This window comes from Tenrec ecaudatus, chromosome 2 (genome assembly GCF_050624435.1).
Source record: "Tenrec ecaudatus isolate mTenEca1 chromosome 2, mTenEca1.hap1, whole genome shotgun sequence".
NCBI classification, from domain to species: domain Eukaryota; kingdom Metazoa; phylum Chordata; class Mammalia; order Afrosoricida; family Tenrecidae; genus Tenrec; species Tenrec ecaudatus.
The window spans coordinates 165,013,101-165,085,189 of NC_134531.1; the positions used below are offsets into that span (position 1 = coordinate 165,013,101).

Below are 72,089 nucleotides of genomic sequence, written 5' to 3' on the forward strand. Positions count from 1 at the left end.
GGCTCTGCGATTTTGGTACGCAAAGATTAAAGAGAATCAGGATGGAGTCGCTCTTTTGATTCACACTTGATCGAATGAACTCTGAGAAGGGAGCTATATGTGGTAATTACCATGGAAGCAAAAAATAATAAAAACTCACTTGTGGCCCAACCAAGCAAAGATGCTGTGATTCTTGACTTTAACTCCTCTTGCTTTGTTGGCATTGGGAATTTGCGTTCATGCATGCCAACAACTGAAAGCTGAAAAATCTATCCCTAATATAGAGGGCACACATATGAGTTTATTAAGATGTCGATACAGATACCAGCTTTGGAGACATCCAGCTCGAGATTGACCATAGGCTTTGTCAGTTGTTAGTGGAGAGAAATTAAAAACCACAAAACCAAAGCCACTGCCATAGAGTGATCTCCAACACATAGAAATCCTCTAGGGCACAGTAGAACTGCTCAACAGGGATTCTCTTGGACTGCAAGGTCAGCTATTTGAAACCAGCTGCTCAGTGGGAGAAATGGGCTTTCTATGCCCGTCAACATTTACAGCCACAAAACCCATGATGGTGATTTTACTCTGTAATATTGGGCGGCGAGGAGTCAGAATCAACACGACAACAGTGCGTTTCTTAGTTATAGGGATTCTGCGGCTGTAAATGCTTAGCTAAGCAGACTACCTCATCCTTATTCTGCAAAGTGGTTGGTGGGTTCCAATGGTCTTCTCAGCTACCCTACGTTGTTACCCACGCTCCTGGACAGAAGACAGTTATTCTAACTCAGTTTCTTCATTTGAAGAGAAGTGGTAATCGATGGTGTGGATTGTTGTGACGAATGCGCCCAGTCTGCAGGGTTTATGTATCGTCGGCAGTGCCTGATGAAATACTACCTCATTTCTTAGTGGTGAAGCTGGAGATGAATACGAGCATCAGAGAAGGCCTGGTGGCCAGGTGGTTATGCATTGGGCTGCAATCTCAAAGATCTGCAGTTCAGAACCAAGAGCCATTCCGCGGGAGAAAGATGGGTCTTATAACTGCCGTAAACAGTGGCAGTCTAGGAAACTCACATGGAGACTAATACCTGTGCTGCAGGGTCGCTAGGACCTCGACTCAACGTCAGTGAGAGCATCAAACTTCGTATTTGAACTGCTTGCTCTTTTTTTAAAATTATTATTTTATTTTTTTACATTTTATTAGGGGCTCATACAACTCTTATCACAATCCATACATATACATATACATACATCAATTGTATAAGCACATCCGTACATTCTTTGCCCTAATCATTTTCTTTCTTTTTTTTAAAATCTTTTTATTGGGGCTCATAAGGCTCTTATCACAATCTGTGCATACATCAAAATGAGCAAAGCACCCTTATACATTCGTTGCACTCGTCACTCTCATAATTCACCTTCCACTTGGGTTCCTGGAATCAGCTCGGTTTCCCTTTTTTTTCCCCCATCCCCCTCCCTCGAACTGCTTGCTCTTTTAAAGAGCTTCCACACCTAGTAATCCTACAATCTAATAACCTTTACAAGTGCGAGCCATATTAAAAGCTCACTGCCGTTGTGTCGATTCTGCCCACAGTACCCCGGTAGGTTTACAAGGCTATGCATCTTCAGGGAAGTAGAAAGCTGGGGAGAGGTTGCTGGGTTTGAACGGCCGATCCTGCCTGTAGCAACCCACTGCTCAACCCACTGCAGCACCGCGTCTTCTTGGACACCGGGAAATGGATCTGACGTTACAGTTCTCCCACCACGGAACCCCCTCAACCACCAGGGCTCCTCCGTCTGGGCCGGAGGGATAGTTGTTTCTATATTTTACTGGCCCCAAAGACTTGTTGTGACTTGTCCATGGACTGTTTCCCTGGTTCTGTCACTTGTGGAGCGGTTTCGCAGTTTTCCTGGGTTCCGGGGATTTTTGGAAACCCACTGGTTTGCGCCTTTATGAAATCATTTTCCAGCTCGGCTCATCCAATCACACTTCAGGTGCCCGCGCACTTCCGTGGTCTCCATGACAACAGCGGGTGTTTGGGAAGCGGAACTTCCGGAAGCGGAGGCGCCCGGAGACGCGCGCATGCGTCCTGTGGTGCCAGCGTGCGCCTTCGGAGGCTTCGGTGGAGGCTGGGAAAGATGGCGGTGTTGGGGCAGCTGGGTAAGGTTTTCTTAATGGCTCAGTGCGGGGCGGGGGAGTTGAGATGGGAGTCTGAACGTGCGGCTTGTGTTGGTGTTGCAGGTGCTTTGTGGATGCAGAGCCTCAGTAGCCGGGGAAACTTGGCCTTGGGGTAAGTGTCTCCTTTGGGGTTACAGATGTGGCCACGGCCTCCATTCCAGCCCGTCAGTCGATTATTGAGCTCGTATGCACTAGGCATTAAATTCTAGGCCTACCGAGCCGTCCAGGGTTACGCACTCATGGGACATGGAAGCTTTAAACTATTCAAAACATGGTTTGGGTTGAGGGCCAAAGCATTTTTTTTAAAAAGCATTCTTTTAAGATTAAACCCACCGTACACCTATGCTTAACCTACTATGAACATCATTTCTTTAAGATTGGGAGATGTAATTGAGTTTAGGATTGGTAAGAATTCTTTCTCTTCCCATTTTTTTTGCCTTTTAACTTTTTATTTATTTATTTGCATTGCTCATGAGATTCCAATTACAAAGAGAGAAAGCATCTGCGATCTGAGTGGCCATGTGTCCATCCTTGGGTGTAACTAACAGGGACACCTTGATTGGCAGCGTCATAGCTGCATCCAATAGTGAAGGGTTAGTTTTTGCAGTATGAGTTCCAAGCACTTTATTCAATATGCAGAAAACACAAACTTACTTGCCAAAACTGAAGAGGACTTGAAATATTAACTGATGAAGATCAAAGACCACAGGTTTCAGTATGGATTACATCCTCTGGGACAGCCGTGATCTCAGCAGCCACATCTGCACACAGAGAGGATCTGTTTCCAACCAAGGCTTACATACACCTGGCCATTTAAGCCTCTCTAACCACATGTGTAACAGGGAGGGGTTGTACAGTAGGCATATGCAAGACAGGAAGGGAACAAGCTAGGGGTTATACACACCATAGGCAAGTTCCCCCCCCCCCTTTTAAAAAATGCTTTCTTTTCTGCCTTACAGTTTTTTCTCGGAGATCATCTGCTTTCTGATCAGTGCATTCGGCAGCATCTGCTTACTTTAGTTCATAGGCGGTGGAGCGAGTGTTGTGAATTCACTGGAGAAAGTTACTTTGTCTACATTTTATTAGTGCCTGCCTCATAGGATTTGAGGGGCCCCTGGTGTAATGGGGTTTGCGTTGGGCAGCTAGTTACGGGGTCAGCAGTTGCAACCTACTAGCAGTTCTGTGGAAGAACGAAGAGGCTTTCTGCTGCCATAAAGATTTACAGCTTCAGAAAGCCTCAGGTCGCCATGAGTCAAAAAGTGACTAGATGTCAGTAAGTTTGATTTGGGTCATAGAATCTGTTTTTTGATGGAGACCCAAGGCCCATCTGTGGGCAACTGGACTTCCCCTTACAGAAGGGTTGCGGGGAGGAGATGAGCCAGTCAGGGGGCAGTGTGGCAACATGCAACTTTCCTCTAGTTCTTTAATGTTTCCTCCCCCCACTATCATGGTCCCAATTCTACCTTACAAATCTAGCTAGACCAGAGGATCTACACTGGTACAGATAAAAAAAGGTGGGTAGAAAGGGGGAACCGATCACAATGATCTACATATAACCCCCTCCCTGGGGAATGGACAACAGAAAAGTGGGTAAAGGGAGACCACTGAACAGTCCAAGACATGAAAAAAATATATAAATTATCAAGGGTTTCTGAGGGACGGGGGACAGGGTGGAGAGGGGAAAAATGAGCTGATTCCAAGGGCTCAAGTAGAAAGCAAATGTTGAGAGTGATGAGGGAAACAAATGTACAAATGTGCTTGATACAATGGATGTATGTATGGATTGTGATAGAGTTGTACGAGCCCCCAGTAAAATGATTTTAAAAAGAAATATCCAGGGGGAGGGGGGAAAAAAGGGAAACCGAGCTGATTCCAGGAACCCAAGTGGAAGGTGAATTTTGAGAATGATGAGTGCAACGAATGTATAAGGGTGCTTTGCTCAATTGATGTATGTACGGATTGTGATACGGGTTGTATGAGCCCCAATAAAAAGATTTATTAATTAAAAAAAATAAAGGAAAGGGGAAGAAAAATGAAAATAAATTTTGATCGAATGCAAAAAAAGAGATATCAGTAATAAAAGTAGATGTGTTTCTTAAAAATATATATTTTTGAGATTTAATGAGCTAATGAATATGCAAGGACTTATTATAGTGGATGAGCACATGATGTAAAATAATTTCACATTAATTTTTAGCTTCTGTCAGCATAAATTGCTAACGAGTTTTCATTTTATTTGGCTCTGCCTTGTGTTCTCAGTGGGATGAAGAGGAGGACTAAGGAAGGAAAAAAACAGCACTGGCCCTTAGGATTTTCCAGCTCTTTAAAAAGTTTACTCTGCCCCCCTCCCCACCCTTTGACATGCTGATTTATGAAGGGGTTTCAGAAAACCTGTGGGGAAAAGCCCTTTTAGTTTTGACTGTTGCTCTTTCTTTGTGATGGCCATCTTAAAGTCCATGTCTCTGAGCCCCTTGCCATTGTGGACCAGGTTTCTAGCACCTTGTCTCCCTCATCCTCCTGGTCTTGACTCTAATACGATGTCCACTCATGCTCCCAGCCAAGCACGAGGTCTGATTGGCTGGTGGGCACACCTCTTGTAGGAAGGTGAGACCTTATCTCTTGTGTCAGGTAGAAGGAATGGATGCCAAGTTTCCCTCACTAAGCTCTGACTTTCTTATCCTTGTCTTCTGCCGTAGGCTGGCATTCCTTGGAGATTGCTATGTGTCTGTGTCAATCTTCCTGTGGATCTAGGAGTTCTCAGTACAGGGATCCCAGGTCCAAAGGATGAAGTTTACAGCTGGCTCTTGTTTCTTGGTAGTAAGGTCCCCTCGTCTCTTTTTTGTTAGGTTTAGTGTTAGGGCTAGGGTTAGACTTCGGGTTAGGTTTAGGTTTAGTGATGGGGATGGGTTAGGGTTTTGGGTAGGGTTGGTGGTAGGGTTGGTGTTAGGGTTAGGTTTATGGTCCGCCACATCTCGTTTAATTTCATTTTCCATAAGTTTCTGACCTCTCACACTTTGTATTGGTAAGCTTGCGTTTGCTCGCTTGGCATTTCCAAGCTGTGCCTCTCGTCCTGTCTACAACCGCACTCCTCCTCATCGTTTAAACCCTGCTCCCATGTCCCCGTTTTGGACGTCCTGAGATCCGACTAAAACATCGTAATTTCTCCTCCTCTTAGTGTGTATGTCTGGGATCCTGGCCTTCTGGATAAGTCTCTGTCTCCTTCACTGGCACCGTGGAGAGGGAGGGACCGTCCTTGCTTCTCTTTGCCACCCCGACCCAGGGTCTTGCACACAATGCACAGGGTTACTGTTTGTCGATTGAAGTTGCCCTGCCCTGACTTTTGAGGTGCGCTGGTGGTCCAGTGGTTAAAGTGCTCAGCTGCCAACTGAAAGGTCCGTGGCTTGGACACACCAGCTGCTCTGCAGGTGAATAACATAATGTGACAGTCTTACAGCCTTAGAGACGCCATGGGGCAGTTTACTCTGTCGGAATTGACTTGCCAGGAATGAATTGGCTTGGGTTGGGCTTGGCACTGACGTCCTTGGATACTCTGGGCAAGTCATTGGAGCAGTTTGACTTCAGTCTTTTCATCCACCTCACATACACAAGAGTGTCGGATCTGCTCGATAATTTCTAAGACTCCCTCCAGTTCTTAAGTTGTGTGGTTTCATGAATCCTCATTCTGGACTTCCTCATGGAGAAGACAAGTCCATATGAAAGTTGAGTGTGAGAAATAGAGATAATGCATGGAATAATCATGTGAAACCTTGAAAATATTAGTTTATTGTTGAGAAAATACACAGCAAAGTATGCACCAATTTTCAGCCGTTCTCACATACACGCTTCAGTGATTGCATTCTTTACGTCGAACCGCTCACCCTCCTTTTCCTCCTTTTCTAACTTCTGTGTGTTTCCTGCTCACGCTCTGCTTTTCCTGCTCTCTGTGTCTCCTCGCAGTTTTATAGTCTCTTGCGATGGCCACACAAAACTCACAGACAGTACTCGGGTTGCCAGAAGCCAGGAGCAGCAAACAGGAAGGATACCGTCAGTAGTCCAAAGCAACTCCTTCCTTCAACCAGACGCCAAGTCTCTCTCCAGGCCTCAGCCTCTCAGCCAAGTGGTGCCCTGGCCTCTGTTTCCATGGGCCAGGCAGCCAGGGCTGCTCCTCTGTTCTGCCTCGTGGTCTCCTTGGCTTCAGCCTCTGGTGCCTTTGGTCTCTTCCTGGCTCCTTTGGTCTGTGCCGAAGTCTCCATTCAGCAGTCTCTGGCGCCTCACACGTACACTACTTCCGATTGTCCTAGGATTTCTCTCCCCTCTTACTGAGACAGCTCATCCATCTGAACTTTGTCTGTGGATAGGTGCTGCTTTATTTTGTGGTTTTTTTTAACTCACAAGTGGTTGGTTATTTTAAGGTGTGTATACCTCTCTATTGTTGTTTTCCTTAGAGACTTTTATATTGTTTGGCTGAAAATTGAGCCATGGGGGTGAATTCAATTCCAGACCTGAAAGGTCACTGAGGGTTATAGTCAGGGGTTCCACTAATGTCTATCCAGCCAGTAAGTTTGGCCTTTTTTATGATTTGGGATTTTTTTTTTCTAAATTTTTATTCCACTCTTGCCAGGACCTTCAAACATCAACCTTTCAGAGCAGTTGGTTAGTGGTAGCCAGGCACCATTGATTTATTCTGGGCTCAGGGTCATGGAGACTGATGTGTGCGTAGTCCATTAATCCATAGGACTAATTGTTTGCACATGTCTTGGATTTTTTAAAAACTTCTTTTCTCCAGATGGAGAGAGACCAATGGTTAGACCTTAGATGACCTCTCATGAACTTTTAAGACCACAGTCACTACCCACCGAAGTCGGATGTAGCACATTGTCTTCATGAATTATTTCATGCCAGTTGACCTTGGTGCTCGAGACCATGGTCTTGATTCCCCAACCTCATAACTCATTTCTGTAAGGTGTTTGACGATATCCATGAAGCTTTTATGACACTGTCCTCTGTATGCTCTACCACATTCATCTCATCTTCTTTTCTGAGTTGTTTCTTATTTAACATAAACTCACTGCCCTCTAAGGTTCCTATCTATTCTTTTGGGTTACATTGTCAGTTTCTTTCATGCGTAGTACTCAGGGTCGACATTCTTTACTAGTTAAACTATTGTTTGGTTTTAATGACTTCAGGGGATATTTTTGGTTAGGTTTAAAGATTTACTCAGACTATTTACATGTGTACACCGCTATGTTTATACCTCTATCCATTGCTTTGCTTCCTAGGTCCTTTCTCTGTTTCCTTTTACCTTCCTCCTGCCCCACTGTCACTTTCTCCTTATTTCCACCTCTTGGTACCTCCTCTTAGCTAGTGTGCTGCTGCTCCGACCCCACCCCATCCTGTCTCCTCCTTGTTATTGACTCCAACACCCCAGGTCTCCAGTCCATGATATTGGCCCATGTACATATATTTATACAGCAATACACTGAGGTAGGAGATGAACTTCAGGCCTCTGCTCATACCCTCCTCAATACAAAAACACTTTGTTCTAACCAATTGGCAGTCTGTGATGTACACCCTTCCGACACAATGGCTGAAGACAAAATGGGTGCATAAGCAAATGTGGTGAAGAAGGTGGATAGTGTCCGATTCGTAAAAGATATCGTGTCTGGGGTCTTAAAGGCTTGAAGTTTCACAAGCTGCCATTCAGCAGTGAAGCAACAAGTCCACATGGAAGAAGCACACTGCCGGTGTGATCATGAGGACGCATAGGGATCAGGCAATAGGCCTCAGCAGACACTAACAAACACAGACATATTGTTGAGAATGAGTGGGGCTGGAGCAGAGATCCAAAGCCCATTTGTAGAGAGTGGACCAATCTCCCCACAGAGGGGCCACAGGGAAGGGATGAGTCACCGGGGTGCAGTAAAACATTGATGAAACACTATATTCCCATGGTTCCCTGAGGCTTCCTCACCCCCCACTGTCATGGCCCCAGTGCTGCTTCTCAATTCAGACTAGACCAGAACACGTACACAGGAATAGATAAGAGATGGGAACTCATGACACACAGAGTCCAGGAACAGGAGTGGGAATAATGATACCAGAAGGGTAGGGGGACGAGGGGGAGAGGAAGGGAGAAAGGGGGAACCGATGGCAATGATCAACATATAACCATGCACCCCTCTACAGGGGGAAGAACAACAAAACACGGGGGCAGGGAGACAGCGGTCGATGTGAGAGATGAAAATAATAGCAATGTACAATCGGGGTTATGAGGGTGGGGGGAGGGTGGGGAGAAAAGAAAAGGAGGGCTCAATAGTAAATGTCTAGAAAAGAATGAAGGCAACATATGTACAAACATGCCTGATTCAGTCGATCTGTGGCTTGTGATAAGAGTTGTACGAGCCCCCAATAAAGTGATTAACATAAAGAGATTTCCTCAGCCTAATAGTTTCAGGGTCCATCTGCGCTCCAGAACTCCAGAAAGCCTGGAGCCCAGGAGAACTTGACATGTTCTGATGCCCTGCCCTTTTGGTCAGGTTCTTCTAGGAGAACTTGACATGTTCTGATGCCCTCCCCTTTTGGTCAGGTTCTTCTAAAGAAACTGATCGAGCAGGAAATCCTAAGAGAACATCTAATTCAGTGGCTGGACACGTAATTGTGTAGAGAGGCCAGGCAGAAATGGGACCCAGGTGAAGCAGTCGGTGTGGAGGAGGGGCCTATGGCAGCCGTAGGGCACAGTCCTCGTCTAGACAGTGATGTGGGGGAGGAAGGGTGCTGACGCCCGAGTAAGTGTTCTCAGGCTGTAGTTAGTAGGAGAAAATGATTTTCAGCTTTTGGATTCCAGGCCTTTTACTCTACTGGTGGATCCGTTTAAGAAGTTTTGTGGTGGATTTAAGATTCCACAGTTAATGCGTGGCAGATAGAGGATCAGAGCAAACCTTTTCTGGTTTTAAGTACCCTGTGGAATAGTAGTGACGGGCCCGGGGGTGGGGTGAGGGGGCTTGTCCGGGGAGTGGCTTTAGAAGAGAGCGTTTTCAAGCTTAAGCTTAGACTAAGAGAGCATGTGGTGGTGGTTTACAAGTAGAAAGGCTAGTGTTAAAGTTTGAAAGTGCTAATGACTGATTTGTTCTTAGGTTACAATGCACAAGGGAATCCAGGTTGGTAAGATGAATTCGGTTAGCGGAAACATGATGATTTGTTGTTTGATATAGTTGAATAAATGCTGGACTAGAGGACGTGGTGTCTGGTGAAGTAGGGGCTCCTTGGAAACGAGGACGCTCCTCAGTGAGATGGTTTGACAGTGGCTGTCACAGTGGGCTTAGCTATGAGGACCCTGTGACGACGGTGTGGGACTGGGCAGTATTTGTTCTGTGTCCACGAGGGTCACTGAGTCCAACAGGAGCCGAATCTAGAGCTGAATTTCATTAGGTCTTGAGCAATTTGCTTAGCTTTTCAGAGACTCCGTTTACTCATCTGAAACAAAACAAAACAAAAATGTAGTTCTTGTCTTAGAGTCATTAACTCCTTTTTTTTCCTTTTAAAAGTTGTATTGCTTTAGTTCTTTTTTTTATTAATCATTTTATTAGGGGCTCATACAACTCATCACAATCCATACATACATCAATTGTGTAAAGCACATTTGTACACTCATTGCCCTCATCCTCAAAACGTTTGCTCTCCACTTAAGCCCCTGGCATCAGGTCCTCATTTCCCCCCCTTCCCTCCCCACTCCCCTCCCTCATAAACCCTTGATAATTTGTAAAATATTATTTTGTCTTATCTTGCCCTGTCCGACGTCTGCCTTCACCCACTTGTCTGTTGTCTGTCCCCTAGGGACACATGTAGATCCTTGTAATCGGTCCCCCCTTTCCAACCTATCCTCCCTCTACCCTCCCATTATTGCCACTCTCACCACTGGTCCTGAGGGATCATCTGCCCTGGATTCCCTGTGTTTCCGGTTCCTATCTCTATCAGTGTACATCCTCTGGTCTAGCCAGACTTGCAATGTAGAATTGTGATCATGATATTGGGGGTAGGGGGTGGGGGGAAGGAAGCATTTAGAAACTTGAGGAAAGTTGTATGATTCATCATTGCTACATCACACCCTGACTGGCTCGTCTCCTCCCCGAGACCCTTCTGTCCTTTGAGGCCATGAGAAAAACTACAAAACATCCTCCCAGAAAAATGCATATTGCATTCATAGCTTTGCTTATGAGTCCTCATCAGTGTGGGAATCTGCACTGGGATACGGAGCTAAACACTTGGAGCTTACAGCGCTGAACGGTGGCCCCCAGGAGTGGGTTCGCTTCTTGGTTGGAAGGTGTCTAAGGGTCATAATCTTGAGTTCTACTATTCACTTTCAGACAGGTAAGTCTGATCCCTTCTGTAAATTTGAGTTTTTACATCTTCCTCTCATTCTGATTGCAATTTTCTATTGTGTGCTTGGTCTGAATGGTCCATGGCAGTAGCGGGACACCCTCTAATTCTCTGGTCTCAGGCTAGAGGAGGTTATGGTTCCTGTGGTCCATTAGTTTCCTTGAACTTGGTGCCAGTGGGTCTCGCTTGTTTGGTTTGGATGGCACTGAGAATTAGGTGTTGACTGCTAGTCACAGAGGGTCAGCACTTCAAACCCACCAGCTGCTGCTCGGGAGAAAGCTGAGGCTGCCTGTGTCCATAAGGATTTGTAGTCTCTGAGTAGGGTCACTACGAGTCAGAATGGACTGGATGACCGTGGGGCTATGTAGTTATTTTGACCCAGTTAAGTTTGGGAATGACTAGGACTGTGACAGAAAGGGCCATATTGAGTAAGTCACAGCATCGCAACCCGTCCAAGGAGCTGTGCTGTCAAGCGAAAGAAGAAAGAGAAGTTGCTGGAGAGGATGAGCTGCATCTGTGGCCTAGGAGCGGGTTTGCGGCTTGACGCTGGGAGGTAGCAGCTCACGATGGTTTGCTGTGGGGACACGCAGGAGAGGGGAACCACTTCAAGAGGGAGAGAAGGAAGAAAGCATTGCTGGAGCAGTTCCTCGAGCAGGTGGGAAGCCATGGAGTCTTGGGGACCAGGGATGAATCCACCTCAGGTAGTGGCATAGGCAGTTCCCGCCACCTAGAGAGGAGGGAAGGAAGTAGTAGGGACGCAGGGCACAGAGGCAGGGACACCGATGGATTAGGGGTGGAAGCTCTTGGTGATTCTAGTTTGCAGCAAAATGAGGTTATCAGCAGAGAGTGAGAAGGCGGAGTTTGGGCAGCATGGAGCAGAAAGGAAATTTGTCTGGAGGACCTGGGGTGGTGGTGGGTGGTAGATGGAGTAGGTGAGTATGCTAGGAATGCCAGGCAGCCTTAGTCCCACTTGAAGCTTTTTCATAAGTGTGTTTACTTTAGGCATTGGTCTTGACATTCCTGGCTCCTGTGTTGTAAAGACCTGGTTTGTTAATGTGTGGCATGCTAACAGGCACCTGTTGGAACAGAGCTCATGCCCCTTGTGTGGAGAAACACAAGCTGTTTTTTACTGTGACTTTTGCTAGTAGTGCTTCTCCTCAGGGAGTGGTCTTTTCCCCCAGTGGACATTTGTCATTGGCTGGAGTATTTTAGATGCCACAGTTAGGAGGAGACAAAGTGCTACAGGCCAGAGGTACTGCTAAACACCCCCCAACTCGCAGGACAGCCGCTTCATGGAGCATGATCTGACCCCAGTGGTCGTAGTGCAGAGTCAGAGAGACAGCCTCTCGTGTCAGCACAAAGTCCAGAGTGGCCACCATTTCATTTCCTTTGTTTGCTAAACTCCCATTTCCACCTTTGATTGTCCTTGACTTTCACAAAGTAAAATTGTATTGAGTTATGAGAATATCTGTACCACTTTAATCCCTTTATAGTAGAATTTAATTGAGGCAAGAGGGAAATGTTCTTTTGTTCAGTCTCAAGTGCAGATCCAGATGTGGGCTTAACTTAAAATGTTACCAGAAATAAATTGGGAATAGAGAATTTTTTTTTTCCGCCTTGATGAGTGTCATAGCTTGGGACTCTCAAGATTGAGCCTGAGGCCAGTATCGTCTTCCTTGGGGGCTTGAGTGTACCTTGTACTGACTTGCAGAATGATCTTGGAATAATAAGTAGGAGGTTATTGTCTCTTCCTAGCTGTGACTTTAGAAGGGTTCAGATGTGTCTCCTTTGGGCTAACTCGTAGTACTAAATTTCGGTTTCTGTCTGTGCGACGTAGTCAATTAACAAGGACTTTGTAGCCACTCTGCCCTCTATACTGTGGCTCCAATCCCAGTTTAGAGGCGGTTCTCTGCTATGTTACTGGATCGGGTTAAGGTGGAATCGAGTTCTACCTTTGTAGAGGATGTGAACCTTGGGAGTATGGTTTGCAGGAAGACAAAGACCATACCTTCACATAAAAATGAGCCATCTTGGAAGCAGGGACACCCCAGAGGTCCTAGGGCCATCAGAAGAACCACCAGCAGAGCATGTTCTGAGATCGCTGTCTGAAGTGCCAGGCGGTGAGACCAGAGGCCCCAAAGCCTGTGACACACAGACCATGGGACAGAGCAAAGGAGCCAGACATTAACTCCAGAGGCAAGGAGACCATGCAGCAAAAGAGAGGAATAGCGCCAACCTGACTGGCTACCTGGCTGGCGGAGGTCAAGGCTATAGGACCTCGTGGCTAGCAGAGGTCAGGGGTTGGTGTGCACCAATGATTGTATCCTAATCAGTTTCTTTAAAAAAAAAATCATTGTATTGGGGGCTTGTACAACGCTTATCAAAATCCACCCATCTATCCATCCATCCATCCATCCACCCATCCATCCATCTACCCATCCATCCATCCATCCATCCATCCATCCATCCATCCATCCATCCATCCATCCATCCATTGTGTCAAGCACATTTTACATTTGTTGCCCTCATTCTCAAAACATTTCTATTCTACTTGAGCCCTTGGTCTTAGCTCCTCCTTTTTTCCCCTCCCGACGAACCCTTGATCATTTATAAATTATTATTTTTTCATGTCTTACACTGTCCCATGTCCCTTCACCCACTTTTCTGTTGTCTATCCCCCAGGGAGGGGGTTATATGTAGATCATTGTGATTGGTTCCCCCTTCCTCCCCCACCTTCCCCTTCTCCTCCTGTTATCGCTACTCTCTTTAGTGATCCTGGGGGATTTACCTGTGCTGGATTCCCTGTGTTTCCAGCTCTTATCTGTACCAGTGTGCATCCTCTCGTGGTCACCTGCTAACTTCCCTAGTTAAGCCCCTTGATTGTGCCTCTTGACGGTGTGAGTTCTCGGTGGGCATTGCAACAAACTGTTGAACCCAGCAGAAAAGAAGCCTGTCATGGGAAGAATGAATGGTTGGTGTGCCAAAGGGTGAGGAAGGAGGTCTGATTCCGACCTCTGGGCACTGGGGAAGCCAGAGGCCATCTGATGTGGCCGTCTGAACAGTTCTGACAGTCCACTCCCTGCATTGATGGCTGTGGGCAATATAGCAGGAGATAGTGAAACAATCCTCTTCACATGTGGCAGGTAGAAAATATCAGAATGCGAGTAAAGAAAGGTTGGTGCTGCGCCAGTGTACCCCGCCGTTAGTGTGGGCACTCTAGAGAGTTGGTTCACCCTTCACTTCCTTCCCCAAATGGACAGATGGACCAAACGACTGCCATAGGGCTGGTTCTGACTCAGCGACCTTCTGTGGACCTGCTCGAGGGTTGCAGAGGCTGTGCAGCTGTGCGGAAGCAGGCCGCCTCATCGGTCTCCTGCGGAGGGGCTGGTGGTTCTGTATGGCCAGTCCTGTGTGCAATCAGCAGTCCAACTCTGAACCCACCCGCCCTAGCTGCAGAGGCAGGGGAAAGCCACAGCGGTTTAATGGACTCCCCACTACATGAAAAGCTTCTTACGTATAGTATGGTAATTGAATTCAAAATGATAGAAGCTGATATTGGATGCCTTTTAGGCTATCTGTAAGTTTCTCTTTATTTTGTTTTTTTTTAGCCATTTCAATTTATTCTCCAGAATGCTAACAGCACTCTGTAAACTAGAGCTAAAAAGACTACTGCCATCAGGCATCTGTTGGATTTGAAGTGTCAACCTTCCCGTTTCCAAGCTGAGCATTTAATCACCACCAGGACTCTTGTGACATGTTTTCCAAACCAAACTCACTGCCATCTAGTCATTTCTGCCTCATAGTCACCTGTTTGGGATTCCAGATCTTTAGAGGAGCAGTCAGCCTCATCTTTCTCCCACAGAGTGGCTGCTGGGATTGAACCACTGACTTCGGGGTTAGCAGTCCAATGCTTAGCAGACAGTATCAATTTTGCAGAAGGAAATGAATCCTAGCAATAACATGCTATCTTTTAAACGAATCTTTTAAATTGTACAGTTGTTATTGAGAATATCCACAGAAAAAGACACCAATGTAACCATTGCTACAGTGCCATTCAGTGTCGCTGGTTACATTCCTTGGGTTGTCTAACCATTCTTACCGTTGGTTCTGAGGAGTTCCTCCTGTGTTAGCACTGCACTCAGGGCCCCAGGGAGCGTCTTCTCTAACCTTCGTATTGCTGCTGCTGGCACTGTGATTGCACATAGGCTGCTCTGAAAAGAACGGAGTGCTCAAAGCAGGCCAGCTCTGCCAGCTCCGCTGAACTGTTATTTGGGATTCAGGAGACTGCAGTGGCGATGGGTGGGGGAGGGATTTTGGGTATATACTTAGACGTTATACTCAGGCACTAGTGTCAGAGGTTTACCCACCCTCTGTGCTTCCAGAAAGTCTGGAAACCGTGGCAATTTGAAATTCTGTTTGTTTCCCCACCTTTAATCAAGATTTTCCTGTGGACTTTTCATCACTGTTCGGCAGTTGTGGTCAGGCACCACTCAGTTCTTTTGGTGTCATGGCATGCCACCCCTTTCATTCCCTCAGTCTACATTGATTGGTTTTTATTTTATTTAATGACTCCTCACAGGCTTTCTCGCATAAAAAGTTTAGCAGATTTTGAAATGATTTGTACTTTCATTTTTAATTTAAGGCTGCTTCATGTTTTAATTCTGTGTTATTCCAATAGTTGGCCAGGAGAGGGAGTATATGCATATCTGATTTAATACACCTCTGAATTAAGTATCCCATTTGGAATAATGTTTTAAATTAATTTGATTACAATCATTTAGTATTTGCTTGCTAACTCATTTATGAACCATTTGAGCCCTGAACATGTTATAGGTATTCAGGAAGCTTTGCCATTATTAATTCATAATGTTAATATTTTAAAACATCATATTCAATCACCAAATATGTATTGAGGGATTTGAGGGAAGCAGGACACTATGTTAGGTGTGGGGGTGCAGAAGGCAGAGCCCTCACCCTCCAGAACACTTTGATAGTGCTTAACACAGCAGGGGTTTCCTTGAAGGGGTCATGTGGAAGCCTACGGGTTTGGGTTTTCTGTTATCAAGCTGTCAGTGAGGAGATCACACTTAGAATTAAGGTTGGGAATGACTCTGGAGATGGCTCCTCTTTTCACAGACAGGGAAACCAGAGCCTCAGAAAGGTGATGACTAATTACAACTCTTTTGAAAGGTAAACATTCATGAGTAACACTGAGAAAAAGTTTTAAATTGTCTAATGTAAGGTTTACAATTCACAGAATTATTTTTGGGGAGAACTGGCAATCCCTTGAACCGTCAAGTACTTCACTTGCAAGAGCTCATTTGCCCTTCTCAAGAAGCCTGTGCCTGGTGGTTATGTTTGTGGTGGGCTGCTAACCACAAGATCAGCAGTTCGAAATCACCAGCTGCTCGCTGGGGAAAGACAAGGCTTTCTGCTCCTGTAAGGAGCTACAGTCTCAGAAAACAACAGGGGCAGTTCTGCTCTGTCTGATACATCCCATGTGAGTCAGAGTTACCTTTATGGCAGTGAGTTTTTGTTTTTGTTTGTTTATCACTTTTGGAAGAAACCAATGAGACCCTTCACCTGGAGGTTGAAGACAAAAAAGATGCTTATGAGGTAGTTAACTATTATCATGTCAATCACTGATGAGATAACTGAGACCTCTGTCTTGGTCTCCTCACTGTTATAACAGGAATAACTACAAGTGGGCGGGGTGCTATCAAATCGGTTCTGGCTCATAGCAACTGTGTGACAACGGCACTATGCCTGGTCCCGTGCTGTCCTCACAATTGTGTTGGAGCGCCTTGTTGGAGCCACTATGTCAGCCCATCTTGAGGGGCTTGGCTCTTTTTCATTGACTCTACTCTACTAAGCATCCCGTCCTTTTCTAGAGGCTAATAACGCCCAGAGCGTGTGCGGGGAAGTCTCTCTCGCCATCCTCATCGCCAAGGCTGCACTCCTCTGTCAGCACCGTACGCTCGTCTGGCAGTCCACGGTACTTTCAGTGTTCCTCACAATGCAAAGGGAAGCATTCTTCTCTGGTGTAGCAGAGTTTAAATTCTGAGCACACCAATTCAATTCGCAAAAGGTTATGGATGACAATGGCAACCCAAAATCCATTTGCAGGGTCCCCCAAATAGGTTGAATTCTGTCTGATCATTGACCAAGGATGTATCCCTGGTGGCCAGTGCTGCCCGTTGGGCTGCTGATCACAAGGTCAGCAGCTCAAAGCCACCCGCCAGTCCACAGGAGAAAGAGGAGGCTTTCTACTCCCATAAGGAGGTAAGCCTCAGAAACCCATCGTCAGCTCGACTCTGTTCTATGGGGTCGCTGTGAGTCGTCATGATTAGATGGCAGTGAGTGTGGTCTTTTGGTAGGTAACCTTGCCCTGGGAACCATGCCCTGAAAAGTAGATTCCCTCCATTCCCTCCAGCCAGCCCATGCAGGGACAGTCTACTTTAGGGGCTTACCTGGCTGTTTCCTTGATGGAAATCACCGTATTGGGGACAGTAGTGTGTGTGTGTGTGTGTGTGTGTGTGTGTGTGTGTGTGTGTGTCACATAGTAAGGTGTCATGTCCTGTTAATCTCACCCTGACTTTGTTGATTTGAAGACCCTGGGCCAATCTTGTAACAGTGTACTCAATCATGTTCCCATGCCTGCTTCTGTGTGTAGTCTAACCTGGAACTGTGATGTACTGACCTGCCACCAGCCATGCGGTGAGGACAGTTTCTTTTGTTCTATGCCCTATTTATCTAGCTTCTCACCTGTGAGTCTTTGGGTGCCATTTCGACCTTGTGCTGATGGCCTTCCTGTGTCTTTGTTTTTGCCCCTTTAAGACTCAATAAATGTTCTTCTTCAATTATATTCAAGGTTGGGGGGGATCTCTTTTGCACCATTAAAATACTGGTCTTCCCTTCAACATTGACTACCTCTCTCGCACCTCTGACGCTGGGCTGGCATTGCCTTCCACGACGACTTTGTTGAGCTCATTTCCTGGTCTGACAACGAATTTGGCTACAGCAACAGGGTGGGGGACCTCATGGTCCACACGGCCTCCAAGGAGTCAGAGCCCCCCGGACCAGCAGCCCCAGCAACAGTACTAGAGGAAGAGAGGCCTCTCAACTCGACCCCCCCACACTGAGAATACTCCATCCAGCCCCCCTGGAGGAAGGGGAAGGGCTTAGAGAGCCCGACCTTGTCATGTACCATCAATAAGTATACTGTACCCAGCCCCCCACCCAAACCATTGGTCTTCCTTCATTACTTGTCCAGCTTTCACAGGCAAATGGTGTGTCTTAGTCCTCCAGGTGACTTCTTTGGACCCGTGAAGCAGACTTACCCAGTACAACACGTCCTTTGAGCTCTTGACTGCTGCTTCCACAGACACTGATTGTAGTTCCTAGAAGAAATCCTTGATAACGTCAGTCTTTGCTCCCATTTTTTTAAAAAAAACATTTTATTAGGGGCTCATACAACTCTTATCACAATCCATACATATACATACATCAATTGTATAAAGCACATCTGTACATTCTTTGCCCTAATCATTTTCTTTTTTTTTCTCTTTTCTTTTTTTACATTTTATTAGGGGCTCATACAACTCTTATCACAATCCACACATATACATACATCAATTTTATAAAGCGCATCTGTACTTCTTTGCCCTAATCACTCTCAAAGCATTTGCTCTCCACTTAAGCCCTTTGCGTCAGGTCCTCCTTTTTTTCCCCCTCCCTCCCTACTCCCCCCTCCCTCATGTGCCCTTGGTAATTTATACATTGTTATTTTGTCATATCTTGCCCTATCCGGAGTCTCCCTTCCCCCCCTTCTCTGCCGTCCATCTCCCAGGGAGGAGGTCACATGTGGATCCTTGTAATCAGTTCCCCCTTTCCAACCCACTCACCCTCCACTCTCCCAGCATCGCCCTTCACACCCTTGGTCCTGAAGGTATCATCTACCCTAGATTCCCTGTGCCTCCAGCCCCCATATGCACCAGTGTACTACCTCTTTCCTATCCAGTCCTGCAAGGTAGAATTCGGATCATGGTAGTTGGGGGGAGGAAGCATCCAGGATCTGGGGGAAAGCTGTGTTCATCGGTACTACCTCGCACCCTGACTGACCCATTTACTCTCCTAAACCCCTTTATGAGGGGATCTCCAGTGGCCGACACTTGGGCCTTGGGTCTCCACTCTGCACTTCCCCCTTCCTTTCAATATGGTGTACACACACACACATATACATATATACACACATATACATATATATATCTTTTTTTTTGTATGATGCCTTATACCTGGTCCCTTTGGCACCTCGTGATCGCACTGGCTGGTGTGCATCTTCCATGTGGGCTTTTTTGCTTCTGAGCTAGATGGCCGCTTGTTCACCTTCAAGCCTTTAAGACCCCAGACACTATCTCTTGATAGCTGGACACCATCAGCTATCTTCACCACATTTGCTTATGCACCCATTTGTCTTCAGCAATCCTATCATGGAGGTGTGCAGTCAATGATATGATTTTTTGTTCTTTGATGCCTGACAACTGATCCCTTCAGGACCACTGGATCACACAGGCTGGTGTGTTCTTCCATGTGGGCTTTGTTGCTTCTGAGCTAGATGGCTGCTTGTTTATCTTCAAGCCTTTAAGACCCCAGTCACTATCTCTTTTGATAGCTGGGCACCATCAGCTTTCTTCACCACATTTGCTTGTTTACCCACTTTGGCTTCAGCAGTTGTGTCGGGAGAGTGAGCATCATAGAGTTCCAATTTCATAAAAGAAAGTATTCATGCATTGAGTTTTCTCCGATTTTTCATGATGTTGTCTGTTGGCCCAGTTGTGAGGATTTTTTGTTTTCTGTACATTGTAGTCTGATCACCTCTTGATGCTGTGTTCTTCACATAGTCCGGTTTGTTGGGTGATTTGCTCAGCATGCAGATTATTTACGTATGGTGAAAGTAAACAACCATGTTGCACATCTCCCCTGGTTTTAACCCATGCAGTTTCTCCACCTTCTGTGTGAAGGAAGAGGAATTAGGGCCCGTGGTCTAATTCTATAGCATCCTGAATTGTTTGATGTTTTTGTCTGGTCACTCAGCAAGACTGTGGAATTTCACAGGCCAGGACCAGTCATGTCTCTCTGGACTGCAGCCACGTGCAGTGGAGATTCAGTCAGTCTGTGAAGGACATAAAGGGATTTGGGCTTCCTATCAGTGTAGTGTTTGACTTCTACGAGCTTCTACCTTTGCATTCCTGGCCTCCAGTAAGTGGCCTCTTTGGTGTTTTATATAAAAACAGTATGAAACGACTGCTTCTAGAAGGTTTATGATCCTTAAATTGTTTCTATTAAATGGAGTTGTACAGAAAAGAGAAGTTCTGTGTGAAGATTTTAAAGTCTACTGTTTTACAGGCTTCTTTCATCTCATACTGTTTTGCTCCAGTCACATATTCACACAAGTGCTCCCCGTGACATCTCTCGAAGATGGGAGAAGAAGAATAGGATCGTCTATCCCCCACAACTCCCTGGAGAGCCTCGGAGGCCGGCAGTAAGTTTCCCGGTGGAACTGCTCTGAATTTCATGAGGCACACACGTGTATGGTTATGTGGCTAGCAATGACTTACTCCATGTTAACAATGAAGCAGGGTGCACCATCCTTTAATTGATATGGAAGATACAGTAGATTTATTATTTCTTTGGCAGTTTAGAAAGATCATCGTTGCTTTACTTGTTTGTTTTTTTTAATCTCCAAATAGGGACCTAAAACTAAGCTATAGCTTGATTCTTTTAAGAGGTTTGCTAATGAATTCTTGTATGGGAAAGTAACGGGTTAGCCAATGGTTGAATTATATATTTGGTCTTTCATTGTGTGTAGAAATGCTTTAAGACATTCTGCTTAAAGTCAATGAAAACAAATGCAATTTTAATAACTTCTTAATTTGAGGAGGAGTAGGTTGAGCAATCTTCCCCTTTCTTGTAAGCACGTCATCTCTTTTTATCTAGACTCTTACCAAAAGCCCTACACATATTCATAGAGCTTGAAGGTGAGCATGGACATTTCCGGCTTAAAGATAGTTCACCCAGAATACCAAGAATTGAAGGATTGGCTAATTTGACTCAGCATAATGTTCTCTAGGTCCATCCATGTCATGAGGTATAACTAACTGTTCCTACTTAATGTTCCTATTTTATTATTCCATGAGAACCTGAAAGATTTGTCACAGAATTATGTGTTGAGTCCACTTTATTAACCAAAACTTTAGATTATCTAAATATTCACCTAGATATCATAAATGGAATATTGTTTCCTATAATAAGTGAGCTTTGTTTGTTATCAGAGGTCTTTGAACTCAGACATTAGTTAAAAAGAGAGAAATCATAGCAGTATCTTTCAGGTTCAGAATCTAAGAGTAAATTTTTTTATTTTGTAGTGCTAGTCTCTTGGATATTAAAAAAAAGGACTTTTGGATACATTCCAAAGTTGACAATTCAAGTGGTTAACAGTAAGTCATTTACTAACTCCAGCAAATACAGACCAATGCTAGTCAGTAGAGCCTGAAGTGTTGTATTACTGAGACTATTTTGAGTACTTCTTTTGTGTGGCATATGTGCACCTTCTGTAAGGGTGTGATTTATGTGTGTAGCCACTTTAGGGAAACCTAATTTAATTCTCAAATTGTACAGATTTTGCTCGAGTGAATAATCCTTTAGGGGACAAAGTATGGTTTTAGAAAATACTTTAACACTGTCCGACTTTAAGTAATATTTAGCAAATAGACAATTAGACATATATACCTGTTACAACGGGAAATACTTGTACCCTTCATAAATACCCTTGGGAGCCGTGGGGGTGCAGTGTTAGGCTGCTGGTCTCAAGGCCCGCCGTTGAAACCACCAGCTGCTTCTCGAGGGAAACCTGGGCCTTTCTAACCCAGCAAAGGGTTCCAGTCTAGGAAGCCCACAGGGGCAGCTGGACCCTGTCCTATAGGGTCACTGTGAGGCGACATTGACTCAATGAAAGTGAGTTAATTTGTTTATAAATACCTACCTTATTTACAGGGGATCATGTATTCACCTAGTCATATAGATCTTCACACAGAGCCACTGCGTAACTTTGAAAGGTCCTTGGACTTTCCCACTGGGTAGCTTCACCTTGGGATTTTATATTTTATAAATGAATAAAAGTGGCTAGGGAGAATGAGTAAATGAAAATGCATACGAGCAATTTAGACCATTTATAATACTATTGAAATTACCTTCCTAATTTAGCTAGCACCACTTTCCAAGCAATACAGATTTGTATGTAAAATTCCTCTTATACCTGACGTCATCATGGTTAGGAATAGGAGGCAGAAAGAAATTAAGGTGCTTTTTGTGACCACCCTATTTTAACGTGGCTTGAGTTTCTTTCTGCGGTGCCTTTGAAGAAAGCTTTGCTAAGCACATGAAAGCAGGGAGCCCCTCCCCTCGTCGTGAGGTGATCTTGAGAGGGCAGGGTAGCGAGCCCCTGCGGCCTGTGCGGAGCTCGGGAGCTGCCCGCGGGAGGAAGACGGGAAAGACTGACAGCCTGCGTTGGACTGGACTCCGTGGCAGAGGGTGTGGTTTTTGGGAATCTTCACTGAAGCCGCTGCCACATCTTTCTCCCTCAGAGCGGCTGGTGAATTTGAACGAAAGGCTATTTCTCTTAGCAGTTGAGCATTTTACCACTCTGCCATCAGAGCTCTTAAAAGTAGTGACTCTAACCAAACGTGTTGAGTGACCATTTCTGTCAGAGGCACCATCCTAATGTCAGTTAACTGACACAGACGACATGTCACGCTTAGAAGTCAGTCATGTCCATTCCACAAGGCTCCTGTGAAGGTTTCTTTAGATGATATTATAGGCTTATTTTGAGCTAAGTGCATTTAAAAGTAAATAGGTTTCTGTAAGAGTTATTGGTTCAGGCATTTTATAATTTAGGCTTCGCTTTATTTAATTTGAGTAAATATTTTGTACATTATAGCCTAACAGCTTTACCCAGTTTACCATACTAGTCAGTAGCAGTGATAATGGAGCTAGGTCTTCTGACCTCTAACTTCTGCACTGTGTTTACTGAAATGGTGGTGTGTGTTTTTGTGTGTGTGTGTGTGTGTGTGTGTGTGTAGAAATGCTTTAAGACATTCTGCTTAAAGTCAATGAAAACGAATGCAAAATTAATAACTTATTAATTTGAGGAGGAGCAGGTTGAGCAATCTTCCCCTTTCTTGTAAGCACGTCATCTCTTTTTATCTAGACTCTTACCAAAAGCCCTACACATATTCATAGAGCTTGAAGGTGAGCATGGACATTTCCGGCTTAAAGATAGTTCACCCAGAATACCAAGAATTGAAAGGTTTCTATATAAAACATTTTGTTGAGTGGATTAATTTTCGCAGATTACTACTATCGGCAATGGCAGTTCTTCTTTCCTCTCCCTTGCTCCCCAGGATGCTTTTGGGCTGAAAATGTAATTAGGAAATTGCGACGGTTTCAGCCTGTCAGCTTCCATTGTAACGGGATGAAATCTGCCCTGCAGTGGAGCGTGGCTGCTTGAGAAACAGCTGGCTTCTGTTAAGGCATTTGAACATTTCCACCAGAAGTCAGACCATGAGAGAAACTTCTGAGGTCTCCCGCACTGCCTTGACAAATGTTTTCTAACTTGTCAAGTGAATTAACCAGCAGCGTGGTGGCGCAGTGGAAAGAAAGTGTGTTTCAGCACGAGAAGGGGAGCTTCTGTCTGGTGGCACACCTGCTGCCCGCTGTACTAGGCAGGTCACCTGCTTTCCTGGTCTTTGGCTCCAGCTTGGCTTTACACCAGCCTTCTGGGTTGGGCCAGGTGACTTCATCTCTCTGATTTTCAATGAGCGGGGAGATTGTAAAATATTTCCCAACTCATAGAGTTAGATCAAATAAAATAATAGGCCCGAAAAGTGCTTTGTGAACTCTACATTATTTAATAGATGAATGATTTTAAAAAAAAGGATGTACTTACTGCTTTTTTAAGTGAACAACTTTCGATGTGCAGAGACACAACGTTGCTTACTGAAGTTCAGAGGGCTTGAAGCACCTACTGTTGAAAATAAAGACGATATAGCCTGCAATGCGGATTACTCCTCCCTGGCCCAGTAAGCAGCAGAGGACCGACAGAAGTTGTCAAAGACTTGCTTTATGCGGAGCCACACGCAATCTGTGGATGCGTATGGAAACACCAGTCAGGAAGTCAAGTGACGTTCCATTGTACACATTTGCTGGAAAATACCCTTACAGTTTAAGTTGTTTTTTAACTTTAGTTTTAACCTTTAAAGTGTTAAAAAGCAAAGATGCCATTTTGAGGACTAAGGTTCATGTGAACCAAGCCATGGCATTTTCAGTTGTCTTTTTTTCCCTCCAATTGTTTTATATACATATGAGAGTTGGGAAGTGAGTCAGGAAGACCAGAGAAGGCCAGATGCCTTTGAAAGCATGCTGTTGATGAAGTATATTGAATATACTATGGCTGCCAACAAGTGAACAAATAGCTGTGTCTTGGAAGAAGTACAGGTGGCATGTTCTTTAGACGTGAGGATGGAGCGACTGTCTGGCAGACTTGGGACCTATTAGGAGGGACAGGTCCCTGGGGCGGGTCGCCGGGAGTCAGGGAGAGCGTCGACTCCTCAGGGAGTGCCTGCCACCGTGAGCTCGTCGCACGCGCACGAGGGTGGCCCAGGACTGCCCAGCATTCCGTTTGGTGGTACATAGGGTTCTTGTTTGTCAGAACCGACTTGAAGGCACCCAGCAGCAATAACGACAGCAACAACCACTTGAAGTGGGTGACAATACAAGTTAGCATTTTGTGTGAACTTACCACATGCCTGGTACTATAAAGTGTATTGCATAAGTTATTTTATTGAATTACTGTAATTGGTTTGTAAGGTTGTTACAGTTACACTCATTTTTAAAGGAAAAATGGAGGGACAGAGAGGCTAAGTAACTCATTGGAAGTTTTGTCCATTAGTAAGTGACAAAGCCGAGATTTAAACCCAGACTGTCTGATTCAAGAACCTATACCCTTGTCCAAATAGTCTTCTCTTTGTCCCTGTCCCTCTGTTCCCTGGGTAAATGTTCTCAAAGCACTGTCATCTTAATCTTATTACTCTGGATAGGAATGTGGACATGTGCTCGCTTCGGCAGCACATATACTAAAAACGACAAAAAGAAAGAGATGTTGTGGACCTTGGCCCACACTGGCTGTTTTGTAGTTTCTGTTTCTTTCTTAGTAATATTTGAACATAATGAGACCTCAGAGAAATACAACTTTGTGTAGGGGGAGAAAAAGAATATCTACAGGCTGGATAATGCTTTTATTTCCTGCGGCAGCATCTTCATTAAGCGTGGCAAGTAAAAGCTTTAGTAACGGTAGTTGGGATGGATTTTAATAAGCCTGCGAAAGTTAATTTTCCTCCCTTTTTGTAAGGAAATCTACCACTGTCGAAGACAGATAAAATACAGCAAAGAGAAGATGTGGTATTTGGCAAAACTGGTAAGCTAAAATGAATAATTACCGTGTAATATTTAGGAAGCGAAGCTATGCATTTCCCTCCTGAGATTGGGTTGGGGAAATGAGGCATGTCATTTTACCCATTGGAATATTTCATAAGTAAGCAAATGAATGTTGGACAAAGTAATAATTCTGCCAGTGTTTACCTTTCTTTTGAGAAACTAGAATAGATAGGTATCTGAAACAAAAGTTTCAGCTTTAACAGTATTTGGAGAATTCTGGCTATGAAAGCCTTCTTTTCTGTAAAGCTGGTTCAGCCTACTTCAGAATGGTTACGTTCTCAGTTTTTGCTTTGGGAGAGGAGAGCTGTAGGTAAACATGTGTTGTGTTTATCCTGTAGAAGAAAGTGCTGCGTTTGGTGCTTTCTGTGGTCCTTGTCAACCGGCCAGCCGTCTCCAAGATGCCAGCTTCAGTAGTTGGAAACTCCTAACAGTCTAGGTTTATGGTTAAAATATGTACAATTGATTTTGATTAACGAGGCTGGGATTCCCTTTGAAATTTCCTTCTCTATAACCTGGGTTTAGCTCTCTCTCTAGAAGTGACAAAAATGCAGCTCTTCTCTTACCTTATAGGTCACTGAGTCAGTATCAACTTGTTGTCAGAGGGTTTTTCTTGTTTGGGGGTTTTGGATTATATTAAGGCAGTATTTATTGAAATGAAATCATTGACTTTGTTGGCAAATTTGTTTATCCTTTCTTGTTTGCCTTTTATAATTGTAGATACGAGGAATGTCCATTGATCAGGCATTGGCTCAGTTGGAATTCAGTGACAAAAAAGGGGCCCAAATCATTAAAGAGGTAAGCTTGTAGGATTGTTGGGAGCTGGAGCTGTGCACAGTTACCTGGTGGTGTTGGTGAGCTCAACCTGAATCTGAATTCTCTGACTTTTCTGATGGGAAATGCTTTCTTTGACCCAGGGCACTCAGTCTTATGACTGTTCTCACGCTTGATGCTTGTGTGCCTTAAGCATGTGCTTTCCGGGGAGGCTCTTACTTGTACCAGGCATTCATTTCTTTTTTTACACTCTATGATATGAAAGTTCTTGGTTTTAATGTTTTGAGGCTTGGTTATGTGTTTTGGAGATTTTTAAATGGGTTTTACAAATGGGAGCTTATGCTTTCATAAACTAAGTGGGAAGAGCCCTGGGCTAGGACTCACTGGAGCCGAGGTCTTCCTCAGATATTCCTGTTGTGCTCCTGACCAAGACACTTACTGGTTCCGCTTCGTTTTCCTCATCCGTAACCTAGGTGGTTCTGGGGTTGATGATCTCTAAAGACCCTCCCAGCTCTAAGTGTAGCTGACCGAGTAAGAAAAAGTGGCCAAGCTAGGTGCCTGATCATTGTGCACATGCACGTGTTCTTTCTTCAAAAAGCCGTATTGACTATTGCCCCTTACCATCTGGGGAGAGCAGCTGTGTTCACCACATCGCCAACTAATTCTTACCAAAAGTCCATTCTTCTCTTTCTACTTAGTAGAAGAGTAGTTGGCAATTGATGGATGCAGACTGCTGCGAGCCTATTGTAACTTTTAATGTATTCAGAAAGACTCAGAATGCATTTACAAAGTATCTGCTGTGAACCTAGTTGTGTACTAGGTTTTTTATCTTTAAAGAGTAAAAGATCTTCAGTTATCTTAGCAATTGTCCTATTTTAAAAAGTGTGTTTCTGGGAGACGTTAACTTAATTCAAGACGACATCTGCTGAGTGGATCTTGAAAAGGGCATGTCGAGTTGAGTTTAATACTGATTTTGTAGCAGGCATTCTCAGGCGTGGCTCTCTGCGTGCGTGCTGCTCTGATGCTTGCTTTGGAAGCAACGCTTGTGCATTCCCAACTGATAGTTGGCGCTCGCTCTCCTTGGACTTCCTGACAAGTCCCTGACTCAAGACACTGTGGGTCACTAAGGGCGCTGCAAGGCCATCCTCTCCGGGTTACGGGTTGTATTGACGGCTACAGTAAAGTGGACACGTTTCCTGCACTTGCCATTCCTCTCAGCGGATGGCAAACGAACTGGATCCCTTCTCCTGAGTACTGATATTGCTTAATATTCTCTTTTTAAAGGAAGGTGTACAATGGAAGCATGTGATTAGCAATCATATTACAGAGATAAAAATGAGAAATGTAATTCCGTTCGCAGTTCAAGGTTAGCCATACGAATGCCTTTCTTTTCCTTGTTTAAGGTTCTCTTGGAAGCACAAGATATGGCCGTTAGGGATCACAACGTGGAATTCAAATCCAACTTACATATAGGTAAGATTTGAAATACTTTTAGGATTGGAAAATGCCCTCCCTATTAATGATGCTGTGCTCTTTAACAACAGTCACTGCCATTTGAACTACTCAGGGAAAACGACTGGTACTTGCGGATCTGTTAGTCCATGTTGTGTGACTTTTACCAGTTCTGTGAGGGAGCTGAGATCATGAAAGCTATTGCCAATAACTATTAAATAATGGGTAACAAGATTGGTGCATAGAGTCGTCCTTTAATCAGACTAAAAAGAGCATGCCTTCCTCCTTTGAATATGACTTCCTTAACTGTGTGTGTGTGTGTGTGTGTGTCTATGGGAATGAGGTGACTGGAGGATCAGAAGTGGCTTAGGGGAGAGTATTTAGGATGTGCCACACCAGGTGCTGAAATCCCTAAGGTAGCGGTGATTTAACCTTCCGTCCTGCATGGGAAACTTGCTGCGTCAGAACAGCCAAGGGACTCTGGGAGGCTGATGACCCAGATGTGTTTGTTTCCTTTTGTTATTACATCCCGAAGCATTATCTCTGCTTTTATATGCTGGTGCCACATCAAATTAAATTAATGGACGTGAAAATGCTTTGGGAAGCTGGCTGCACTCTACAAATGTAAGGGATTTTTTTTCCAGCTTACCTTCAACAGGGCTCTTTTCCAAGAAGCAGCTCAACGTTTATCACGAAGCTCTTTGCCCCTCCCGACAGCCCATGAAGTGCAGCAGTGGCCGGTCACTGTTTGCCTCTCTCTTCCGCAGCCATTCCTCCCAACCTCAGCACTTTTGTAATCCCACAATGTTGCTGTCAAAGCAAAATTTTCTCAACCTGCAGACCCACGTGTGAGAAGGACTTTCTGGTGTAAAAAGATTTTAGGTCCTAGATAGGGGATGTTGCTATTGACCAAATGTTGGCAGTTGGCGGGGCATGGGGAGGCTGAATCATTACAGAGGAAATTAATTGTGTTTAAAAATACTTCAATGATGTTAAAATGCATATTCCATTGTGTCATACAATTTGTGCTCTAATGGGGAATTAAACAAATTTTTTTTATGCTAAGTTAAAATCTTAGCACAACTCACCTAGAATTGATGCTGGCAACCATGCCTAGTGGTGACGTTCAAATTAGCAATGATTTTCAATCGAAATATTTTAAAACTGGATCCTGTAACATTTATTTTGTGACACATGGTTAGATACAGAGGGAAATAAAAATGACACCTTCAAAGATGCAGGGCCTCAGTAGATCCTGGTAAGCGGTTCCTACTGGAGCAGCACGCACAAACAACACGGGGCAGACCCGACTCGTCGGGAGCGATGAGATGGAGGAGGTGCAAGGCCATTTGCTTAAAGTTTCTAGAACTCTGAATCCCAATCACATTTCATGAATTTTATTCCCATTGCATAGGAACTCGGGCAAAGTACTGATAGACAGTACTTTGTAATGGATTCAGATCGAAGGAGGCTTTGTCTTCAAAATCTTTTTTCAGTAGCCTTGTCTTTAAATCCTCTTTAACTGAGCTAAAGTAAAATGCCTCCAGCTTACTCCTGTCTTCCCAGATGACAGAACCACGTGTGATGTTGGCATTGAACAGAGCCACACACCGCCCCCCACCCCCGCCCCAGTCCTGTGCGCAGAGTTTGATTTTGTGTTCTCCTTAGGCATATTTCAGTACAAGTCTCTGTTCTATATGCACCATTTTTGTCTAATCCCGGGTAAAAATTACTTTTCTAAAGTTAAGATCGCTAAGTGTACATCTGACTTTCGGACTCTTTTTTAAGTCCTCATTGACTAAATATTTTGTGACTTAATTTCACATGGGGTTGCCCTGAGTCAGCTAGATGGCAGCTCACAAAAGTCCCACCATGAAGGGGATGGTCAGACAAGTCCCCCGAGGAAGAGGAGCTGATGACACCTTGCACATGTGATCTTTGCCAGGCTTCCCTAAGAAGAGCCATCTGAGGTATCCATGAACAATGCAGATTCTCAGCCCACTGCGAACCTGCTGGGCATGAAAGCCCCGGGGAGTGGGATGGGATAGCGCGTTGTTAATAAGTACTTTAGTGAGTCTTACGCAGAAAATGGAGAAACTGGTCTTTTGGGGAGAAAGCCTAAGCACCTAATTCCATAGGTTTCTTACCAAAGTTTTAAAGAAGTTGATGTTTTGTTGATTTTGGTTCAGTGATGACATTTGTTAGTCCCCTGATGTAAGTAAGTGAAGGGATTTCTTTTATCCTTAAATTTTGTTCTTGTTTTATTCTTATTGAGAATCCTCAGGGCAAAGTGTACACCAGCCTGACAGGTTCTCTGCGTACAGTCCAGTGAGATTGCTTGCATTCTTGGAGGTGTGCCGCAGCCTTTCTTGTGCCATCCCCTGAGGTCCCTGGTGGAGTGGTTCTGTGTTGGTCTGCTGACTGCAGGGTCAGCGGTGTGAAACCACCAGCTGCTCTCAGGAGAAAGACTGGACTTCCTACTGCCAGGAAGAGTTACAGTCTTGCACACTCACAGGGCCGGTCTGCCCTGCCTGTGCGGGTTGGTCGCTATGAATCAGAGTCAAGTCATGGGTGGGAGTTTAGTTTTGGGAAAAGGGCTCCTTTCTGTTATGTGCACTTGCAGTTGTCAATTTGATTGTTTAGAGATAATTCTTTAAAAACATAATGCACAAGAAGACTTTATTTAGCAGGTAAGCTAATTTAGATTTCAGAACACTAAAGGAGATGTTTTTGTTTAACAGTTTAAAGGTTACCAGAGGCAATAGTTTCAGGACTTCATCTACCCTTTATGGCTCCATAAGGCCTGAATTCCAATACAAAACGGTGTCTGTCAACTGAGAAATCACATTTCCATGCAATTGAATAGAATTAATTAAATTTAATAAGAGCCCATCAGGATTTGAAACTCTGTTCTGTATTTCCCCGATTGTGATCAGGGTTCTTCTAGGAAATCTTTGATTACCATTTCCAGCAATGTCAGCCAGGCACCATCTAGTTCTTAGGGTCTCATGGCAAAGCAGGCAGTTGTTCATGGTACCGGTTAGCCGCCCATTCCAGGTTTTCCTCCTGTTCCTGACTCTCCTTTGTTGTGCTAGCTCGAGAGACACCAGTTGTGTGCCTTGGGTGGTTGCTTGCGACACAACGAGGTAGACAGTCAAACACATATCCCGAGGCCACTTGGCTGTGATTCCTATGACACCATGACAGAAACCTCCAAACCAAGGAACCAAGGTCCATGAGGTGTTTGGTTACACATAAGCAGCCTCTGCAGCTCCTCCCCCTCCCCCCAATACTTTCAAGTGTGTTTATCACTACTTTTGCCGATTCAACTTTCTACTGTGAGCTTACTGACAACTATTGCAATAACAGGTTGTATAACTCTACCCTTGATCAAAGGGATTTTTCCATCACTGCTCATCCCCCTTTTCTCCCCTCCCCATGCCTTCAGTAACCAGGAATAAGCTTTAGTCTCAACACATTCGCCTTTTCTTCTTTTCATGTAAGGAGGTCATATCGTATTTGCTCTTTTATGATTGACTTATTTTGCTCAGCACAATGTCTTCAAGCTCCATCCATATTGTAGCATGGATCAAGACTTCATTTCTCCTGCTGGCTGCGTGTAAGGTGAAGGCATTGAAAGGGAAGTGCTTTTTAGGAGCATATGTTCTCATTATATGGTAATTCCTTCAACTGCCTGTCAGCAGTCTAAAGCTAATACCTGGTGTTGCATGACCACAGATTTAGAAAGTTCATTTCCTTTTCAAACTTATCAAAATGATGACTAATGACACTGTGAAGAGGCCTTATTAAGTGGACAAGGCCTAATAAAATGTCCCTGCTTAGTGATTCACGGCATCTAAAGTGATTTAGCTTAGAGAACGTGATCGACTGACTTTGTAAATCAGTCTTCTGGGCTAAGGGTGATGAAGGTGGGGGTGACTTCTCACGTTAAAATTGCATGATTCGCGTGTACCCATATACCTGTAACAGAAAATACTAATATTTTAAAATATACGGAACATGTTGATCATCTCTGGAAGAGCATCATGTAGCTTACCGTTTTAGAGACCTTAATTTTTTTCTCTTTCATTCACTAAGTGTTCATTCGACCCACACTCAATTAGGTCTTGGCAGATAGATCTTTATAAGGAACCCTGGTGGCATCGTGATTACGTATTTGGGCTGTTAATCACAAGGTCACAGCTGGAAACCACCAGCTGCTTCGGGAGAGGAAAATGAGACTTGAGAGTCCTGTAAAGAGTTACAGTCTTGGACCCCCCACTGGCAGCTCTAGACGGCCGATAGGGTTGCTGTGAGTGAGTGGGAATCCACTGAGGGGTAGTGATTTTTTCTTTCCGTTTTGATACCATTCACAGGCATCCAACACTTGTAGTTTTGTTCTCTCATGATAGTCGTGCTTTCAAAGAACACACAAATTTTCCTGAGTTAGAATTAAACTACATACACCATTCATATTTTATTTCTTGGAAATCTTTGAAACTTATTTCGGAATTTGAGCACATTTACCGGAGACCTCTTTAATGAAAAAAGTGGCATACGTTGGTAGAGGATACGTTTCAGAATCGTTTCATTCCTGTGGCACCTGAACTTGCTGTTAGCAGCCCAACCTGCCACCCAGGAGACCACGAGCACTCAGGTGGGTAGGATGCGGAAACTTCGTGACAGTACAAAAGGAGTATGACTTTGGTTGAGAAGGTAACTTAGGTACACGATAAGTGAATACTTCCACAAGATGACATATTTCTGGGACCACAAAAGACTACTACTGAAAAATGGTGGTGTTGGACTAGTGCAAAGGCCAGTGTGCGTCTGAATCCCAAACTCCAAACTCAGTGTCATCCAGCCTTTGCTGACCCATAGCCACCCCCTATGGGTTTCCGAGACTCACTATTAACCGGAGCAGAAAGCCCAGTCTTTGAACTGCTGACCATGTGGATCGTAGCCCAGCGTTCAGCCATTACCCCACTAGGACTCCATGGACTAGACTAGTCTAGCATATTTTCTAGAAACTTCTGATCATTAAGGATAAGCTTCTGGGCATCTGGCCATGTGTCCAGCAGAGAAGATTTTCAAAGTGCGATAAGCACATGCGCCACGGCTGATGGGCGGACCGAGCAGTGACCGTGGAGGACGGTGAGAAGTCCAGTTGCAAGCAGGAAGGCGAGGGCAGGCCTAGAGCGGAAACCGCCAGGGTAGATTGTTGTAGATTTCAGAGGACTGATGAGGCCGACTGGCATTTGGCTTAAACTCAGTGTGGAACGGCAGGGGGTTTTCAGGCTGGAGGTTTGTGTTAATAAGGCAGTGCTTTAACAATAAGCAGTGCTTTGTGGGGCCTCTTCAGGTGACTCCCCGGAAAGGCTCCTTGGTCATGTTGGTCATTGCCGCGTCCTTGCAGACAGAGCCTGGCGCCCAGTAAGAGTTCAGAATCATGGTTGAAGGGGTGCACAGCTTTGGCCACCCTCCCGATTTGGAACGGATCCAGTTCACAGTGCTTTATATATCGGGCACACGTGCATATCACTTTGACTGCAGTGATTGTACTAGCAGACAAGAAGGGGCTCAGAAGCCTGCTTGGATGACATCCTTTAAGCCCTCCCCTCACTCACAGCGCGGAATGGCTGTGTATTCCCATTAGTGCATTACCGATTCCTAGTGCTTCAGAAGAATTAATGTCCTTGCTTCCATGTAAAGTGCCATAAGGAATGAGCCCTGGCAGTGCTGTCAGATAAGCAGCTCAAGCTCACCAGCTGCTCTGCAAGAGAAAGATGAGGCTTTCTGCTCCTTTAAAGATTTTCTCTTTGAGAAACTCTGCATAGGGTCACTAACTGTTGGAATTGACTTGATGGCAAGCCTTGGTGACACTGTGAGCTTGCCATTGGGCTGCTAACGGCAAGGTTATTGGTTCAAACCCACCAGCCTCTCCAAGGGAGAAAGAGGAGGCTGTTTTTTTCCGAAGAGTGTGGTGGTAAGTGAATTATGAGAGAGACATTAGAGAGACAGCTGGTAGTTACGGCTTTGGGATGGAATCGTGAACGAGGTACTGACTGGGGCTTTCAGGTATTCTCCTGTAATGTGTGCTGTGGGAGTTGGCAGGGAAATGGTGGTTCTCAGACCCTAGGAGGCTTGACCATTGTGTTTTGATAGGTTATATCATGCTGCACAATTTGTTGATTTTGATACTTCTACCGAAGTGGCAGTCTGTGGGGTACCAGTCCCCATAATTAAATGGGTCCAAGGGGGGTTGTGTAATGGAGGGGTAAATTAAGGAGACGTCAGACAAGATCAACCATGCAAGCGCTCGCCTTCACAGGCCTTCACAGTCATGACTTCAGGAGAGAGGTCCACTCAGAGAGAGAATAGATTTCCAACCAGAGCTTGTATACAGGCTAGGGGAGTACAAGCCCCCCACCCCCCAACCACATATGTAACTTATAGGCTGTACCCTAACCAAAGTGGGCTGTACCCAAACCCTAGAGCCCCTGAGTATACTGGAGGGAGGAGTAACCTAACACCAGTGCTGGGGCGGGGAAGGGGAAGGGGCCGTCTTCAGAGCCGAGAGCACTAGCGCGTGCCTGCTCCGATAGCTCAGTGCCTGCTAGACAGCCATCAGCCATGTTCTTGTAGGAGGTGACCTTGAGGCTGCACTACTATGGGAAGATATCGTGGGGAACAATGTGAATTATGAGAATGTGATTGGGACTCATCTCCGACTCACAAGGGTGAAGGCCTCTCTGCACCCCAGAAACCCAACTTGCCAGGCTTCTTAGTATATGAGAATAAAGGATTCATCCTTATACATTCTTCCCGTTTTCTGCTTCCCACGGCACTCCTCATTCGTAGGGCACGTAGAAACTAGTGCTCAAGTTGGGGAGAGGAGCAGTTTCGGGTAGAAGCAGCATTGTGTTTGTGAAAGGCTTTTCAAAGTCTTTCTGTCCCTTCGCCATGTCCCTGTTCATGGTTGTCAGTTTCCTCCTGACTAGGCTGGCTCTGGAACCCAGCGGTTCTTCACTGTCAAGTGATTTGTGCACTGCCACTTTTTCTCTGGAAAGCCTAAACACACTTCCTTAGGGCCTCATAGATGAAGTTAATGTAAGGTGTTAGCCCTTTCCCCATCTCCCCGAGACCCTAAGCAGTGTCCTGCTCATTTTCATTTCTAGCTTCCTCCCTGGCAAAGCTGGGGTGCTTCTGTGGCACCCACGTCCTGGGGGGACGCAGTAGACACTTGGGTGCAGTCTCAGGAAATGGATTCACTAAGTACATAGGAATGGTGGGCTGTGAAGAGAATTGATTTGATGTATATCCCATAAACATTGCCTTTTAAAAAGTCTTATTAAGTTAATTTTAATAGTAACTAATTAAATTCAGAAAATAGTAGAAAGTGATTACGTCTCAGGTTTATGATCCGAACAGCTGAACAGGTTTCTTTTTTTTTTTTAAGTAGCTTTATTGACCTAATTAGTCACCTATCATACACGACAATAGTTTGAGCATATTAAAAATGTACAGGGTAGCAACGATGGAACATACAACTTTCCTCTAGTTCTTAAATGCCCCCCCCCCCCACTATCATGATCCCAATTCTACCTTACAAATCTGGCTAGACCAGAGGATGTACACTGGTACAGATAGCAACTGGAAACACAGGGAATCCAGGACAGATGACTCCTTCAGCACCAGTGGTGAGAGTGGTGATGCCTGGAGGGTGGAGAGAATGTGGGGTAGAAAGGGGGAACTGATTATAAGAATCTACGTATAGCCTCCTCCCTGGGGGAGGGACAGCAGAGAAGAAGGCGGGGGAGACGTCCGACAGTGTAACATATGACAAAATAATAATTTATGAATGATGAAGGGTTCATGAGGTAGGGGGGAGTGGGGAGGGAGGGGGAAAATGAGCAGCAGATATTAAGGGCTCAAGTAGAAGGCAAATGTTTTGAGAATGATGATGGCAACAAATGTATATATGTTCTTGACACAGTGGATGTAAGTATGGATTGTGATAAGAATTGTATGAGCCCCCCAAAAATGATTGAAAAGAAAAGAAAAAATTTGCTTACAGGTAAAACATAAAAAAATTTAAAAGTACAATCATTCCCACAGTCAATTCCGGAACATTTTCTTGGTTCTTGTAGTTGTTTTCTGCCCTCAACCTCTTCCTAATTTCCCCTCCCATACCCCTGTCAGCCATCAATCCAGATACTGCATCCTGGATTTCAAACACTGGAAACATACATAGAAATAGAAACCAGGCTCTCCCCAAAACAACAACCAAATTAAAAACCCCAATAATAACACAGTAAACCACAGAAAATCCCCAGTTGAAAAGAAAGTAGAAAGCATTAAACACCAGAACAAAGTTAAAATGTGTCAAAAGGGAGGTCGAATGGTAAGGTACTGGACTTTAACCTACCCGGCTCTGTAGTAATTGCTTTTCTTCTTCGCACTCAGCAGCATGGTTGGGAGACTATTCACTACCCCTTGTCCGTGGCCTGAGGGAAGAGGTTGGTTTTGTTTGTTTTAATGTTACAAGGTCAGGTTTTTATATACAGAGTAGGAGGGGCCGGTTGTGATTGCAGGGGTCCCTAACACTGGCTGCAACCCAGACTTACCGAATGGGTGGGCCTATAATCGTTGCTAGAATGTAAATTCCGCTCCAAATCCACCAAATTAAACTTCAATGCTGAATTTCCCGGAGTTATTTTGATGTGTCATGGAGCAGTTTATGGGAACTTGTGGTTCCAGTGGCTTTTCTTCACAATTAGAACACACTCAGAGCTCCTTCCCTCCTCCTGAAGGGCCCCAAGAAAGCTGACCTCGGTCTCATTGTGTCTCCCTCCCTGTGTCCTGAAGCAGCCAGGTGCAGTCCTTTGCACGCCCTCTGCCTGGAATGAGCACCCCGCCCCCGATATTTGCATGGATGATTCATCAGTAGATGTCTCTTCCTCTGTGGTGTGAAGATGTCCTGCCCCCAGTCTCTGTCACTTCACCCCCTGACATTTGTCATGTGTGTTTGCTGCCCCCTCTCTCACATGTAAGCAGCCTGGAAGCTGGGGGGGGGGGGGCCTTACAGTTGACTTCACTGTGACCTCACCAACATCTAGACTAGTTCCTGACCCTTAATGAGTGCCCAGGAGATACGTACGTTTTGAAAGGAGAATTTAGGCAAGACCATTTTATTTTTCGCATTTTTGAACCATTCTATTATGATTTGGGGAGAAAGATGAGCCTTTCCACTCACCTAGAGTTAGTTTCGGGAATTCACAGGGACAGGTCTACCCTGTCCTATAGGGTGGCTATGCGTCAGCATTGATTTGATGGTAGTGGGTTTGGATTGGTTTTACTGTGTGTTAGGGAGCCCGGTTGTCACGGAGAGTCAAGCACTGGGCTGCTGACTGGGGAGCCAGCGTTTCAAATTCACCAGTGCTCAGTGGAAGAAAGAGGAGGTGGCGTGCTTCCCTAAAGGCTTAGGAGTCTCAGAAACCTTCAGTTCTACTCTGTCCCGGGGTAGGGGAACCGGAATGGACTCAGTGACAGTGGGTTTGCTTTACATTGTGATTTGGGAGAGAGTTTACAGAGCAAATCGAGTTTCCACTCAACAGTTCTTACGCCTTTTCATTTCTGACATTGATTGCAATCCCTACAACCTAGCAGCACTCTTCCCCTCCGGGATTTACCTGTCTGTCCGTCCGTCCTATTCTTTCCCTTCCTGCTTTCTGAACTTTAACCTGGGCAAAGGCTACCCGTTCACCTCACCTGGCTGCTTGTTCCAGAGAATGCAGGAGCGACTTACTTTTGAGATAAGCCCGATTCAGCCAACCATCGAGCTCATGCAGTCATAGAATCCAGTTGAAGAAAGGGCAGAATCTGCCCAGTTGGTGAAGTTCTGATGGTGTTGATATCAGTGTGATTATCCTTTCTCTCTCTTGTCCAGCTGAGTCCACCTCAGGGCGAGGCCAGTGCCTGAAACGCATCCGCTACCACGGCAGAGGTCACTTTGGGATCATGGAGAAGGTGTACTGCCATTACTTCGTGAAGCTGGTGGAAGGGCCCCCTCCTCCAGCGGAGGCCCCAAAGACCGCCGTCGATCTAGCCAAAGAATATGTTCAGCAGCTACGCAGCCGGACCATCATCCACACTCTGTGACGGAGGAATTCAGGCGGCCAAGTGTATTTATTCTTACCATTCATTTGCTAAAATAAAAAGTGAAAGCTAAGGCTTTTTTGTGATTTGTCATTGACTTACTGCACCACGATGTGTGACTTCTAGCTTAGTTTCCTATTCATAGTTGTCCGGCTTTTGTTTCTCTCTCGGCTCTGGGCCCATTTGAATGCCTTTACAGCTTGGACGAGGAACCAGCTTTCAGCAGAATGACTAACAGGACTCAGCTTTCAGCAGAATAACTAACAGGACTTTCTTGAGGAATGTCCGAGGACCAGGTTTTGGCTGAAAGTAATGTGAGCATTCGAACTGTTGTCCTGCAGGTGGCAGTTTGGATCCTGGGCTCGGCTGGACCACTGTTGAAGGGTAGGAACCACCACTAGCAGGGGCCCTGTCGGCAGTCCCGACTCCGCAGGGAACGTAATGGAACAGTGCCCTCGCGGTATGTGAGGGCGTCTGCGGCCTTCCTCTCACTGTCGGCACGGGTCCGTGAAGGAGGGGTTGTAGTCTCCTTCCCTTGCTTAAACAGGAACATGAAATCATAGTTCATTAGCTGCATTGATCTGAAGCTCCCGAAATCTTTTCACTCTGAAAATTTTTCTTCCAGTGAAGTGATAGCTGTTTTCCTTTCTCCTTTTAACAGTGTTTTCTATTGCTCAGCTATCTTGTTTAGGGGCGATTCATTTTTCAGGGTGAAAGCAAGAGAAGGCGAGATGATGCGAGCGCTGCTTTATAAAAGGAGCCAGCAGGTGGCGCCCACTCACCTCCTCTTCGCAGAAAATGGTTAGCATCAAATTGTAATGTTCAACACTACCTGGCTGTCGTTGAGACACATGTTTTCATTGGCAAGACTGTGCTTTCTTCACAGTTCCTAGTTCAATGGTTCTTAAATTTTCGTATGTGTAAGAGAAACCTGGGGTGCTTGACTCTTCAAACTGCAGACTTCTGAGTGCCGCTGCAGAGATTCTGATTCCCCAGGGAAGAGTCCCAGAAGTGCATTTCAAACACGGATTTCCACGTGGTCTGCTCTTAGTGATGCTTTGAGGATGCGCCTCTAGTAGATGTAAGTGCCATGTTTTAAGCTGACATTAGAGCTAGGTGCTTTTCACTGTGAAAGTTGGACACTGAAGCAAGAAGACAGAAGAAATAAAGATGCATTTGAAATGTGGCGGAGAATATTGAAAGTACCGCGGACTGCCGAAAGAACACACAGATCTGCCTCGGAAGAAGGACAGCCAGAATGCTGCTTCGCTGCAAGGCTGGCACGACTTCATCTTACCTCTGTGGGACATGTTATCGGGACAGCACGCTTGGTAAAGCCGGGAAGCAGTGAAACAGGAAGGCCCGCAAGGAGATGGATGGACACCGCGGCTCCCACAGGGCGCTCCAACGTAAGAACAACGGTGAGGCTGGCTCAGGATCGCGGGCACATGTGGTCACTATGGGCACCTGACTCGACAGCATCTAACAACTGTTGGTGCCATCGCGTCAGTTCCAAGCCAGCAACCCTAGCACAGCGGAACGAGCCACCCGCCAGCCCTGCGCCCTTCTCGCGGTTATTCTCGCGTGAGCCCCCTGTTGCAGCCAGTGTCCGTCCGATAGCAACGACAGGCAGCACCTAACAACATCAGCCATGGGCCGGTGTGTTTCCGATCCAAATAGGCAGGGCAGGAAGTAATGGAAATAACTCTGGAGGGGTAACGCAGGTGACTTCGGTTCTCGTCCCTGTGTGCTCAGTGCCAGAGCCAGAAAGAAGGCCGCGCAGACCCCAATCCTCGCTGGCCTCCATTTCACTCACAAAATACAAGCTTCATGTTTTCCACAGGCAACCTTCTTCAGAATCCCACGAAGCAGGTGTTAGAAATGCAAATTCCTAGGCCCCAAATTGGAATCTCTGGTGTTCCTTTTACTGACGCCCCAGTGATGCAAGAGCTGCTCCTGAGGGGATCACCTGCCCAGAAGACGGTTTCTCCGCACAGGTGCTCTGGGAGGTTTATCCCTTGGATGTGACCAAAACGAGCCCGTTAGCGGTGTAGACGCCCTGGTTGTAAACCATGTAAAATGTAGACACTGCTTCAATCAGGCCCCTGTTATGGACAAAACAGATCTGAGATTCTAAGGAGGAGAACTGGATGAGCTTTAAGGTTAAGGCATTATTTGGAGCTGCCTCTGGTGCTACAAAGTGCAGTGCATTAGCAGTTTCCATGCAGAACTCACCAGTGGGGGTATTGGGCTAAGTGCGCACAGGTATCATCTCAGTGACTGCTGTCACAATTGGTGCAGCGTACATCTGCTTAGTATCCAGGGCCAAGAAGGCACTTTCTGACATTGAAAACTTTGGCCTTAGTTTGAAGTTTAAAAACACTTAACATATATATTTTATTTTGTAGTGGCAATCTCTTATCTTTTTTTAATGGCAATGCTACAATTTTCTTCTCTTTAGGAGATTCATGATGGATAATCAACTTATTTTTCTTAGTATCATGCATTCAGAAAGTATACAAATAACAAATGCATGGCCCAAGAAGGGATCACCGACCAGGGTTAAAAAATAGACCATGGCTAAGCCATTCACGCCCCATCCCAGTCACGACCCTCTTGCCCCTCCTCAAAGGCAACCTTTCACCAGACATGAAGTCTTTGCTATTGTTAGGTGCCATGAGTTGGTTCCGACCCATCTGGACCCTATGTCCAACAGAACAAAAAATGCTCGGTCCTGCCCCGTCCTCACACTTGTTCCTCTGCCTGAATCCCTTGTTGCAGCCACTGAGTCAATCCATTTCCCTAAGCGCCTTTTCTTTTTCACTGCCTTTTATTTTTACCAAGCATGAGGTCCTTCATGAACTACATAGGTTGTAAAACTCACGGTTGCTTTTGTTTTACTCCCTTCAACTCAACATGTTACTGGGCAACCATTCTCTGCCTGGTGCTGAAGATACAAGCAGTGAGCAGGTAAGCACAGCCCTCCCCCTCGTGGGCCTCATTCTGAAAGGAAGGGATATGCTTTAAATCAGTAGTTGCACGTGTTTACTGTGCAGAAGAGGCATGGGCTGTGGGAATAAAAAGCTATTGCTCTCTTTGAAAGTTTATTTTCTTGATGAGATAAAATGTGGGAGAAGGTAAAAAAAGATAAATGTCCACGGGTTAGTGAAAAGTTAGGATATCAAAATGTAAACCCGAGGGATTTTATTTTAAACAGTATGATTAGGTCTACTTAATCCATCACAAGATCTAAATGAGATATGTGATTTTTAATCAAAACATCATAATGCAAATTCTGTTACTGCATAATTTAGGCCGTGTGTGTAGTGCCACAAATACTTTGACTAGAAGAGAGGAAATATTGCTAAATGAATCATACTCGTGCTCTAAATAAAATTTTTAAAAATTGTCCAACAAGAACTGAGAATTACTGTTTTTATTCATGACCCATGAAAGCTCATAAAAATCCCACTTTGGAAAGTAAGAGGCGATAATATAGAAAGAAGTGGGGCTTAAGGAAAAGGCATTAGATGAACCCGAGAGAGGTGTTTAACATGCAGATGATCATATTGTGAAGTCAGTTTGAGGAAATTCATAATCCTGAAGAACATGGATGGATTCCCTGTGCCCAGTGAGCCCGTGGGCGAGGAATCTGTGTTCAGTGACTTGGATGTCAATTCACGGGTCTAGCTAGCTGCTGCTCGCGTACCCAGATGTCCCAGCTCTTCCTGTCCCCGTGGCTGTGATTTTTGGAGTGTGCCTTTGCAGCATCTCTGTTCGTGAGGTGGCATCTAGGCCCATCCCTTGAATATGGCCTGATTTTGTGACTTGTTTTAGCCAATAGATGAGACCGAAGGGACAGTGTGCTAGTTTTCACTCCACACACCTTGGTTGCTGCTTCTCCTTTTCTTAGAACTCTACTTCTGCCATGTCAAATTCAGGCTAACATGCTGGCCGCTAAGACCATGTAGAAGAGAGCTGTGGGCACCCAGCTTATGGCCAGCCAGCCCCTAGATAGGAGGGAGTCTAGTCTACGGCAGCCGCGCTGTCTACCCAACCCAAAGTTCATTAGGGACGCACGAGCGAGCTCAGTTGACAGCAGAACTACCACAGACTGACCTACTGATGCTTGAACAGCAAATACTTACTTAAGATGCTGAGATTTGGAGTGGTTTGATGCACAATACTAGCTGTGATAAATATTTCAATCTCTGCACCCTACAGAGAATAGCTATCTTTTTCAAATGGCAGTAAGCAGTGTAAAATTGATTCTGAGCTGATCACAAAGAAGGCCTCAATAGAGTCCCCAGCTTGGAATCATACAGGCTACTTTTAAAAATCATGCTGCCTTAAACTCCAAGTTCGTTCTCTTTGAGAGTTTAAATACAATTTAAATTACTTGATTATAGAACCGTCTTCACTCTCGAGGACGCAAAACCATAAGCACAGACTATTTAAAATCTATAGTGATAATGTAATCACGCTGTATAAAAAGTTTAGCTTGTCGGCCAAAGCTGTACTCAGAACAATTAATTATTTAAATGCATTAATTATTAAGAGTGGACAAAAATGAATTGAGCAATCAGTCCAACAGGTTGGCTACTTTTGTGGTTTCTTAAAAAAAAATCATTTTATTGGGACTCATACAACTCATTACCATCCATTGTGCCAAGCACATTTGTTGCCATCACTTTTTTTTTTAGAAACCAACAAGCATAACCTTGTATTTTATTTATTTCAGTTAGGTATTTACAAATATTTGCCAAAATAAAAATACAACACAGGCAGACTGAGAATTTAAGGCTACTCATCCCTTACTTCACCAAGACTCTGCAGCTCCAGCTCCTTGGGCTGCCCACACCCTCCAGCAACTTCCCAAGGCTCTCAATAGTCTCAGAGGCTCAATAGTCTCCAGGTGGTGAGGCACCAGGGCTCAGTATCTGTCCTTGGTGGAGTAGTCCTTCGGAGACATGACCAGCCCCTGGCCTTTGCGTGCCCCTCGGTAGACGGTCTCTATGATGTCTATTATCTCCTGCTTGTCCTCCATGGCCCAGTTAATCTTGTTGTTGCCAGTGCCCAAGTCAATCATGATGTGCTTGTTCCTGAAGAAAAACATGACTGCACAAGGGTCGTATAACTCGTACATTTTGTTGAAGTCAGGGACTTCCGTAATATCCACAAGATAAATAACTGCAAAATTTTTAACTTTAAAACAGCTGTGAGGTCCAAACAGGACTTGTTACATGACAAGGGTGCGCCCCACTATCTGCCATTTCTTTTCAGCTATGCTGTAGAGAACTTCATCCATTTTCATGCATGTGGGATCCCAGTCGTGCTCAAACCGGATGACCACCACGCGGTCCTCCTCCGAAAGGATGGCCTGGTCCACCTGCCAGCCATTGTGGACATGCCGGAGCATGTACGACATCTTGGCCACGGATGGCGACTTGAGACAGGAAGCCGCAGGATTCAGTCTTCACTATTGCCCCGTGCCATCCAGAAGCTCTCCGCTTCCCTACAGCCTCCGGAGCAGGGAGCAGGGAGCAGGGAGCAGGGAGCAGCGCCCAGCAGGCCGCTCCACGATTCTCGCTACCGCCAGGCTTGGGCACGCGTTGACGTAATGCGCCTGTTGCCATCACTTTCAAAACATTTTCTTTCTACTTCAGCCCTTGGTATCAGCTCCTCATTTTCCCCACCCTCCTTCCCTCATGAACCCTTGATAATTTAGAAATTATTTTTTCATGTCTTACACTGACTGATGCCTCCCTTTACCCACTTTTCTGTTGTCCATCCCACTGGGAGGGGATTATAGGTTCTCCCGTTCCTCCCCACCCCCCCACCTTCCTCTTCCCCTCCTGGTCTGGCTAACCTCAATATTGGTCCTGAGGAGTTTATCTGGCCTGGATTCCTTGTGTTTCCAGCTCTTAGCTGTATCTGTGTAACAAGTTTCAGTTTTGGAGAAAAGTTTCAAAACCAGTAAGACAGTGGCAATGATCGACACATAATTTCCCACTCTAACCCCAGGGGGATGAACAACAGATAAGTGGATGAAGGGAGACAGCGGTTGGTGGAAGATATGAAGACAATAATAATTTATGAAGGGATCATGAGGGTGAGGGGAGGGAGGGAGGGAAAAAAGGAGCTGATACCAAGGACTCAAATAGAAATATTTAGAAGCTGATGATGACAACATATATACAAATATGCTTAATTGATGTAGGGGATGTTATAAGAGCTGAAAGCACCACCAATAAAATGATTTAAAAACAAACAACAAAAATAGACAGCTCCCCTATATCCTTAACTTCTTTCCTCCATGCTAACCCCTTTTATAAGCACAGTATAATGTTCAAAAGCAGGAAGTTAACATCGGTACAGGCTTACCAACTCAACTACAGACCTTACTAGCCTTTCATTAGTGTTTCCACCAAGGCCCGCTTCCTGTTGCAGGACCTAAATTACATTTAGTTTTCATTTTTCTGTACTCTTCTCCAGACAACAGGAACTGTACAGTTCTTCAGTCTTTCCTGACCTTGATCTTTTGAAGATTACTGATCAGTTATTTTGCAGACTCTCACTTACTTTGGAATTGCCCAGTGTTTGGGTTCCTCACGATTGAAATGAAGGTAACCTGCTGCAGGCAAGCACGTCACAGAAGTGATGCTTCCCAGCACAGCAGTCTGAGTGTGCTTGACTGTCAATAAAAGCAGGAAAAACAAGATGCTAAAGATAATAAATACACTCTCAATCAAATGACTGAAAAATAATCTAAACCCAATATGGCTATTGGGGGGCATCATTAACATGGACAGGCCCTTGAGATTACCAAGAAGTATAAGTGTGGTAGTTACGTAAATTTTGTGTCGATTTGAGGATTAAGAGTGTAGGGTTGGAGTCTAGCCTGTCAATTGGGATACAGCCAATGAGGCCTCTGTGTGGGTGTGGCCTTCTGAGGAGTCTGGGAACTCCTGTTTTTTTCCTCCTTGGAAGTGGGAGACACTTTCTCTCAGCTCACTCCCTGTGAGACATCCCTTTGGAGAGGACACATGGAGAGAGGCTGATGGAGTCAGACCACTGGAACCAGAGAAACCACATGAGACTCCTGCAAGCAATGAGATGCTTACAATGCCACTGGATCCACAAGATTTCCCACCCACTGGCCTGTGATCTTCCTGCCTTAAGTATCATTGCATGGGTTTCATGAGTCTGAAGAGGACTTTATAGATTGGTATCGGACACATAGGCTAATATTAGACTTAAGGACTTGATCTGGACTGAGCCTGGATATTTTCTCAATATTCAACTGCTCTTGTATACAAAGCTCTTTCTTATACACATATCAGTGTTTCTAGGAATTGAGATACAAAATGAACAATCTCAAAGCTGGAATAGGGGGATCTCATGATCATTTAGAAAGAAGAGCCAGGACTGAAGTGTGTCCTTTGGAGCCCAAGACCCCTTTGATCCAGAAAACAGCTCTGACGTCAGAGAAGCATTGATGCAGTGAGTGAGGTCAGCAGAACCAAGACCATGAGACAGATCAGAGTAGTGGGCTTACTGCTCCATGGAGCAAGTAAAGCTGAATGGTTTTTGGAACCTTGCTTGTGGAGGGAGTTGCCTCCAGGTGTTTCTTGGAGAAGCTAGGCTTGCTGACCAGGGAGCTAGAGCAAAGCTTTCAACATGAGGTTATGGCAGGGTGGAGTGCCCTTTGTACATTTATTGGTAGCACTTGCCTGAGCAGGGCAGAAGCCGGGGTCCTGGGAAGACAAGGATGAGCCTGAGGGCATGGCTAGGAAGAGGCTATCTTGACTGGAAGAATTGTATCTCGAGCATTTCTGATCCTCAATTGTAACATGTTCACTTTCCTAATACATCCCACATTAGTGTTCTCTGTGAGATCTGTGTGGCCATTGCAATTCAGCAGAGAAGTAGAAAGTGCTGCTGGAGGGACAATTGGAGTTAGAACTAGTTAAACAGGTTGAGTAGAGGTTTGTCTGACGTCGGCCTCATAGGAATCGGCCAAGGGTGAAGCTGGTGGTGATTGCCCTCCTCTGCCTTATGAAGTCAGAGGACACCAGACACCCTCCTCTTAGCCTTTTTACATAGCAAAAGGGAAGTAACAAAGAATCCGTAAGTGGACTTATGAACTAACCAGGATTGATGCAACCAGGGAGAAATGGCACAAGCAGGAAAAACAGTCGCCCCCCTCCCTACATTAGGCCTGGCCTAGTGGAAACATTGCCCGTGATGTTATGAATGAGATACCAAGATTCCACTGTAGCTGCTACCAAAGGACCGGATGCCTGCGCACGGTCCTTGGCAATCTATATAACCGCTCAGCCTGTGCACACTTCCTCGTATTGCTCTTTCCATAGTTGCGTCTTCCATTCAGTTCCGTTTGTCTAGATAGATTGATAGCTATATTAATACCTCAGGGATTCTATGGAGGTGTCATCCTCTCAAAGGCATGCCAATGTCCTCCAGCCAAAGACTCCCAAGAACAAGAAAGGTGTAACCAACTGGTTGCTCTTGCGTCAGTTCCGCTTTCATGTTAGGTGCCATTGAATTGGTTACAACTTCCAGCGACCCTGTGTACAACAGAATGCAATACTGCTTGGTCTGCTCCGTGCTCACATGATTCCTACGTTTGGGCCATTGTTGCAGTCTCCGGGTCGGTCTCCATCTTGTCCTGGGCTTCCCTCCATTTTGCTGCTTTTCCTCTCTACCAAACATGATGGCCACTTCCAGAGACCGCTCTCTATCGTATGGGAGATGAAGTCTCTCCGTCCTTGCTTCTAAGGAATATCGTGGCTGCCATTTTTCCAGAGCGACTTGTCTGTTCTTCGGGCCGTCCCTGGTACTTTCAGTGTGCTTTGCTAGCAGCGTCATTCAAATTTGTCCTGGTGCCTCATGGTGACTCCATAGATGTGAGAACAGCAAGGTGCTCAATAGGACTGTCCCCGATGGGAAAGGCTTCAGTAGATTGTCAACTGTTTCAAGGCGCCTCTGGGTGGATTTGAACCTCTAGCCTTCCAGTTAGCAGTTGAGCCTGTTAACTGTTGGCACCAAGTGCGTTCTATATAAAATTAAGGTGTAAACTTTCACTTTAGGACTCGAAGGAATACTTGAATATACGGTGGGTATACCACAGTCTTGGACGGCACAGTTCAATCAGTTTTCCATTCCATGTCTAACAAAAATGTCCTAAGTAATCAGCTGGGAAGTTTAAAGCAAAGGATGAGGATAGACTAAAGTTTTGGAAGACTCGGGTTTGACTTATATGGCTAGAAAGGATTTAAAAAACAAACAAACAAACAAACAAAAAAAACCCCAACAAAGCAGCATGACTCTTGTCTAAGAATTAAAATAGCCCGAGGCTCACGTGTGTACACGTGGAATTTAAATCCTCTTTCCCCTGGCTTAGGACTTATAGAGAAAGCTGCAAAGCATGGTGGCTCGCGCCCTATCAATGAGAAGATGACAGATAAACTACAAAGACATTACTTTTGCTGGCCCATCAGGAAGATGAGGTTGTGAGGCAGCTAGGTAACCTTATCATTCAAAAGAGAGAGAAGCTGTCTGAGGACACATGGCACATTTGAGAGGGCTTCAAAAAGCTCGTGGAAGAACAGGGGTGAAAGGCAGGCACGGGCTCCGTCTTGAACCCACAGGCTCTAAGGACAGCCCCAGAGCCACACGGAGGGAGCGGGACACCATCCCTTCAGGGATGCCCACCTCACCGGGAAGCTACTGGCCCTCACCCGGCTCGCAGGCAACCCCAGGCCGCTGGGCAATGAGGCCACGAAACCCTTAGCAGAGGGGGGCTCCGCACCTCTGGCAGCTGTGTCTGCGTGTTGATGCCCCTCCAGCGGGCCCGGGGCGTGGCCTCGCCTGCCACCGAGCAGCGACAGCAAGGACGGGCCTGGCCATCGCGGAGGGGGCGCGGCTGACACAGCGGATCCAGTCCATCGGCGGCCCCGGGTGGGAGCCTCGGCCCGCCGCCCCGAGGGTGGGGAGGATGGTGGGACTTCTGGCTGGTACCCTCCGCCATCCCTCCGTCCTCAGATGCTGCCGTCCAGGCAGCCCTCGGAAGTGTTGCATCGATTGCCCTTCTCCTCTCCCTTTCTCTTTCTCGCTGCCATCTCCTGCTCGCACGGACACGGAGCTCCTGCCTGGAGGGGGACGCAGCAGTGCAGCGGCCGCGCTCCTTCGGAGGCAGGGACAGACTGCGCAACCTCAACCTCGGAGGACCACCGAGGCAGAGCTGCTCATGGCTGGTCTCCCCACCCCCACCCTGATGTGCGCGACAGCCGGCCTGCCCCAAGGACGTGCCCGCCTCTGTGTGCACGGTACTGTGTGCTCAGAGGTGCTGTGGGCTTGGTTCAAGGGCAGCGTGGCCGAGGGAGACTTGGGGAAGCCAGCCTAGGCCTTGAAGGAGGGAGGAGAGATGATAGGGAAGGGAGGTGTCTAAATGTCACCACGACGTGACAGGAGCCTGGAGCCTCTGGTTCCGGAGACTGTAAATGCTTATGGGACTGGACAGCCTGATCTCTCTCCTGGGGAGCATCGGTTCCATTCTTTATTATTATTATTAAATCATTTTGTTGGGGCTTGTACAACTCTTATCACAATCCATCCATCCATCCTTCCATTGTGTCCAGCACATCTGTCCATTTGTTGCCATCATCATTCTCAAAACGTTTGCTTTCTACTTGAGCCCTTGGCATCAACTCCTCAAGTGGGTTTCATTCTTGTGAGTTTCTAACAGTCTGCTCACATTCTGGGGTGAAGAAAACAAGAAAAGAAAGGTAGTGGGATTTTTTTTTAACCACCTTTTTTCAGCGCCCTCTTCCTCTTGGTGAGGGAGCGCACAGGGCTAGGCGGGGATGGAACGGACTCCATGTGTAACCCGCCGCCAGAAATGCAAGTGTGGGCTCATATGTAGCGCCCAGTCAGTGATGCAAGCTTCCCCAGATGTCCCCTGGCTTCTCCTGAGAACTGTGTGGGCGCAGGACAGGACACTGGTGGGCAGGAGACGTGAGTGGGTGTGGGTCGACAGCCACAGAACGCTACACACTTCCCTGATTCTCCTTACAAAGCAGTGCTGTGTCAGCCGAGGCGGCCAGCTGGTTTAGCATAGGTTAACAGACTCTATTACACTGAGGCCAATTTAAAAGGAACTGGGTGGCAGATATGAGATGTTTAATTAAAAAGGTACAAATATGGGTGAAATCTATTTGACCTTGAGTTGGCGAAAGCCTTTGAAAGCATCAAAGCCAAGCCAGAGACCACAAAGGAAAAAGATCAATATATTGGACTACTCTCAAATGAAAACTACACGTATTTTGAAACATCAAAAGCCAAATCGAAAGACAACACTCAAGTGGGGAAATTGTTTTCAAAACATTGGGCAGACCAAAGGTTAATACTCTGAAAATACAAAGCCCGACTCAGACTAACTGCCATCTTAGATTCTGACTCATAGAAACTCTCCCAGGGTGTCCGAGAGACGAATCCTTATGGGAGCAGACAGCCTCATCTTTCTCCTGAGGAGCACAGGTGAGTTTCAACGGCCCCCTTTTGGATTAGTGGCCGGGTACTTAACCCACAGCACCAGGGTTCCTGTTAAAATACAAAGAACCCTTAAAACAACAAACCCACAGCACCAGGGTTCCTGTTAAAATACAAAGAGCCCTTAAAATCAACAAAATCATCACCTCCAAAGAGAGAAGGGGCATGAATGGTTCATTCTTTAAAAAAAATCATTTCATTGAGAATAGTTCATTCTTAAGAGAAGAAATCTATAGTCTTAATAAGCATGGAAAAAAAACAACACCTCATTCTCTTGACTGGCCAAATAAGGAGGCTTATCGGCACAGTGGGCCACTAAATGAAAGGATGGCGGTTTGAATTCATAGTCTGCCCCCTTGAAGATCACAGCCTCAGAAATGATGGAGCAGACCCACTCTGTCCTATGGGGCCAATGTGAGTTGGAAGTGATGGGATGGTAGCAAGTTACAAGCAGCCAGGCAGCACCGCACATCAGAAACTTCCAGTAATCATAGAGAACGTGAAGTACCGCTAGAAGAAGAATATAGAGCACGTCAGCGACATTAATAAGAGCTTCAAACACTGTAGATTTTTTTGACTTAAGATAAATTCAAGGATAAAGAAGCTTTGGTAGTTCAGTGAGGTAAGTGTTGGGCTGTTAGCCTCAAGGTCGGCGGTTTGAACCCACCAGTCGCTCTTCAGGAGAAAGCTGAGACCTCCCCATCCATCAAGACTTCGGTTCAGAAACCCTAAGGAGCAGTTTACTCTGTCCTAGCTAGGGTCACTATGAGTTGGACTGACGTGATGGACTTGGGTGCAAGGATTGGGGTAAACTGAAACGACGTGGTATAACTCTTCCAGCCATGGTCTTTATAACGTCTACCAATTGATTGGGCGGGGCTGTGCCGAGTGCAAGGGGCCACACAGCTGAGCTGAGACCGGAGAGAAAGGTACCTGCTAGGATGGCTCAGAGCAAAAGAACCGTATCCTTAACATTTTGTAACCTGTCAGGTTCCATAATAAATCCCGTAACTTTCTGTGTTGTCTGTGAGCTCTGTGTACACCCAGCAGAGAAGTATTGTGGGAGTGAGAGTTGGTGTTAGAATAAGTTAAAGAAGGTTAGAAGGTGGAGGCATTTCTCTTGGCTTCGTGGGAGTCATCCTTGGGCAGTCACAGAGTTGGATTCTCCCCTTTTCTGTAGTCGGAGAAGTCAGAAGCATTGGGCCACTAACTGAAAGATCGTCAGTTCGACCCCACCGGCGGTTGCTCTGCAGGAGAAAGAGGCTTCCGTCCCAATTACAACCTTGGACACTCGATTGTGGGAGTTCTATCCTATTCTATAAGGTTTCTATGAATCGGAATCAACTTGACGGCAATGATTTTTGTGTCTGTGTGTGTGGTATGTATATGTGTATGTTTCCATATTTTTAATCTTTTCTGGGTAGAGTGAAAGCAATAAAATTAACAATAAATTTAATTTTGAGGTATGTGAGCAGAGTCAGGTCAAAGATGCAGCTTACCCAGAGGAAGTGTATGCTTCTTAGTCTAGGAGGACAGAAAATGCAGGGGAGAGTGGCTGATGAGAAAGATTGAAGTGGGAGGAGTAGAAAATGTAAGCACCTCAGTGAATGGAAATGAGAAGAGATTGTGATACAGGCCATATTTGGACAGATTGTAGCAGGAGCAAAACTCTTCTGACCCCACCCTGCTCCTCATAGATGTTAAAGATCTGAAAAATCATGGCACAGGGCAGGGGGCAGATGGGAACACAGGGGAAGGAAATGCGAGTCACAGAAGCAAGGGAGTCCCTGGACTCCCTCCACCCTGTCCAGGTGTTTAAGTGGGAGGTGCGGGAGAGCAGTCTTTTCTGATCTGAAGCTAACCTTCACCCTATTTTGCAGCTAGTTACTTCTTTGTGCTTGAGTTTCCTATTTTGATAAGGTGCTGGGTGCAGAGTAAGAGTGTTAAATGCGGCATTTCCCTTAATGATTTGTTTCCCCTTAAGCCAATGGTGTTAATTATCTGTGTTAATGGAGAGGAGGAAGCCCATGACTAAGTGAAGTACACAGGCATCTATGTTCCTGAAACCGTTGCTTAGTTTTTATTCCCCTCTTGGCCTTCTCGAATATTTCATTGCACTGCTAAACACCCCCCTGTGCCCTGCCTCCAATTTCAGAATATCTTTGCATACAAAAACTTGCTTTTTATTGTAGTGTCATCTCTTGTGACCACCTACATTTTCTAATAATACCAAACCAACTTGTAGCTCACCGACTACTTATGATGTATGGTTTCAAGTCTGTGGGTATTTAGGCTGTTGTTTGCTGCCAAAGTAGTCCAGAATGCCCCTCAGAAGTGAGGATGGTGAGTCTCTGTCTCACCCACTTTGGAAAGGTTATAAGAAAGGCCAGTCCCTGCAAAAGGATATTATGCTTGGTAAAGCGGAAGGGAAGCAAAAAAAAAAAAAAAGATGGATGGACACAGTGGCTGAAACAATGGGCTCAAACATAAAGCATTGTGAGGGCGGTACAGGGCTGGGTATTGTTTTATTTTATGGTACGTAAGATCGCTGTGAGTCAGAACGGATCTGCTGGCACGTAACAATCACAATAGGCTCCATTCAGGACAACCCCTTGGACAATGGAACCGAGCATCACCGTTGGTACTCTGGAGTCCATAGACTGCTGTCTATTTCGAGTGCCATTCCCTAGCAGGCTCATCTTCCAGTCCTAAATGGGGCAACAGTCTGTTGTTATTCATTGGCTGATTTGGGGAAGTGGATAGCTGGATCTTTCTTCTTAGTCTGGGTTATCCTTAAAACTTCACTCTAACATGCCCACCACGAGAGACTCTGCTGGTGTTTGAAATACTGGTGACATCACTTCCAGTATCACAGCACATGCACCCGTTTCATACTATGACACACTGGTAGATGGGTGGTAGGGCTTGTCGAGACTTATTAATATTATCAGATGTTTGCTATGTACCAGATACAATGCTAAGTGGATTATTTCCTTCCTCATAACAATTTATATATTTATAGGCTTGATTACTATCTTCATTTTATAAATAAGAAAATCGAAGCTTGAAGGAATTTGCCTAGGGTCACACAGCTAGTAAATGAAAGAGTCAGAATTTGAACTCAGGTATGATCCCAAAGTGTTAACTCTTAACTTGTTTATTTTAAAACTTTATTAATTTATTTAAGCCAAAGTAATAAATACACACAATGTAAAAAGTCAAACAGTATAGACTTCAATGAAAAGTGATAGCTCTCTGACATACCCAACTGTACCCTACAACTTGCAACACTGTTTTCTAATGTCTAATGTCAAGGCCAAGTGTGAGGTGCCATTCTCACTGAACGTACACTGTAGATATGTTTTAAGCAAGGGAAATATGGAGTCATTCCTTTCTTTTAAAATATCATTTTATTAGGGGCTCATACAACTCTTATCACAATCCATAAATACATCAATTGTGTAAAGCACATTTGTACATTCATTGCTCTCATCATTCTCAAAACATTTGCTCTCCACCTAAATCCCTGCCATCAGCTCCTCATTTTTCCCCTCCCTCCCTGCTCCCTACTCCCTCATGATCCCTTGATAATTTATAAATTATTATTTTGTCATGTCTTGCCCTGTCTGGGATCTCCTTTCACCCACTTTTCTGTTGTTCGTCGCCCAGGGAGGATGTCACATGTAGATCCTTGTAATCGGTTCCTCCTTTCCAACCCACCCTCCCTCTACCCTCCCAGTATCGTCACTCACACCACTGGTCCTGAAGGGATCATCCACCCTGGATTCCCAGCATTTCCAGTTCCTATCTGTACAGTGTATATCCTCAGGTCTAGCCAGATTTGTAAGATAGAATTGGGATCATGATAGTGGGGGGAGGAGGAAGCATATAGGAACTAGAGGAAAGTAGTATGTTTCATCGTTGCTACACTGCACCCTGACTGGCTCGAACCCCCTCGGAGCTGCTCCCCTCTGCACATGGGGGTTCCCATGAGTCCGAATCCACTTGACCACAACTAGCAGTAGCAGCAGCCACACCCTTTGAGACCCCTTTCCTTGTCAGCCTTTCACCCATCAAGTTTCAACATCCAGTGATGCATCTTGACTGGATGAATTGTTATGGTAGTCATGTTGTGATTCTCTAATGCCGGCTTCTTCTACGTGTCTTAGTTGTAATTGTACTTTAGAAAGGAACTTCCTTTGATCCTCAATTAGCAATTCTTCTATTTCTATCAGGATGGATTCATAGTGTGCCTATTTCATCCAATGGGTTACTGCCATTATTTTAATGCTCAACATTTTGCTCATGTGCCCAAAGGGAACCACTTCAAGTTGGCCATTGTGTCCTTTGACACTTCCCCATCACTGTCGGATCACTTCCTTACATCATGGCTCAGAAAGCTTTTCCGGGTGCATCATATTCTTTCTTATGAGTCAGCCACTTGAAGGGAGCATATTTCCTAGCACAGCGAATAAGACTATTCCTGCATTTCTTCATGTCATCAGGAAAGAGCAGTAGGGAAAGAACATCTTGGCTAGAGGGTCAGCTAAAGCAAGGGGAACCCTCAGTGGGTTGGAGATGGGAGGCGCAGCAAGAGATGAAAACCGGCCAACAACCCTGGAACAGGTGCAACTAAGAATAAATAGTTTAACTTCACACACACACACACACACACACACACCAAAACAACAACAACAAAAAAGAAAAGAGGATATTATCCTGTCTACTTCGAGCACACACACTGCCTGGCCCATTGGTTTATTAACCAGCTCTGTTAAGTATCAACCTGACATACAAACTATGCATTTCATGGCCAAAATCGTATTGGCTGTTAGTTTGAGCCTCCTTGCGGGGGACACAGACAGGAACCAGAGCCTGGCCAAGCCACAGAGTTGTGGCGTTTCCTCCTTTCAGAGCTTCCAGGGCCTGCCTGCGTGGGAGCTCCTTGTGGAGGAGTGCTTTCCACATATTCTTCTTTCGTGGTAACAGAAGTGAAGCAATTGTTGTGAGAAGATGCTGGGCTTTGCACTAAGCCAGTTGGCACCGAGAGGTGTTCATCATGACAGCTTCTAACAGCTCAACTCAAAATAACCCAGATTTCTGCATTGATGGAGACTTTGCCACTGACTGCCAGGGAACACCCATTGTAGCAGCTCCTCAGCCATGTAATTTAAAACAATTACTAATTAACTGAAAATAAAATAGCGTCCATAATAACAATAAGAGTCACCGTAGCATTGGTCATCACCCAAGTTACTGTTTGTTGGAGCGTTACTCAGGGGAAGATCACTTACAAAGGGGAGGAAGAGCAGCAAGGGAGCTGAGGGCTTTATTGTTACTGCTGAGGTAAGGAATCGGGCGCTCCAGGGTGCTTGGCAACCACAGATCTAATTTTATATTCCATCTATATTGCCGATCTCATGTTTCAAGGAACTTGTTCACTAGTACTGAAGGCGGAATGCCACTGAAAACCAAGAAGCAGGAACAGCTGTATGGCACTTGTCAATAGATTTATACCACTGCAGGAGGCAATTCAAGTAATTACCTGCTCTTTGACAAGCATCACTCTGATTCCCAGCCCAGGAAATGCAGCCCTTTTGCAAGAGGGCTTTAGAGCGCATAGGAACATAGAATGATGTACACGAGAAGGTTCGTGCACATGTACGCAGAGGGTTGTTTGGGTGAGCTCAGCAAGTCAAAGTAGGTGAAAGGCAGCCTTTCTGTTCCTCATTGTTGAGTGAGCTAAGAAAACAACATGCCTTTGTTTATTCAGTCATCCGACACATGCTTATTGAAAGGTCACAGTCCTGAAAACCCTACAGGCCCAGCCAGAATGTTCCTTAGAAGTGAGGATGATGAGATTTCATCTTACATACTTCAGACCAGTCCCTGGAAAAGGACATCATGCTTAGTAAAGAGTCAGGAAAAAGGAGACTCTTAAGAAGATGAATTGACACGATGGCTTCCACAGTGGGCTCAAGCATGATGAGAATTGTGAGGATGGTGCACGACCAGGCAGTGTGTCATTCTGTTGTGTTGGAATTGATGTCTGTCATAACCTACCAGATACTGTACGAAACCAGTTGTCAGACATTGCCCTAAATTAGTCCTGCTTCATGGTGAGCCCATGTGTGTGGCGGAGTACAGCTACGCTTCATGGGGTTTCAATACCTGATTTTTAACATGTAAGTTGATAGGCTTTTCTTCTGAGGTGCCTCTGGGTGGCCTGGAACTTCCAACCTTTTGATTAATTACTGGGTATGTGAAACACGTGTACCCACGGACTGCAGGGACTATATTAGGTTGGTCAAGTCAGACACGATTTGTGCCCTCAGCAGTTGGACTGTCCACTGGGGAGGGAGGAACAGACAAATGTAGAACTGTGACACATGCCACAGAGGGAAAGCAGAGAGCGCGTGTGAGCATCACCACTGTCACATTAGGGAAGGGCTCTTTGAGGAAGTGACTTTTTTTTTTTGAGTTGGGTTTGGTTTATTTGGTTTTGTTGTTTGAATCAATCACTCGGGCCCCTCTCTGTCCTAACAGTTGAAAACTAAGTGTCTCCTTTTTTTAAAAATTTTTTTTACATTTTATTAGGAGCTCATACAACTCTTATCACAATCCATACATATACATACATCAATTGTATAAAGCACACCCATACATTCTTGGCCCTCATCATTTTCAAAGCATTTGCTCTCCACTTAAGCCCTTTGCATCAGGTCCTTTTTTTCCCCCTCCCTCCCTGCTCCCCCCTCCCTCATGAGCCCTAGATAATTTATAGATGCTTATTTAGTCATATCTTGCCCTATCCGGAGTCTCCCTTCCCCCCCTTCTCTGCCGTCCATCTCCCAGGAAGGAGGTCACATGTGGATCCTTGTAATCAGTTCCCCCTTTCCAACCCACTCACCCTCCACTCTCCCAGCATCGCCCCTCATACCCCTGGTCCTGAAGGTATCGTCCACCCTGATTCCCTGTGCCTCCAGCTCCCATATGCACCAGTGTACAACCTCTGCCCTATCCAGTCCTGCAAGGTAGAATTCGGATCATGGTAGTTGGGGGGAGGAAGCATCCAGGATCTGCGGGAAAGCTGTGTTCTTCATCGGTACTACATTGCACCCTGACTGATCCATCTCCTCTCCTAAACCCCTCTGAAAGGGGATCTCCAGTGGCCGACAAATGGGCTTTGAGTCTCCACTCTGCACTTCCCCCTTCATTCACTATGATATATATATATATTGCATGATGCCTTATACCTGGTCCCTTTAGCACCTCGTGATTGCACAGGCTGGTGTGCTTCTTCCATGTGGGCTTTGTTGCTTCTGAGCTAGATGGCCACTTGTTCACATTTGATAGCCCGGCACCATCAGCTTTCTTCACCACATTTACTTGTTCACCCGCTTTGGCTTCAGCAGTTGTGTCGTGAGGGTGAGCATCGTAGAGTGCCAATTTAATAAAAGAAAGTATTCATGCATTGAGGGAGTGCTTGAGTAGAGGCCCAAGGTCCTTCCGCCACCTTAATACTAAATCTATAAATATAGACACATAGATCTATTTCCCCATCCTCCTATATATATTTGCATGTACATGTCTTTGTCTAGACCTCTATAAATGCCCTTTGACTCCTAGCTCTTTCCTCCATCTCCCTTGACTTTCCTCCTGCCCCACTACCATGCTCCGTCCCCACCTGGGTTAAACAGCTATACCTCTTCTTTACGTAACCTTACCCTTGATCATTCCCTATCAGGCCTGCCACTCCCCCCTCACTACCATTTTGGGTCCCATGTTGTTCCCTTGTCCCTGTGTTTGTTAACACCACTGAGGAAGTGACATTTATGTTGAGGCCTGACCTAAAGTAAAAGGAGAGTTTGGCCAGGCAGTGAATGAGAGGAGGCATCCCAGGCAAAGGTAGGCCTAGGGGCAAAGATGGAATGATTTGGGGCCTGTGCTTGTGTGGCTCTGTGCGACAAGAAGTACCGAGTGAGGGACAGTGTGGTGGTGCAAGGTGAAGTTGGAGATATGAGCTAGACGCACAGGTAGGCCTTGGATATGAGCTAGATGCACAGGTAAGCCTTGGAGAAGAGTCCAGATTTCATTCTAAATGCAGTGGGAAGTTTCCAAACAGGCTGTGACAGAACCTGGTCGTGTAAGAGCTTGGGGTGGTTGATCAGGTAGGGCAGACTGGAGAAAGGGGCGCGAGGGGATGGCTGCAGGGAGACCAAATACGAGGCCACCTCTGGTCTTCAGGCAACAGATGATGACCCCCTGCAATAGGGAAAGGGCAGAAAATGGACCTGAAATACCATTCCTTTCCCAGGTGCCTAGGAATCCCTGGGCAGAGAGATCGATTAAAGTCTCAACTTCTAGCTGAAAGGTTGGCAGTTGGAAGCCACCAGGGGCACCTTGGGATAAAGGCTTGACAATTTGATTTTTAACGATAACCTTGAAAGTCCTATGGAGCGATTCTGGGAAGATGGCGGACCAGGGGACCCGCATAGTCTGAAAGATCTTTCGAACAAAGCGGGTTTGGTGTGCAGGTAGCCAAGTGGTAGGTGTCTGGTGAGTGAAATATCCGCTTGGGACAGCACCTCACCCCCACCCCACGCACTTGTCCTGAGCAGGGGCCTTGGTGATTCAGGACCCGATTCTTGGGACATGTCGCGTCACTAGGCTGCTGCCATCGCGGCCACGACTAGCTATAGCCCCCCTCCATCCCCAGACCGGGACCCCGAGCCCAGAGTCACTTGCCTGCTCTGCTGAGACACACGCAGCCGTCGCAGGGCCCCCTACAGCAGCTGCCCACTCGCGGGACCTAGTAGGAGAGAAGCTTCCCTTTCCCGCGGTTCACCTGGCAGTGATCTGCCATTGGGCCCCGTCCCTCCCTGCATTCATCCAAGGCCCGGGTAACTGACCTGCAGGCCACTAGGAATTGCCTGGGCGGCCCCCATGGGGGACCATCCACTCCCATTGCTGCCTGGGACCTCTCCACCAAGCACCCTGTTTGCTTGGCCGCCCGCCCCCATCAGCTTAGTGCCCCCTGAACTCCCGGCCCGGATACCTGCGCTGAGCACTTCCCGCCGGCGCGGCCTGCAGCCAGAGCCCCATCCCACGCTACCCCAGCCACTTCAGGCTGGCCTGTGCCACCGCGGAGACTCGTGCCAGCGGCCCGGAGCTCTAGACCTGCCTGCCGTGAGCGCCCCTTTCAACACGCACAGCCCCGGGAGCAACAGTGGGCGCCCCTGCCTCCTGGGAGCACGGGCGACAGGGCTTGGCACTCCTGCCGGGGCAGCCATGACCTCCCCGGTGCGTTGCTGGAATTCTAGAAGCTGGTGGCTCCGAGCTCTGAGCCTGCCATGACACAGTCCTCCCAGGGCGGAGGACAAGCACCATTGCCCACCGTTTCCCGCCAGAGCCGCTGTCCAATCCGTCTGGGACCACGTAGCTGCGGAGCCTGTGCCACTCACAGGGCCGGCGGCTTAAGCGATAAACGTCCCCGCCTGCTAGGGAGCCTAGGATACAGCGTTGTGGTCCCTGTAGGAGCCATCTGTGCGCTCCAGCCGGCTCTCACCACCGCAGTGCCCTGTGAGGTCCCCAGAGCCAGCTTCTAAGCCTGCCCCAGCCCTTCCCAGCTGGCATAGGAGGCGGGCGCTGCGGCCTGTGCACCCCTTGCGGGCCCAGCCTTTTCCGGCCAGTGCAGGAGGCCCTTCCCTGTGGTGCTGCGCCCACCTGTATAGCCTCTGCCCACAGGCTCAACTCTACAGGCCTGCAGGGACCTGACAGTGCTTGCTGATCTGAAGAGCATTTCCCTCCCCCCCCTCACATAGCCCGGCTCCAGAGCCCAGATCAGCACCATGTCCCATAGCAGCGAGGCCTTACCCACCTCGGCCTTCTATTAGGCATCACTAGAACTTGGAGGGAAAAGAAGGGGGGAATATATATAAAAGAAAGAGAAAATATATAAAAGAAAGAGAAAATATATAAAAGAAAGAGAATATATGTAAAAGAAAGAGAAAAACCTGCACGATATATGTATATATCGTGCAGTTTTTCCTCTTTCTTTTACTTTCTGAGTTGTCTTTTCTCCTTCTTTCTTCCTCCTTTTTCATTATTGCTAGTACTTCTCTTCTGCCCCTTTTCTATAGATTTTCCTTCTATATCTTTTTATTCTCCTCCCACTTCCACTATTATAACTTCTTTTCTCTCCTCTTTTATATTTTCTCCTTCTTCCTCTCTCTCCATTTTCCTTCCAAAATTTTGTTAAAATTATTTGGTAATTTTTAACCTTTTAAATTCTTCTTTTTTATTACCAAACAACAAAAAGGCTGCTAAGGGTACCCTGACAAACCAGGTCAAAGCAGCCTGAGGGCACTCACTGAGGCTCCAGCCCCCATTCCAGTTGCTTAAACATCTCACCACTGTGGGTCACTAAGCCTTCGGGGAACTCTGCCTACACAGAAGTCTGACCTATCCTTATAGTAGGTCATAGGCAGTCGTCTGACAGAATCCTTAACAGTAACACAGATAAGGTTTCCCTGGCCTCGCAGAAGCATAGGGCCTATGAAAGGATTGAGGAAAATCAAGACCACATTACTCCCAACAAAAAACACAGAGAGACGAAACATAGTAGCAGAGCTAACTCTCTCATAGAAAAAACAGATACAGATCTGCCATAGAAGGAAATCTTCAGAAGTCTGCTCCCAGTAATACAGGTGCTGAGGGAAGCAACCCCGAATAAAGATGCGATGATAGAGGAGATGAAGTCCACAATAGAACGGAGGAAGTTCACCAAATAGGGGATGAAATCCACCCACCAAAGGGAACTGCAGGAGCTAACAGAGGAAGTAGCAGAAGCCAAACGAAAGGTCACAGAATATATGATTAGGTTTGAGGAGGCAGAGAACCATATCAGCGATCTCAAGGACACTCAAACAGACTTAAGCAAGTGAGAAAGACAGTCAGATAGGAAAATTAAAGAAACAGAAGATAGTCAGAGATCAATGACAGATGCTATGAACAGGAATAATATTCGAATAATCAGTCTACTGGAACACAACACAACACACACATCGACAGCCAAGATAGCAAAGGAATTTCTGGAAGAAAAATTTCCCATCCTAACAAGGGAGAACCAGGCACTCATACAGGAAGCAGAAAGAAAGCCACCTAGACTAGACCCAAAGAAGAATACGCCAAGATATATAATAGTAAAAATATCCAACTGAGGAAAAAGAGAAAATTTTATGAGCAGCAAGAAAAAGGAAGACAGTCACATACAAAGGCGCGCAGGTAGGACTATGCTCAGATCTATCAGCAGATACCACGAAGAGGAGGAGAGAATGGAGCAACATCTTCCAAAAACTGAAAGAAAAAATGCCTCCCCCAGAATCCTGTACCCTGCCAAGTTATCCATTAAGATAGATGGCGAGATAAGGGTCTTACAGGACGAGGAAAGACTCAAAGAATATGCTGCAAGTCACCCGACCCTGCAGAAGATACTGGCTGACTCACTATGGCCAGAGGATCAACCTCCACCAAGAACAAACAGGAGACCACCATATAGTCCATCTCCATCTAGAAGCCAACATGCCAGCAACAATTACCAGGACAGCAGGGTCTCAGATGGAAAAGAGGACAAGATAGAAACTCTCCACTCAAACACAGCACACTGATATGAAGTGAGATAGGTAAAGACCCAAAACACAAAACAGGGTATGACAACTATGAATCCACAGATAGTGATAATAACTCTGAATTTCAATAGACTCAATTCATACATTAAACGAAAAAGGATTGAGGACTGGCTCAGAAAACATAATCCCTCAATCTGTTGCCTGCAAGAGACACATCTTAAGCGCACAGACAAGAATATGCTAAGAATAAAGTGTTGGCAGAAAGTTTACCAATCAAATTGTAACTCCAAAAAGGCAGCGGTGGCTATCTTAATCTCCGACAAAATGGACCTGAAGATCCAAACCATAAAAAGAGACAAAGAGGGACACTACATAATGTTCATAGGTTCAGTAAACCAAGAAGCATTTAGCATATTCATTATTTACACTCCTAATAATGGTGCGGCAAATTTCATCAAACTATTAAAAAGATGAAAAAGAAATCATGGACTCAACAATCACAGTAGGTGACTTTAACACTCCACTATCAGAGAAAGACAGATCACTGGGAAAGAAGCTCAACAAAGAGGCCATAGAGCTAAACAATGTAATTAGGCAACAGGGCCTGATAGACGTCTATAGCGCTTTCCATCCAAAAGCAAAGGGTTTCACATTTTTTTCAAATCCACATGGATCTTTTTCAAGAATAGACAACATTCTGGGACACAAGTCCAGCCTGAGTAAATTCAAACACATAGCTATTATCCAGATATCTTTCTCAGATCACCATGCCATAAAGTTGGAGATTAATAAGAGGATGTCCAGAAAAGCAAGGGCAACCAATTGGAGAATGAACAACAATCTCCCGCGACATGAATGGGTACAGGTCCAGATCAGAGAGGATATTAGGAAGTTTCTAGAAACTAATGAGAAAGAGAATGCAATGTATCAAAACTTATGGGACACTGCGAAGGCAGTTATCAGAGGTAGCTTGATATCATTAATTGCATATATGAAAAAAGAAGAGAGGCATATGACATACGTTAACACAAAACCTCCAACAACTAGAACAGAGTCAGCAGAACAAATCCCTGCAATAGCAAGGGAAAAAAATAATGAAAACCAGGGCAGAGTTAAACCAGTGGGAAGACAAGAGAACAATGCAAAAGATATATGCAGCTAAACGCTGGTTCTATGAAAGAATTAACAAAATTGACACTCCTCTAGCAAAGCTTACCAAGGATATAAAGGAGCAAACATCAATAGCCAGGATGAGGGGCAATAACAAGAGACCTCAATGATATTAAAAAGATAATCACAAAGTACCATGAGGGCCTGTATTCTAATGAATTCAGAAACATGGAAGACATGGATAAATATTTGGAAAAACAGTCTCTACCTAGATAATCTTAGACAGAGATCAAGAACCTCAACAAACCCATAGCGAAAGAAGAAATAGAGAGGGTCATCAAAAAACAACAAAAAAAGTCCGAGGGCCAGATGGTTTCAGAATTCTACCAAGCATTCAGGGAAGAGTTGACACCGATCCTCTACAAAGTATTCCATAACATAGAAGAGGACGGCAAACTCCCAAACTCATTCTACGAAGCCAGCATAACTTTGATATCCAAACAGGGCAAACACCCCTCAGGTATAGAGAATTACAGACCAATGTATCTAATGAGCATAGATGGAAAAATCCTTTAAAAATATAGGTCAATAGAACACAAAAGTATATAAAACATATCATCCACCACAACCAGGTAGGATTCACCCCAGGGATGCAGGGATGGTTTAACATCTGAAAATCCATCAATATTATACACCACATCGAGAAGAAAAAGGATAAAAACAATATGATAATATCCATAGATGCAGAAAAAGCATTCGACAACATCCAACACCCATTCCTAATCAAGACACTCATGAAGATAGGGTTGGAAGGTAAGTTCCTCAAGCTGATACAAGCTCTCTATGAAAGACCAATGGCCAACATCACAGTCAATGGAGAAAAGACAAAAACAATCCCACTGAAAAATAGTTCAAGACAAGGATGCCCTCTGTCCCCACTTCTATTCAATATCACTTTGGAGGTTCTGGCTAACAACATAAAGACAGCGGAAGGACATCAAAGGGATCCAAATGGGAAAGAAAGAGGTGAAACTATCGCTATTTGCAGATGACATGATCCTGTACATTGAAAACCCCAAAAGCTCCACAGCTGGAGTACTTACAGCAATAGAGGAATATGGAAGAGTGGCAGGATACAAGCTCAATAAACAGAAGTTGGTAGATTTTCTATACACATCGGACAGGACCATGGACAAAGGGATTAAGAAGGAAGTAACCTTCACACTAGCTAAGAGCAAACTGAAATAACTAGGAATATATTTAACAAAAAATACTAAATACCTATACAGGAAAGCTATAAGACCCTACTACAGGAAACCAAAAGCGACCTCCACAACTGGAAGAACATCCCCTGCTCGTGAATTGAAAGGCTTAACATAGTAAAGATGATAATATTATCTAAAGCACTTTACAAGTTCAGTGCTATACCAATTCAAATACCATCAACCTTCTTCAAAGAATTGGAAAAACTGATCACCAATTTCATATGGAGAGGGAAGAAACCCAGAATTAGCAGAGAACTCCTCAAGAAGAAGGTCAAAGGTGGAGGACTCCCCTTACCCGATTTTCATGCCTATTACACAGCTACAGTGGTCAAATAAGCGTGGTACTGGCACAACGACAGACACTCAGACCAGTGGAAAAGAATAGAAAGTCCAAGAATAAAACCATCAGCATATAGACAACTGATCTTCGATAGGGTCCCCAAACCATCAAGTGGGAAGTGGATGCCCTTTTTAACTCAAGGTGGATCACAGACCTAGAAGTTAAACCCCAAATCATCAGGACCATCAAGGAGGGAATTGGGACTAACCTCAGAGCACTGGCCCAGGGAATTCATAGGTTCACTGCAATAGGGAAGGGTACACCCACAGGTGAACTGGAAATAGACAAATGGGACTTAATAAGAATAAAGCACCTGTGCACTTCAAAAGACTTCACCAAGAGGGTGACAAGACAACCCACAGACTGGGAGAGGATTTTTAGTAATGACACATCGGACAAAGGGCTTATTACTAAAATCTACAACACCATCATGACCTGCAAAAAGAGAAAAACAGTTAACCCCCTAAGGAAGTGGGCAAAAGAACTGAACAGAACTTTCACTAGGGAGGAGACCCATATGGCCGATAAGCATATGAGAAAGTGTTCCAGGTCATTAGCCATAAGAGAAATGCAAATCAAAACAACCATGAGATACCACCTAACACCCTGGACACTAGCAAATCAGAGAGCAACAAGTGTTGGAGGGGCAGTAGTGAAGTAGGAACCCTCCTTCACTGCTGGTGGTTGTGTAGATTTGTACAGCCACTGTGGAAAGCAATCTGGCGATACTTAAAGAAAATGGAAACTGATCAACCTTATGACCCAGTCAACCCTCTACTGGGCATATACCCGGTGGAAGCAACAAATAAAACACGACCAGTCATCTGCGCTCCAATGTTTATTGCGGCACAATTCACAGTCACAAAGATTTGGAAACCGCCTAAGTTTCCATTGATAGATGAGTGGATTAGTAAACTCTGGCATATACACACAATGGAGTACTATGCAGCACTGAAAAGCACGGACGATCACATGAAACATGTTGTTTTGTGGGAAGAGCTGGAAGGAATCATGTTAAGCGAGATAAGCCAAACTCAAAAGGACAGGTAAAACATGAGTCCCCTGAGGTAAGTAAAATCAGCATGCCAGGAATAGAAAAATAAACTCGTATCTTGCAATAAACGGGTGGAAGCATAGGTAGTTGGGGGGCGGGCAGGCCACACCTAGGGAGGTATATGAGAGTCCAACATAAAGAAGGGGAAGGGGTGCAGGTGGAGGGAGAAGAGGGGTAGGGAGAAACTGAGTTGATGGCACTGGGGGTGGGAGGGACAGGCCACTAACCCACCCAGGTGGAGAGTATTGGCTGTGTCCCCACAGAACTGGAACATGCATACAGACCCCACCATGACACGCCAAACCAGGAGGGCCACGTAACAAACAGACCTTGAACTACTAAAAGGCTTTTATTTTGTCTTTTTGGTTTTTTTTTCTATTCTTTTAAATTATGTATGTCAGTGTCTTTTTTGTTTGTTAGCTTGTCGGTGTTGTTACCATCATCGCCATGTCCTTATGTGCCACTTTGGTGCTGTCAAAGCCATCTGCATTTTTATACACATATTACTATATCTGCAGGTCCACCTAGATAAGATAGGCTGGAAAAACAATGTGAGAAGAAAATAACGGGACCAATGGCCCCGGAGGGACATGAGAGTGTGGGAGGTAGGGGAAGGGAGCAGGTGTTGGCCAACCCAGGGACAAGGGAACAACAAGTGGTTCAAAACCAGTGGAGGGAGGGGATGGGAGGACTGGTAGGGAGTGACCAAGGGCAAGGTAACTGAGAGGAATTACTGAAACCAGAATGAAGGCTGAACATGGTAGTGGGACAGGAAGAAAGCGTACGGAAATAGAGGAAAGGAGTAGTAGGCAAAGGGCATACGTAGAAACCTAAATACAGGCATGTGTATATGTAAATATATTTATGATTATGGGGGAAATAGATCTATGTGCATATATTTATAGGTTTAGTAGTAGGGTAGCAGGTGGACATTGGGCGTCCCTACACGCATTCCCTCAATACAATAGCACCTTGCTCAGCTAAATGGTTATTCCATGATACCCACCTTCCTGACATGATCGCTGAAGACAGATGTGTGCATAAGCAAACGTGGTGAAGAAAGCTGATGGTGCCCGGCTATCAAAAGATATAGTGTCTGGGGTCTTAAAGGCTTGAAGGCAAACAAGCGGCCATCTAGCTCGGAAGCAACAAAGCCCACAGAGCAGAAGCACACACGCCTATGTGAACATGAGGTGTTGAAGGGATCAGGTAGCAGACACCAAAGAACAAAAACCATCATTGTGTGATCACCTTCCCCACATAAACGCTGAAGACGAATGTGTGCATAAGTAAGTGTGGTGAAGAAGGCTGATGGTGCCCAGCTATCGAGAGATATAGTGTCTGGGGACTTAAAGGCTTGAAAGTAAACAAGCGGCCATCTAGCCCAGAAGCAACAAAGCCCACATGGAAGCAGCACTCCACCATGTGTGATCATGAAGGGCCGAGGGGACTAGGTTTCAAGCACCAAAGGCTGGGGGGAAATATTTTATTATCTTGAATGAGGGGAGCGCATGATGGGGGCCCAGTGCCCATCTATAGACAACTGGACATCCCTTGCAGAGGGGTAGTGGGGAGGAGATGAGTCACTCACGGTTCAGTGTAACAATAATGAAACTCACAACCTTCTTCTTGTTCTTAAACGCTTCCTCCCCCAACTATCATGATCCCAGTTCTCCCTTGCAAACCTGGTTAGACCAGAGGATGCACAGCGGTACAAATGGGAACTGGAAACACAGGGAATCTAGGACAGATGAACCTCTCAGGACCAACGGTGAAAGTGGCGATACCGGGAGGGAAGGGGGGGGGTTGAAAGGGGAAACCGATCACGGGGATCTACATATAACCTCCTCTCTGGGGGATGGGCAACAGAAAAGTAGGTGAAGGGAGATGCCGGGCAGTGTAAGATAAGATAAAACAATAATTTATAAGTTATTAAGGGTTCATGAGGGAAGGGGCAGCAGGGAGGGAGGGGGAGGGAAAAGGAAAATGAGCTGATTCCAGGAACCCAAACAGAAATTTTGAGAATGATGAGGGCAATGAATGTATAAGTGTGCTTTACACAATTGATGTATGTATGGATTGTGATAAAAGTTGTATGAGCCCCAATAAAATGCTTTAAAAAAATAAAGTTGTTTCAGTTTTTTTTAAAAGAAAGTCCTATGGAGCAATTCTGCTCTGCATATGTGGGGCTCTGTGAGTTGTAATCTACTCAATAGCGACTAACCACCACCCCTCCCAGGTCTCTCACTTGAGCAACTGGGTGGGTGGATGTGCGATATGTTGAGGCAGAAAAGATCAGAGGAGCACTACATCTGGGCTTGCAAACACTCAGATGCTTGGGTGTTCAATTTGCGACATCTGCTATACACTCACACACAACTGCCCAGGAAGTGTTTGGACACATTGCACGAAATATCCTGACGGTTAAGAGGAGCAGTAGGTCCTTGTAAATCACTTTCATCATGTGGACCTTCCAGATTTGTTCTTTTTCTAAAATTATTTTACTGGGGGCTTGTACAACTCTTATCACAATCCATACATCCATCCATTGTGTCAAGCACATTTGTACATTTGTTGCCATCATCATTCTCAAAACATTGGCTTTGTACTTGAGCCATTGGTATCGATTCCTCATTTTTCTCCCTCCCTCCCCGGCCCCTGTCCCCCATGAACCCTTGATAAGTTATAAATTATTATTATTTTGTCATGTCTTACAGTGTCTGATGTTTCCCTTCACCCACTTTTCTGTTTGTCCATCCCCTAGGGAGGGGTTTATATGTAGATGCTTGTAATCGGTTCCCCCTTTCTATCCCACCTTCCCTCCACCCTCCTGGTATAGCCACTCTCACCACTAGTCCTGAGGGGAACATCTGTCCTGTATTCCATGTGTTTTCCAGTTCCTATCTGAAACAGTGTACACCAGCTTTGTTCTTAAGGCCTTCAGTTCCTGCCAGGTAGCCCTGATTGTAGGATGTGAACATGTTGGCATTTGGACTCCTGTTGGGTGAACAGATGGCATTTTACACCTAGCTGTCCATGTTGTGATCAAGTTGCAGCTCCCCTGGAAACCAACCAATAATAACTAAATAGGCGCCACAAATAAGAGAGGTGGAGAGCTGTAGCAAGAGGTTTATTGGCATTTTCTTGGAAGGTAAATCTAACTGGCCAAATAGGGTTGATGATCTTTCAGAGTGAACGGAGGGCAGTTTTTGCTTGTTTCTATAACAAAGAACACGCAGTTGAAGGTGATTTTCAGTTTATCTTGGAGTTCCCTTTCATTCCTGATTTCTTTACTTCTAATGAGATAATGTCGTCTATTATTCATCAAAGCTGTCGATTTACCCTGAACAAAACGAAGGCAAGGATGTTATTAAAATAAAACAACTTCCAATTGAGCTGCTAACAAATGCTGAAATGCATCCACATTCCTTCTATTGATTATCTCCTGTCGACAAAGGCAAAGGCGCGCTTGTGTGGTGCACTTCCTGTGCAAATGAAAGATTTAATTAGATGAAAACCGAGTGATGTGGAAGACCTACCACACTCGACCACCACATGATTGTTATTCATAATTGGCTGTTTGAAATGCCTCTGCTTCTTGAGTCTTCTTCACTTAAAAAATTCCCTCTGGTACATGAAGAGGAACACAGTCGTTAGTAAATCCGCCTCCTCCCCTTCCCTGTGCATTTATAAGCTCAGGGTTTGGGGCTAGAATGCACCCCGTCAGGTAGTAAATCTGAGTTAGCAAGAGCAGGGAGACGGTGGCTCCTTCCCAGTCTCAAACCCATTCCAACTGCCTGAGGTGGGAATAGAGGAGCTGATAGGGGGGGTTTAAGACAGAGCCATCAATAGAGAGAGTGGAGTTCTTTACAGCTCACTAGCTCTGTAAGTGTCTGCACGTAAAGTTTAATGTCTGGTAAATGCTCTGATATTTAGTGATGGGACTATATTAAAAATTGGCATTTATTGCACTCTGTCAGCATCTGTTTAGAGGCAGTGGGGAAACACTGGGCAGGAATCGTTACTAGAAAACATGGCGGATGACCTAGGTCAATTGGAGGTACACCGCTCTTCCCAGGAGAAGTAGTGGTGCGTCACCGAGAACCCCCACTTTCATTGGGACCTCACCACCCAGCAGATTAGAATGCAGAGGGTCAGTTTTGTTTTCCGTAATGTGTGTTTGATCAGCAGCGAGGAGCTGTGAAGATTATGCCTGTGAAGTAACTTTAACAACAGAAAATCTGTGTACAATACGCTGTTATGAAGACATCTTGACCAGTGTAGTAGAGATGTGTATCAATTTTTCTGCCAATGGGTTTCCCCTTTTTAATAGGTAAGCCACACCTGTCTTCCCTTTGGGCAACCACAACCTTGCAGGTCTTTTTAGTGCAGTTCTACTCCTGATTCTTTTTTTTTTTCATTTTTTTCTCTTTTCTTCTTTTACATTTTATTAGGGACTCATACAACTCTTACCACAATCCATACATATACATACATCAATTGTATAAAGCACATCCATACATTCCCTGCCCCAATCATTCTCAAGGCATTTGCTCTCCACTTAAGCCCCTTGCATCAGGTCCTCTTTTTTTTCCCCTCCTCCCTCCCCCTTCCCCCCTCCCTCATATGCCCTTGGTAATTTATACATCGTTGTTTTGTCATATCTTGCCCTATCCGGAGTCTCCCTTCCCCCCTTCTCTGCTGTCCCTCTCCCAGGGAAGAGGTCACATGTGGATCCTTGTAATCAGTTCCCCCTTTCCAACCCACTCACCCTCCACTCTCCCAGCATCGTCCCTCACACCCTTGGTCCTGAAGGTATCATCCACCCTGGATTCCCTGTACCTCCAACCCTCATATGCACCAGTGTACAGCCTCTGTCCTATCCAGCCCTGCAAGGTAGAATTCGGATCATGGTAGTTGGGGGGAGGAAGCATCCAGGATCCGGGGGAAAGCTGTGTTCTTCATCGATACTACCTCACACCCTAATTAACCCATCTCCTCTCCTAAACCGCTCTATGAGGGGATCTCCATTGGTCGACACTTGGGCCTTGGGTCTCCACTCTGCACTTCCCCCTTCATTTAATATGATATATATACATATATACATACATATATACATATACACATATATACACATACATACACACACTTATATCTTTTTTTTTTTTGCATGATGCCTTATACCTGGTCCCTTGGGCACCTCGTGATCGCACTGGCCGGTGTGCTTCTTCCATGTGGGCTTATTTGCTTCTGAGCTAGATGGCCGCTTGTTCACCTTCAAGCCTTTAAGACCCCAGACACTATCTCTTTTGATAGCCGGGCACCATCAGCTTTCTTCACCACATTTGCTTATGCACCCATTTGTCTTCAGCGATCCTATCATGGAGGTGTGCAGTCAATGATATGATTTTTTGTTCTTTGATGCCTGGTAACTGATCCCTTTGGGACCACTCGCTCACTCAGGCTGGTGTGTTCTTCCATGTGGACTTTGTTGCTTCTGAGCTAGGTGGCCGCTTGTTTATCTTCAAGCCTTTAAGACCCCAGTCACTATCTCTTTTGATAGCCGGGCACCATCAGCTTTCTTCACCACATTTACTTGTTCACACACTTTGGCTCCAGCCGTTGTGTCGGGAGAGTGAGCATCATAGAGTTCCAATTTAATAAAAGAAGGTATTCATGCATTGAGGGAGTGTTTGAGTAGAGGCCCAAGGTCCTTCCGCCACCTTAATACTTGACCTATAAATATAGACACATAGATCTATTTCCCCATCCTCCTATATATATTTGCATGTACATGTCTTTGTCTAGACCTCCATGAATGCCCTTTGACTCCTAGCTCTTTCCTCCATCTCCCTTGACTTTCCTCCTGCCCTACTACCATGCTTCATCGCCACCTGGGCTAGAGTATACCTCTTCTCTAAGCAACCTTACCCTTGATCTTTCCCAGCAGGCCTGCCACTCCCACTTCTCTACCATTTGGGGTCCCATGTTTTTCCCTTGTCCCTGGGTTTGTTAACACCACTTCCTTACCCCCCCCTACCCCCCCACCCCAAGTCCCCCCAAAACTGTCGGTCCCGTTGTTTTTCATCCAGATAGTTCATCCAGCCTGTCCTATTCAGACAGACCTGTGGAGTCACTGACATGCATGAAAACTAGACAGAGGAAAACAAAGCAACAGTATACAACCAGACAACAAAACAACAAAAACAAACCACTGACAAAGAACAGAATAAAACAGTTCACAAGAGAAAAGCTTGTAGTTAGTTCAGGGATCGTTTGCTGGCCCTTAGGAGCGTTTTCCAGTCCAGTCTGTTGGGGCACCACGCCCTGGCCCCGAAGTCCACTTTCAGCATTCCCTGGGGACCTTGCCACTCCATTCCCTTGCTGTTCCGCTGCACTCCCCCAGTGATTTGCCTCGGTGTGGTGGGATCAGGTCAGGTGCAATTCCCACACTGTGTCTCCGGTGCTGTCCCCTGTATCGCCCTTAGTCACTGAGGGGCATCATGTCTCATAGTGGGGCCAGCCATGTTGTTCTCTCTGTGGACTGGCTGCTCTACTCAGGAACATCATCATCACGGCCTGGTGGGCCAGGCTGTGCTCCACTCTCTCCTCCTGCCCCTTCATCTGCTCCCGTGTGCTCTGATCAAATATGTCCATCTCCCAGAGCTGCAGAGTCAATGTCGTCCTTTGGAAAAAATTCTTTTCGGGGGAGGGGCAGGAATCCACTTAATTTATGGTGCTGGGGCCAGCCTCCCAGACCCTACTCCTGATTCTTAACTACAAGGTCGTGCTTATAGGGGTTGAGATAGTCATGCTGCATTCTCTTTACCATGGCCCTGGCTGCCTCTCAAAATATGTGAAGAAGCCCGATCTGACCCTCCACCCCCCATCAGGGTGAAACACTAAGGGGGTGCAACAGAGCAGCAAGGGAGCAAAGCAATGAAGTCCCCAGGGTATAGCTTTAGGGGCAGAGCTTGGCACCTCATCAGACTTGATCAGAAAACATTCATTTCCCCCCCTTCCCGATGTCTATCTATGTAACATAGGCAGGAAAAACAATCCCGAGGAGAAAACATGGGTCACCGAGGTCAGGGAACTTCTCCAAGGTCCTACAGGTAGCAAATAAAGGAGCTAAGAGGCCAATGCAAAAATCTCTTTGATTCCAAAGTTATCCTCTGCTCAAAAGTTTAACTTTGTACTTCCTTATGAAGTCTAGCATTGAATTACGATGAGGTTGCCTATGTGAAGGGGCTAAGCATGAGCTAAGTGGGTTGAGAGGACAAGAAAATGAGGAATTACCGTGATAGTCAAATCTGCTCCCTGCTTCTGATCGTCAGAATCGTTCTCAACACAGTGGTTTGAAGACGAAGGTGGAACTGGCACAGGGAAGGAAACCCTTCTACCATCTCCAGAACAGAACGTGGGTGTGGGCTCGTCCACACAGGTCCTGTGTGAGCTTTTCCTGTGCGTCGGCCGATGATGCTCTGGGCTAGGAGTTGCTAGTCTGTCACCTACCCAACTAGCACATTTTGAACCTGCCAACCATCATAACCACATCCCAGATGGCATCGGTGGTGGTGGTCAAGAAGCTCAAACTAGGTATTTTTCCTTGACTATCTGGTCCCCTTTAGTCATTGCTGTTGTTAGGTGCCAT

General features: G+C 45.6%; 1 protein-coding gene and 1 pseudogene across 1 annotated transcript; one reads left to right on the plus strand and one right to left on the minus strand.

The window, feature by feature from the left end:
- Window positions 1-2,054: 2,054 nt before the first annotated feature.
- Window positions 2,055-37,538, plus strand: MRPL22 (mitochondrial ribosomal protein L22). The gene is made up of 7 exons (XM_075541880.1): window positions 2,055-2,140; window positions 2,222-2,270; window positions 19,940-20,075; window positions 24,999-25,064; window positions 25,802-25,879; window positions 27,259-27,328; window positions 37,257-37,538. The coding sequence occupies exons 1-7, from the start codon at window positions 2,119-2,121 to the stop codon at window positions 37,466-37,468; spliced, it is 633 nt and encodes a 210-aa protein (XP_075397995.1). The 5' UTR covers window positions 2,055-2,118; the 3' UTR covers window positions 37,469-37,538.
- Window positions 37,539-42,297: 4,759 nt separating this feature from the next.
- LOC142441085 (thioredoxin-like protein 4A pseudogene) lies at window positions 42,298-42,893 on the minus strand (annotated as a pseudogene).
- Between the last annotated feature and the right edge of the window lie 29,196 nt (window positions 42,894-72,089).

Bases quoted from the DNA above. Each gene is read 5' to 3' on its own strand.
- MRPL22 (XM_075541880.1), top strand. From the start codon at position 2,119: ATGGCGGTGTTGGGGCAGCTGG. The intron at 20,076-24,998 runs GTAAGTTTCCCG...CCTTTTTGTAAG, and splicing joins GAGAGCCTCGGAGGCCGGCA to GAAATCTACCACTGTCGAAG. The intron at 25,065-25,801 runs GTAAGCTAAAAT...TTATAATTGTAG, and splicing joins TGTGGTATTTGGCAAAACTG to ATACGAGGAATGTCCATTGA.